This window comes from Pongo abelii, chromosome 5 (genome assembly GCF_028885655.2).
Source record: "Pongo abelii isolate AG06213 chromosome 5, NHGRI_mPonAbe1-v2.0_pri, whole genome shotgun sequence".
NCBI classification, from domain to species: domain Eukaryota; kingdom Metazoa; phylum Chordata; class Mammalia; order Primates; family Hominidae; genus Pongo; species Pongo abelii.
Window position 1 is genome coordinate 165,698,258 of NC_071990.2, and position 72,089 is coordinate 165,770,346.

General features: G+C 41.0%; 1 long non-coding RNA gene across 3 annotated transcripts; it reads left to right on the forward strand.

The window, feature by feature from the left end:
* Positions 1 to 6,070: 6,070 nt before the first annotated feature.
* Positions 6,071 to 57,744, forward strand: LOC129060127 (uncharacterized). Of its 3 annotated transcripts, XR_008526551.2 has the most exons (6): positions 6,071 to 6,178; positions 13,722 to 13,926; positions 15,182 to 15,288; positions 31,107 to 31,480; positions 52,817 to 52,930; positions 54,473 to 57,744. It is a non-coding gene; the product is annotated as an uncharacterized LOC129060127 (long non-coding RNA). The 3 variants fall into 3 exon arrangements; XR_008526553.2 differs by lacking the exons at positions 31,107 to 31,480; positions 52,817 to 52,930; XR_008526549.1 differs by lacking the exons at positions 31,107 to 31,480; positions 52,817 to 52,930; positions 54,473 to 57,744 and adding an exon at positions 16,538 to 19,908.
* Positions 57,745 to 72,089: the final 14,345 nt, after the last annotated feature.

Here is a 72,089-nt window from a genome sequence, read left to right on the forward strand (position 1 = left end):
AATGGGAGCATTTAAATTGGGCATTTTCTGTGCAATATTAATTATACTGCATGCTTAGTAAATTCCTTTTTCAAAGATAGTTCAAAGGCAGATGTCAATCTGGTTCTGCCCAGGTTATGTGTCTACATACATAAACAACTTCCAAATGAATAGAGCATGCATTAATAAGGTTTTACTAATCTTGGCCACAGGCAGTATTTAAATCAGCTGTGTTTGACCTCTACCACACTGGACATAAGAAAATTCATTTAAAAGTGGTGTGACTAAAACTGATCTTTTAAATGGGCTACATTGTACTGGCATTTCAGCTACACTTAATTTTAAAGTGAGGCTTCTCCAGTGGGACTCTAGGATCTGGAGCTTAAACTCTGGAGCATGTTTCCTTTTATTGGCTGCAAAATAAATAGCTTCTGGATAGAGCAGGCTTGCAGGGAGCCTGGGCCTCCTGGGAGTGCAGGACTGCTTTGGTGATGGGCATGACCCAGGCTTTGAGAAGCCTCTGAGAGTGACTTGTGATGACCTACGTGGGTGATCTATGTGCAGAGCTATGCAGGAGCTGTCAGCAGCCACAGGGGCATGTGCTAGATCTGCCGTGTCTGTCTCTTGTTTTCATGCTGGTACGCTCTCATCAGGCAAGAATGTTGTCTTTTCTGATTAAATTGTGTATGGGCCAGAAGGTGACGACAGGAGAGAAGCTATATACAAGCAACACTGTCACTCAGCGGGCTCAGGGCTTTTGGCCCAAGAAGACTTAATGACGTAATGGAAAGACCTGGGCTAGAACCTTAGCTCTGTCCTCCAGTAAACGGATGACTTTGGGCCATTTGATTTCACCTCTTTGCACCTTGGTTTTGTCATTTATACAACATGGAACAAATAGATAATAAGGTCAGAGTGAAGATTTCTTTTCTTGTTTTTTCTTTTTTTTTTTTTTTTTTTGAGACAGGGTCCTGTTCTGTCACCCAGGCTAGAGTGCAGTGGTGCAATCATAGCTCACTACAGCCTCGAACTCCTGGGCTCAAGGGATCCTCTCATCTCAGCCTTCTGAGTAGCTGGGACTACAGGCACACATCACCATGCCTGGCTGATCGATTTTATTTCCTTGTAGAGATGGGGTTTTGCTATGCTGCCCAGGCTGGTTTTGAACTCCTGGCCTCAGGAGATCCTCCTGTCTCAGTGTCCCAAAGTGCTGAGATTACAGGTGTGAGCCACCGCTCCTGGCATGATTCCATTATTTAATGTGTATAAATCCCTATCCCAGTGCCTGACACATGGATGGTGTTCAGTACATAACTATCATCATCATGGTCTGTTTAATTTGGATCTATTTCTATTTTTTGTCTTTTTCTATTTCCCATTTTCCAGTATTCTGAGGGATGGTCATCTTCTTTGCAGGGACAGTTTGCCTGCAGGGTTGGCAGCCCCCACACTGGGAGTGAGTTAGGAACTGTGTTCTTGCCGCTGTGCTGGCTGCAGAGTTCTGGATAGGATATTTGAAATTTCCTGAAAACGGAGTGCTGTATTAGTCTGTTCTCACACTGCTATTAAAGACATACCCAAGACTGGGTAATTTATAAAGGGAAGAGGTTTGACTCACAGTTCCACATGACTGGGGAGGCCTCACAATCATGGTGGAAGGTGAATGAGCAGCAAAGTCACGTCTTACATGGCAGCAGGCCAGATAGTTTGGGTAGGGACTCCCCTTTATAAAACCACCAGATCTCATGAGACTTAGTCACTATCATGAGAACGGCATGGGAAAGGTCTGCCCTCACTGGCTCTCCCCTGTGACACGTGGGAGTTATGGAAGCTACAATTCAAGATGAGATTTGGGTGGGGACACAGCCAAACCGTATCAGGTGCAGACAAGGTCCCCTCTACGGTGTCATCCTGTTCTAAATGTTGACATGAGCCCTGTGGAGTATTCATATTACATTTTGAAAATTGTTTCCCTCTTGACTGAGCATTTACTTACTGTTGCATAATAAATCAAATGCTACCCATCTTGGCCAGGAGTGTTAAGAACAGTCTAGAAAGTTCTGCCTGGGAACCCCCCGAGTCGTGTGCTTCAGTTTTGCCTCAGGACTTGGTGTCTGGACACTTGTGCCATTTCTCAGGTGAGCCCCACCCTGATTGAGGGCATCAGGTCCAGGAACAGGAGGGGCTTCCCCAGCTTATGGGAGGGAAAACTGAACACTGCTGTCTTCATAGAGATGGTTTTGCAATTGGGAATATTCTCTTTAAAAATTCAGAAAATTTCTAGGTAAAACAAGTAAGTCGTGTGATTTTCCAGCAAGCTTAAAAAAAAGCCAAAACAAAACAGTGCATGCTCTTATCCCTCCATCTTAATACCTCTGAAGAAACAAAGCATGAAGGTTTCATATTCAGAGTTCAAGGAAGAAAAATTGCTCTGTGATGGTTATTATTTTAAAGGTTTGAAGAGCTATGTATCCCATTTGTATGTGTGGTGAGCTTTGAAGCTAAAATGCAGAGGGATAGAGATGTTGTCCACGAGGGAGTGCCTTAGGGTTGCTCCCAGAGACCAAGGCTTGGCTGGCAGCATGCAGGTCTGACTCGGTGACCCTGAGCACCGTAGGTGTGTTCACCTGGGAGAGGAAACCAGGGAGGAACATGGGGGACGTGGGGTCCAATCTTCATGTTCCTGAACAGAACCTGTACTTTTCTGGACCATAAACTCCCGCTCAGCTTTGTCCCCTGGGTTGCTTCAAAGTGGTCACCGTTCACTGGGACGCTCTTCCTGTGCCTCAGCTTGGAGCGGGTCGGGGGCTGCAAACCTCTGGTTCTCATGGGTCCATTCTGTCTGGGGAGCATCAATCAGGATTATGGTCCCATTGCCACCAACAAGCAGACAGGAGCCACGATGACCACGCTGCATGGCTTTTTTGGTCCTGGCTGTGGAGACGTGTGCACCCTTTTCACCTCTGTCCATCAGAGAACAAAATTAAGTAAGCAGAGGTCTGGACTTCAGTCTTCATTAGCTCTTCGAGCTGTGTCACCCTGGGCCAGCTTCTGGGCTCCTCTGGTTTTCAGTTTGCTCGCCTGTGAAAGGAGAATAAGAACACCGCTGGCTTCCCTGGATGGTGGTGAGAACAGAATGAGGTCATGGGTGTGCAGCATGTCCCAAGCTGTTCTTGTCCTAGGAATGCAGCCAGCATGGGTGGGTCTAAGTTTGAACCCAAGTGGTGTTCACTGAAAGGTTCAGACCCACCTGGGGGACCTGAGCGTGCTTCCCTGTGGCTTTTTGGGCCTAAGGACCTGCAGAGCACCCTGAAAACAAACCTAACAAATTAAAAAGGTGGGAAGCTTGAGAAATGTCAGGACATGAGAGTGGAGGAAAGGAGGCAGGGGCTCTGAGTGTGGGCTTGCAGCGTCTCTCCCGGTGGCCCAGCCACTCCTCACTCTCAGCACACAAACCAGGGAGGCTGCAGCAAAATCAAAGGCAAAGAACGGCCTCCCGAGACCTTGATGGGGCAGGAGGGCCTGGGCAGCCTTGCAGGGACTCCTCCTACAGCCACAGTGCTAAGTGGCAGAGAGGCCTGCTCTCAGCTGGCTGAGGGTGGGGGCTCCAGCAGGGCTGGCAGCCTGTCCTGGAGCACAGCACTTGCCCAAAGTGGCTCCCACAACAAGCGTGGTGGGAGCTGGGCCGCACTGGGGGATGGGACTGGCTGCTCCAGAAGCATAGAGAGGTAGTGTCCTCCAGAGGAAGTAGAACCAGAGATCTCGCAGGTACGAGGGGAACAGATGGGGTTAGGGGCCGGGGGATGTCACTGCTGCAGATCACCCCAGTGGAGGCCAACAAGGCAGAGGAGGCAGGCAGGCCCTGTGGGCACCCGCAGAGCTGGTTTATAGATATGTCCCCGCTGGGACACCAAAGAATTTTGGGGGAGGGTGGAAGCCCTGCAGGTTCAGGGGAGGGCTAGAGCAAGACAAAATAAATACCATTCATATCTCTTAATAGTGATCCTCCTTGTAGAATCTGCTTGGAATAGCCTTGGGGAGCATGCATTGTGAGTTACCTGTTATTAATATCTAGTTCTCAAAATACTTTCCCCCTTTCAAAAAGCTGTGCTTATGCATTCCTGTCACCCATTGACAGTGCCTGCCTTCTTGATAGCTCACAGACATCAAAATGGCTTTTTCTTCACTGTCAGGGCTGCAAAGCGCATAGGGTGGGCACATTGCCACGGTTGGTCCATAGAGCGGTTTACTAGCAAATGCTTAAGAGGTTTCATTAGCTAGGAGCGGGGAGGATGTTAGGAGGAGCAGGATTCTTCTCTGTCTTAAAGGACTTACAATCTGGTTGGGAAAACAAACCCTACACAGGCAAAAAGCAATTAATATTTGCTTTGAAATTCAGAGATGGCTGGCTCCATGGAGCCCTAGCACCCTTATCAGAGAAGGGCGATGCCACCATCGCAAACCTCCCCTGATAAAAGGAAGAGATGTGTTTGCCATTACCCTGAGCACAGAAGGCAGTTTCCCTGGAATTCTAATAGCATTGCAATGAGGCTTAACATATCAATTTTTAAAAAATGGTCATGTGTCTGTTTGAAAACAAACCTGAGAGTTAGCTGTATATAAATGCACACGCGTCATCTATTTCTGATACCCACACTTGCTTTATTTATAGGTTTCCTTTTTCTGCCCCCTCCTTTTTGGTGCATATTTAACACTCACGTTATTGCAAAGCAGCCTGGGATGAGCCACTTAGGACCGTCTTGGCTCCCATTACACTTATGTCTCTTAGTTAAGGATGCTAATTCTCCTCGCAACTCCTCATCTACCTCTGTACTCCTCTGGATTCTTAAGGCGATGCTAATCAGTTCTTGCTCCGCAGCTGTCTCCCATCCCTCATGGTGGCCGTGGGGACTTTCCTGCACCATGGCAATCCCTCAAACCTGCCTCTCTCCCTGTCCTCCCATCCATTCGGCTTCTCTTCAACCAGGACTTCTCGTGGGCTGACTGCCTGAAGTCCAGATTCCCGTGTTCAACTGCCTGCCAAGACTTCGCTCCAAGCCATTCGTGCTGGGTGCTCTGGGAGCCTGGTGCTCTGGAGAATGAATGAGGGAAGGAACCGAGCAGGCGCGCTTTGTTGTGTTGTAGTTGGGTCGCTTGACAGCGCCGCGTGTGAGGCAGGAGGGCACGTGCGCAAGCTGGGCCATCATCACAGCCTCCCTCCCACAGCCTGGCACCCCTTCATCCCACAGAGGCCAGAGTCCCCGCTCGCAAATGCCTGGCCCAGCACATGCTGCGAAGAGGCCGTGGGTAGTTTCCTCTGGAAGCAATTCATTCTCTCATTGCCGTCTGGGGTTTCCTCCCTCTGACTGTTCTGCTGATTTTTCGCCGCACCACAAGCCTCAACACGGCACGCGCCAGGTGCCCCAGGCTTCCCCCGGCTGCGCCTTCCTTGCTGTGAGTGCCACATCCGCCTGTGCTCCTCCAGGCCATGGCTGCAAAAAGGGAAAGGGAGAAAAAAGGTTCGAGTTTGTCACAGTGGAACCCAAAGCTTGGTAGTCGGATGACATCCCCATAATTGAAGTATTTATGTGTCTAAATATTTCACTGTCGTCGGCAAGTAAACACGAGGTGCGTGTGGGTGAATCTATCACACCCAGGCAGCCGCCTACTCAGGCGGGCCCACACTTGTAACCTTGTGGCTGTTCTTGGAACACTGGAAGGATTTTCTCTCCTTGAGTTCCCATTAATTTAAATCAAAACTAAAGTTCACGGTGTCTCTCTTCTGCTGGTGACATTTTCCACTTCACACATTGTCAACCTCATTTAACACATTGCTACTCGGCTGCGGTCACCTCCGCGGGAACGGCACACCCAAACAGCAGCAGCTTTTCTTCCTGCCCTTCAGATTCCTCTCTCCCTCCCACCTCCTCCTGCTGGAGCTCCTCCCTCCCTGCAGCCACTAATCCAGGCAGGAATTCGGGCCTGTGCGGCCCCGCCCACCGTGGCAGCCAGGGATGTCCAGCCCTGGTCTCTGTTCTCCAGGGCGTTTCCATGGGACCCAGGTGTCAGAAATGCCTCACAATAAAATGAACCTAAACAACGTATCCCTGCGGTGGAGCAGTCCCTGGAAGGCAGGAGAGAAAGGCCAGATGGAGCACTGAACAAAGGAGAGGAGGAGGCGATGATCCCCAAATGAAGGGTGACTGATTGTCCTCGGGCCAACTTAGGGCTAGAGTAATATTCGGTTGTGATATCTGGAGACATATTTAAAAATTCGACTACTGCTGGCTGGGTGTGGTGGCTCACGCTCGTAATCCCAGCACTTTGGGAGGCTGAGGCAGGTGGATCACTGGAGGCCAGGAGTTTGAGACCAGCCTGGCCAACATGGCAAAACCATGTCTCTACTAAAAGTATAAAAATTAGCCAGGCTGGTGGCATACGCCTGTAATGCCAGCTACTTGGGAGGCTGAAGCACTAGAATTGCCTGAGCCCGGGAGGCGGAGGTTGCAGTGAGCCAAGATTGTGCCACTGCACTCCAGCCTGGGCAACACAATTCAGATTTCTAGCTTCTCTGTAAAGACGGATCTGCCAGCTCAGGCCTGCGTTTCCTCGTGGCCTTCGCTGGGCCTGCACTCCCGACGCGCCGCCTTCCTCGCGGCCTTCGCTCTGTTGCGGACCTGAGCTTTTCACCTTTTGCTATTCAAGCTGCGTGCTGCCACCTGCGTGCTCCCTTTGCACAGAAGCTAGAGAAAAGGCCTGCACACTCAGGCTACTTGATCCAGGCCCATTTCATTGCACACTTGGATTACATACGTAGCCTTTGCCATACTTCCCCTAATATAAGAAGGCAGGCTTTAGGAAGGAGTCTAGGTTTCCTTCATAAAGTCAAATATCCCACCAAGAGCAGCATTCAGCAAAAACACTCCATGGCAGGCACTAGTGTGGCTCCGGCCTCTCTCTCCCTCACCAGGACATTGGTTCTGTGGGTCAGGAGCTTGGTCTCAACCGTTGCCACATCACCAGAGGCTGGGCGTGGAGAGGGCCACACTTGTCTGAAATGTCAAGTAAATGAGAATACAACAGAGAATATGAAGGGTCTCTTCCCTCCAGGTGGACATTTAAATCAGAATCAGAAGATGGGAGGAATTTTTCCAGCTGAGGTCAGAATGAGAAAGGGTGGCCCCGCACAGCAGGAGCAAAGGCAGAGAGGTTGGAGAGCATGGGCTGTGCGGGGAATTGCGTGGTTTGCAGAATGGTTGGAGGGATCAGAGGTAGAAGAACGGGGCTGCCAGTGAAGAGAGAGAGATTGAAAGCTTAGGTAGGAGCAGGATCGTGGAGGACGCCTCAGTTATTTCAGGGGGTTTGGAATGGGTCCTTGGGAAGTTGATGGGTAACAGGGAGAAGCCGAGGAGGCACAGCAGGTGAGAAATAACCTCCAGAGCCAGGACGGAACAGAGAAGAAAGACATCTTTTCCTTTCTTTCTCTCTCTCTCTCTTTCTTTCTTTCTGATGGAGTCTCGCTCTGTCACCCAGGCTAGAGTGCAGTGGCGTGATCTCAGCTCACTGCAACCTCCACCTCCCAGGTTCAAGTGATTCTCCCACCTCAGGCTCCCGAGTAGCTGGGACTACAGGTGCACACCACCATGCCAGGCTAACTTTTTTGTATTTTTTGGTAGAGATGGAGTTTTGTCATGTTGGCCAGGCTAGTCTTGAACTCCTGACCTCAGGTGATCTCCCCACCTTGGCCTCCCAAAGTGCTGGGATTACAGGCATGAGTCATGGCACCAGGCTGGAAAGACGTCTTTTCAGCATCCAGGGGTGGAACAGGCAGCCCCTCTAGAGGGCTGAGGGGAGACCTGCCTCTGAGTGGAGTCAGTCTGCAGTTAGGACTGGAAGTGGGAGAAATGCCAGCTCTGGAATCAGACAGTCTGGGTTTCAATGGCAGCTCTCACACTTGTCTGATCTTGGGAAAAATCCTTAACTTCTCTGAGCCTTGGTATTCTCATTTGCAAAGTGAGAAAAATGGTACTAACCATGTATGGTGGTGGTTGTGTAAATTTTGTGAAAGCAGTTCTATGAACAAGGCCTTGACAGCAGTGGTGAGAAGTGAATAGATTGGAGCCGTTGCCTGCAATGGCTGCTGTGGTGTGAGTCATAGCAGACCTGCAATAGACCTTCTAGTACCTAGAAGACAAGAAAACTTCTGTTCCTTGAATTCAGTGAAGATAACTGACCAGACAGGAAATTGAGGCCCAAGGAATACTTCCAAAAACTTGTCTTTACAGAGTAGGATAGAAATGCGTTAAGGCAAATGTGTCTGCTAGGTCAGCTGTCATGAAGAACCACAGACTGGGTGGCTGAATTAACAGCAGTTTACTGTCGCCATTCAGGAGGCTGAAGTCCAGGATCAAGGTGTCAGCAGGGCTGGTTCCTTGCAAGGCTGTGAGGCAGAATCTGTTCCAGGCCTCTCCTCTGGCTTCTGGTGGTAGCCTTGGGTGATCCTTGGCTTGTGTGCCTGTGCCCATTGCCCTCATCTTAGCCTTCATCTTCACTTGGTGTTCTCCCTGTGAGTGCTTGTGTCCAAAGTACCCTTTTTTGAGATGGAGTCTCACTCTGTCACCCAGACTGGAGTGCAGTGGCACGATCTCGGCTCACTGCAAGCTCCACCTCCTGGGTTCATGCCATTCTCCTGCCTCAGCATCCCTAGTAGCTGGGACTACAGGTGCCTGCCACCACACCTGGCTAATTTTTTTATTTTTATTTTTTTAGTAGAAATGGGGTTTCACCATATTCGCCAGGATAGTCTTGATCTCCTGACCTCGTGATCCACCTGCCTTGGCCTCCCAAAGTGCTGGGATTACAGGCGTGAGCCACCACGCCCAGCCCAAAGTACCTTTTTTTTTTGGGACAGAGTCTCGCTCTGTCACCCAGGCTGGAGTGCAGTGGCACGATCTCAGCTCACTGCAAGCCCTGCCTCCCGGGTTCACGCCATTCTCCTGTCTCAGCCTCCAGAGTAGTTGGGACTACAGGCAGCCGCCACCACACCCGGCTAATTGTTTTGTATTTTTAGTAGAGATGGGGTTTCACTATGTTAGCCAGGATGGTCTCCATCTCCTGACCTTGTGATCTGCCCACCTCGGCCTCCCAAAGTGCTGGGATTACAGGCGTGAGCCACCGCACTTGGCCCAAAGTTCCCATTTTTATAGGGAAACCAGTAATATTGGATTAAGGTCCACTTAAGGACCTCACCTTAACTATATTAATTATAATAATCATAATGAATTAATTATATCTGCAATGACTGTATTTCCATATAAGGACATACTCTGAGTTGCTGGGGGTTAGGGCTTCAACATAGGAATTTTGGGGGGATACGATGCAACCCATAATAGCAAATATTGTGAATAAAACTGTAAAAAGCACCCATCCTTTTTCCCTAACAAATGAAGGCTTTGTCACTTGGTTTTCTGTCTTCTCTCCACCCTTGTTCTACCGTCTTCCTGGGTGCCTTCAGCATGCGCTTGATGGCCTGTCCTCTTGGTGCCCCAAACATGTGGCCACTCCCCGACTTCGTCATGTGTCCCCCACCCCGCCCCACCAACTTGATGCAGTGTTACTGCCAAGATTCTTAATATGCGTGTTCCTCTCTCTCACTACACATTTTTTTTAACCTTTCCAGCTGCCTAATCAGCTACTTCCACTAAAACCATCTCTGGCCCTCGGAACCCTCTGTTCATTCATTCTTTAACCTTTTCCTCATCCATTGGCTTCTCTCCTTATTTCTCTCCATATGTACCTTAGATTCCTTGGTTCCTCAACATTAGGTCTTACCAAATCATCTCCCTGTCCCTCTGCAAATTTGTCAAAACCCCAACTCTGGACGAACTCAACAATACATTTTCTCTGTACCTGTACCCAGGTATCCCAGGAGGTCAGAGAAAACCGCACAATAGGGCAGACAAGAATCCTGATAAACTCAGGATTGAATGGGGGCTCCACCCTGCTGAGCAATCCTACCGTATTTCCCTGGCCAGGATGTTGTCCTGTGCTCCTTAATGACTATTTTGAACTTTCTTTACTATTTTGGAAATTCTAAAGCCTCATCAATACCTGTCTTCTCAGAAGAGAACCCTGATTCTTTTCTAAGAAAATTAAAGCATTTAGACTAGAACCCTTCAACATTCTGCTCCCAAATCAATATACCTGATCGAATACCTCGTTCCTTCCTCCCAGCCTCATTCCCTCTCTTTGCACTTAGAGGAGGTGTTTGTGTTCTTGGCAGAGCCTCATCTTTCTATCTGTATTCTGGATTGCATCTCCTCCCACTTCTGAGAGATGTCTCAATATTGACTATTCTTTCCTGCTCTAAATTTCACCCCTCCCAGTTCATTCCTATCATTTCTATATGCTTGAGCTTCTACCATATTTATAGAAGAAATGAATTTCTCTTAATCTCACATTTGTCTTTCAGTTACCACCTGATCTCTTTTTTCTTCTACACCAAATTCCTTGAAAGAAGGGTATACAATAATTAGCCGAGTATTTCTTTTAGCTACTAAAATGTGATTTATTCCACCCACATATAAGGGTTACATTTTCATAGCTGAGTTTTAAAAAATTGTGGTGAAATACACATAACAAAAAACTTTACCATCACAACTATTTTTGAGTAAACAGTTCAGCCGTATTAAGTGTATTCACATTATTGTGCAACTGATCTCTGGAATTCTTTTCATCTTGCAGAACTGAAACTCTATACCCATGAAGCAACAAGTTTCCATTCCCCGTTTCTCCAGCCCCTGGCAGCCACCATTCTGCTTTCTCTCTCTGATTTGACTGCTCTGGATACTTCATGTAAATGGACTCTTACAGTATTTGTCTTTTTGTGATTGGCTTATTTCACTTAGCTTAGTGTCCTCAAGGCTTATCCATGTTGTAGCATGTGTCAGAGTTTTCTTTTTTGGGGCTAATATTCCATAGTAGTATATATATATATATATATACACACACACACACACACACACACACACACACATATATATGTATATTTCTTTTCTTTTCTTTTTTTTTTTTGAGATGGAGTCTCACTCTGTCACCCAGGCTGGAGTGAAGTGGTGCCAAGGCTCACTGCAAGCTCCGCCTCCCAGGTTCACGCCATTCTCCTGCCTCAGCCTCCCGAGTAGCTGGGACTACAGGCACTCACCACCACGTCCGGCTAATTTTTTGTATTTTTAGTAGAGATGGGGTTTCACTGTGTTAGCCAGGATGGTCTCGATCTCCTGACTTCGTGATCCATCCGCCTCAGCCTCCTAAAGTGTTGGGATTACAGCATGAACCACCGCGCCTGGCCATATATACACTACATTTCTACATTTTGTGTATCCATTCGCTCATCAGTGATGGACACTTGGGTTGCTTCCGTCTTTTTGCTATGGTAAATAATGCTGCTGTGAACATGGATATACACATATCTCTTCAGGGCCCTGCTTTTAATTCATTTGGGTACACATCCAGAAGTGGGATTACTGGATTATGTGGTAATTCTATTTTTAATGTTTTAGGAAGTTCCATACTGTTTTCATAGTAGCTATACAATTTTACATTCCCACAAACAGCACTTAAAGATTCTAATTTCTCTACATCCTTGCTAACAGTTATTATTTCATATTTCTCTTTTTTTTCCAGTAGTGGCCATTCTAATGGGATAAAGTAGTATCTCACTGTGGTTTTGATTTGCAGTTCCCTAACGATTAGTGGTATTGAGCATCTTTTCATGTGCTTGTTAGCTATTTGTATGTCTTCTTTGCAGAAATATCTTTGTCCATTTTTTAATTGGGTCTTTTGTTCTTTTTTTGTTGAGCGTAACTAGCCCAATTTTTTTCATTTCCTCTTCACTCCTCAATGCATTCAACTTTGGATCCTGCTAATATCATATTAACAAAATAGTAGGTATCTCCACGTCATCATGTGTGATGGGCATTTTCAGCCTTCATTTCATACTGTCAGCATTTGACCTGGCTGATCTCTCCTTTCCTTCTCCGCACTGGCTTCATTGATGGCAGCTGACGTCCCCCCATGGCCCTGCCTTCTTTTCAGGCTGCTTTTCCTGCTTGTCCTCTTCAGCAGGCCTCTCCATCCTGTTCTCCTTCACAGTTTGCTCTCAGGTCTCCTTCACACTCTGCTCTTGTCTAGAGATCTCACCCTTGCTCATGGCTGTTGCCAGCTACAAGTGACATTTGCATTCCAATGACTCCAAACTTTAAATTTGTAGATCAGCTTGCTTCTCTGAATTCCAGATGCAAATGATCTAATTGCCCATTAACATTCCCAGTTGCACTTCTTAAGGACACTCTTCAAGCCTAAACCTTCGGTCTGTCTCTGAAAGCTGCTCCTTCTCCTTGATTTCACACATCAGTAAAAGGCACTGTTATCCGCCTGGTCACCAGGACCCTCAGACTATGACCTCTTTCTCTTCCTCCTTTCGTTTCCATGTCCTGAGGATTTCAACTCTTAAATATATCGAATACCTCTTACATACATCCACTTTTATCAACTCCTGTCCGTCTGTCAGAGGCGTTTGAACCAGAGCTACTCTGTCTTGAATAGGGGCTGGGTAAAATAAGGCTGAGACCTACTGGGCTGCATTCCCAGATGGTTAAGGCATTCTTAATCATAGGATGAAATAAGAGGTCGGCACAAGATGCAGGTCATGAAGACCTTACTGATAAAATAGATTGCAGTAAATGAGCTGGCCAAATCCCATCAAAACCAAGATGGTGATGATAGTGACCTCTGGTCGTCCTCACTGCTACACTCCCACCAGTGTCATGATCGTTTACAAATGCCATGGCAACATCAGGAAGTTACCCTATATGGTCTAAAAAGGGAGGCATGAATAATCCACCCATTGTTTAGAGTATCATCAAGAAATAACTATAAAAATGGGCATCCAGCAGCCCTCGGGGCTGCTTTACCTGTGGAGTAGCCATTCTTTTACTCCTTTAATTTCTTAATAAACTTGCTTTCACTTTACTCTGTGGACTCGCCCCCGAATTCTTTCTTGCATGGGGTCCAAGAGCCCTCTCTTGGGGTTTGGTCAGGACCCCTTTCCTGTAACACATCCTCGTTACTGCCGCGTGCGTCTTATTGCCTTCTAGCTCCGCTCCCCATATGCATGCTTTTATTTTTTATGCTCCACATAGAGCAATCTCTTTAAAATATACTCTGGATTATCTTGACCTACTCTTTACAATCTTGTGTGTACAGGCTTCCCTAGGTTCTCAAAGAGCACTGATGTGGTCCCGGGGGATGGGAACGAGGGGCGAACAGAAGAGGTGTGTTAATCAAGTTTATCTTAAAGCTGCTTCCTTACATATTTAAGTTCAGCCTAAAGGTTTTTCTGTACATCGTGAACTATAACAAGTGGAGGTGTAAACCAACAATAGCCCACACCTGTGCCAGTCACTGAGTTTTGGCCAAATGTAGCCAACTGTTTGAACCAAGTTCAAATAAGGCTAATGGCAACCTGTAACCAATCCAGCTGTTTTTATACCTCACTTCCAATTTCTGTACATCATTTCCTTTTTTTTTTTTTTTTTTTTGTCTGTAAATCTTTTTTGACCCCGTGGCTGCTCTGGAGTCTCTAAATCTACTGTGATTCTGGGGGCTGCCCATTCACAAATTGTTCATTGCTCAGTTAAACTCCTTTAAATTTAATTCGGCTGACATTTTTCTTTTAACAGGTGGAAGATTGAAGGTCTGAAGAGTGGGAAGACCCAGGAGCAGGCAAGCCCAGGAAGATGGGAGGAAAATCAAGAAAGAGAAGGAAACTGAAGCTAGTGGGAAGTGCTTCAAGTTGGAGATGATGCTGAGATGGCCAAAAAGTGAGAGCTGGAAAACATTTGGAGTGAGTTAAGGAAAGAACGCGAGGCAAGGAAGTGAAGCCGAGTGAGTTGGGGAGTGGGGTGCAGGGGCCTTTGGCCACCCCAGGCTCTTTCTATGTGAACATTCTGAGACTGATTCTGATTTTTTTTTCCCCTCCCAAATTGCTCTCTTTTCCTTTCTTCACCTACTTACTCCCTGGTCATCCTTCCTTTGGGTCCGTGAAGTTGCTGGTTCTTTAGAGAACACTTCTCTGATTGCTGAAGCTAATAGTCTCTCCCTGCGGTTGCTGGTTGTTTCCAACAGTTGACTAGTTTTCTTCCCCAGCACTTACCGGTACACAGCCAGTCACTCTGGTTGCTCACTGTCTTCCTCCTTCCTCGACTGTTAGCTCACAGGAATGCAGGGCCCTTACTTGTTTTACTCACCACTGCATCCCAAGGATATAGCAGAGTGCCTGGCACATGGTAGGTGCTGAATAAATATTCGTTAAATGATTGATTGGAGGAAAAAACCACCATCCTCCATGGTAAACATTTACTTTACTTTTGCATACTTCTAAAAGTATAATCTAGAGGTTCAGTGACTCCTGAAAATAAACAGAAAAGGGCACATAGGGTGGCGATAGGACCACTGATAATAGGAGCTGGAAGTAGAAGACATCTTTTTTCAGAAGTTGAAGACTTGTACTTCCATAACCTTGGCAGATTAGGAAATGTCAATTACCCTCCAATCCAACCTCCTATATAGAGCCACACACTGGTTTCCTAGCCTTTTATGTATTGAAAAGATGTTATCCTATAAATTTTCTTCTTTTCCAATGTGTTCTATAAATATCCACTAAAATACTTTAATTGCAAGAAAGTTAGATATTTGAGGTTATATCCATGTTTCATTTCTGTGGAAAACTAATTCTACCAAGGCATTTGGACTCAGATCCCAATTCCTCACCGATGCTGTGACAGCCGCTGCTTGGGCCTGTGACCAAGCTCACTGTTGCTGTCGGCCCCTGTGAGTCCTTCATGATCTCAGGGGCCGTTGACCATGCTGGGTCTTCCATGTAGGATGCCTCCCTTGCAGCTCTGAAATGGTTTCAGTTCTTCCAGTCACAAGGGAAATGTCACATCTGCCAAGAGGCCTTCTTTGACTAATATATTGAAGGTAGCAGCCTCTCTGTTAACTTATTTGTTGAGACGGAGTCTCACTCTGTCACCCAGGCTGGGGTGCAGTGGCGCGATCTTGGCTCTATTTATGGCATCAATTGTTAAAATTCCCCTTATCACCGATTGCAGTCTGTAAAAGGAATGTTTGTCTTTGCTAGCTTTGTAGACACCTGTATTTCTGTCGGAACGTAAGCTCCGTGAGGATAGGATTGCCTTTCTCATGAACTATCAAATCATCAGCATCTGGAAAGGCACTGGGCACAAGGTCAGTGTCATGATAAATATTCATTTGATGAATAAAAATATATTAAGATGAGCATTTAAATCTATTAGGAGAATATGAAGAGCTGGAGAATTAAAATTAATATTTAGAAAGCAAAAGCAATATAACAGGCTTGACTTTTAAAATGAGTGAGTTTTAGATGCATGGTATAGACATTTTGTGAAAATGAGACCTACGATTATAGATTTAAAAAATCTCCCAGTGAGAAGGGAGGCCAAACTATGGCTTCACTCTATGGTTCTGGCGTGCTTGAAACCACATAATAACCATGACATGTGCCATGGGCTAAATTGTGTTTCCCAAAATTCATGCGTTGGAGTCCTAACCCCCAACGTGATATGATTGGGAGGTGGGGCCTTTGGGAGGTAATGAGGTGCAAATGAAGCAGTGAAGGTGGGCTTCCGGATGGAATTAGTGCCCTTATAAGAAGAGACACCAGAGAGCTTGTTGTCTCTCTTTGCCTCATGAGGACATAGCAAGTAGGTGGCTGTCTGCAAGCTGGAAAGAGAGTCCTCACCAGAACCCAGCCATGCTGGTACCGTGACCTTCGACTTCCAGCCTTCAGAATTGTGAGAAAATGTATTTCTGGTGTTTAAGCCACCCTGTTAGTGGCATTTTGTTATGGCAGCTGAGCTTACTAATACAGTCTGTCTTCTGAAAGTGGTAATTTTACATGCTAGTATTCATTAAAGAGAAGCAAGTGTTTGCACACCAACTGTATTTGGATCAATCAAAATATCAAATCAAGTCCAAAAAGCAGTAAAAAATACTCAATGTATTTTTTTCAGCCTGTCAAGGAAATAGGAAAAAGGAGAAGCATGATCTTATTTTACCATAAATGTAAAAAAAAAAAAAAAAAAAATCCTCCCACTTCATCTCTTGCATTCCTGGTATTCTCCACCTCAAATGGTAGCTTTCTCCTCAATGCACACGTTAGCTGCTCCTCACTCCCTGCAGCCTGGCCCATTGCTCCCACAGAGGTGTATTTTAGAATCTGACACGAGGACCCCGATGACTCTCCCCTTTCCCCAGTGTTTCCCTAGCACAGGGAGGTGCTCTCCTGCAGAAATTGGGTTTTTCCCTGTGAGTCCGTGGATGAGCCCCAACAGGAGACTTCACAGACTATCTGCCAGCAGCATTTGTCAGCTTCTAGAGTTTTCCATCCTGCACTGTTCCAGTGGCAAGCTCAACCTGTGACTCAAACATCCTTTTGTTTCTGGTCCATGTCTAGCACATCCTGTGAATTTCTCAAGTTTATAATAGAAATCAAGGTCCTCAAGCATCTTCAAAACTGAATTTTAAGTACTACAGCAGCCCCGACCTCCCGAGGGACCTGGCAGGTGGATCCGTCAGGGGCTTGAGTGAATCCAAGCTCATTTGCCATCATTGTCCCTGGCCTTCCAGGAAGACTCCAATTCCTTCAGAGAGTGGATGTCTGTGGACGTGGGGGTAAAGCATAGCATTTGGTTGGCAGCATTGTGAGGAAGGCTTTAGACTTTGTGTTAAGTGAACTTATGTATTACTGTATAGGTTTATGTGTGAGACATTGAGCTTAATCAGTAATTTTTGCTTCGTCTCGCAAACGAATCTCTCTGTGGTCCCCACATGTTTTGTGGCAGACATGACTATTTTCCAGCAGAGGTACCAGTTCTCTTCCCCTTTCTAGAAAGAAGAAGACTGCTTTCCCAGCCCCCTTTGCAGTTGGGCAGAGCCTGGCTAAGCCCTAGAACCCAGGGCTGACTCACTCTGTTTGCATGTGTCTTGGCCATTCCTGGGGCTGTGTATGGCCGTGGATGCCACAGACAGAAGAAGCCTGGGAGATGCTGCACATGGCCATGGAGTAGACACGGATGGAAGAAGCCTGGGATTCTGTGCCTTGTCCTTTAGAGGAGATGTCCCCCTTCACTGTTTCCCTACAACAGACTTAGTGTGAGGGAAAGTAGCTTTTTTTGTTTTGTGAGGCTACTGAAAATGTGGTCCTGTTTGCTATAGGGCATAACCTAAGCTCTCCTGATAGGTGTAACATCCTTCTAACTTGTGGCTCTTTTGCTGAGAATCAGCATCCCTTGGATCAAGTCACTTCTGTTCCCTTCCATTCTCCCGATGACCCTGTGCAGAAAGTCAGAATCCACTCTCGGTTGGGTATAGAGTGGTATGCTCAATGCCAAGTGCAGCTCAGGATCCCAAGTTGGCTTTCAGACACTAAGCCTAGAAAACAACACAGAAAATATTACCCGAGTATAACTGGGCACCATGGCTCCAATATTTTCTCATTATCAGCTCAAATAAACACAACTTAGAATAAAAAAGTCATGTAAAGCAATTCAAATATTTAACTTCATCTGTCAAGGAAATATCAGGAGGGTGGTTGGGAGTACATTCTCGATGCACAGCAGAAATCTTTTACACTTCTTTCTCCCCATTTCTGTCCCTCTTGGTATCCTCCACAGGGAGAGCAGCTGCTCCCTGAAACTCTCCCTCTCTCTACATTTTCCCGTTCCAGTGCCTCAAAACTGCACACCACCTGGTACTTGGCAATGCAGCACTTTGCTCAGGGGGATGGGTCTCCTTCTCTCTGCCATCCTGTTTTTCTTTTTTCCTGTCAATTATTCTTTGCCTTTTCCATAGATCAAGAAGAAGGTGATGTGTACTCATGTACATTAAAAACTCCTGTCTCCATTGCCTATGAACAGCAGTATCAAACCACTGTGCAGAATTAGCATGAATTTATAGCTAGAATAGGAAAGTTCAAACTTGGAAACAACCATCATAGTTTACAAGTTGGGTCTTGAAGTTTTTTCTCTCAGATCTGTTGCTTACTAGCAATGTGAACTAGGTAGCAAATTACCCTCTCTTGAAATGTTAGCAGATTCACTTGTGAAATGAAGTTAGTGATGAAGGCTGAGGTAGGGATAGCCATGCAGTTCTGTTTCTCCTTACCTCATCATCTCACTTTCACAGGGAGACCTTTAATCTTGGAGTTTAGCACTCTCAGGTCACGTGGTGAAAGTGGGTTGGATGAAAGATGCATGCGAGGAGCAATGCTTCTACCCCCACCCAGTTATCATGAGCTTTGAGTGACAGGGTTCATGTAGAGTGTTTAGGATGGTTTTTGACACACAGTGAGAGCCCATAAACATGAGCTCTCTGTCTCCTCTGTCCCTCATCCTTTTTAGACCCCCTTGCCCACTGCATTTTTCTTCTCCTCTGTCATTGCAGAGGCAGTCAGGCATATTAGTTCACCCATTCTTCCATCAACTTTGAACTAGGGCTTATAATATTCATTTTGCAATTGAAGACATGGAAGAAGAAAGGAAAATGAGGAAAAGAGACAAAGAGACAAGAGGAATGAAGTGGTCCCGTGATCAGTTTTCCTCATTTCATTTTTCTTTGAGTTGAGAGGGTCAGCTCACTTTCTGCCTCCACTTTCCTTGAAAATTCCAATGAACAACCCTCTTCTATATTTCCAGGCTCAGAGTATGCACCAAATTAGATGAGTCTTGATCCTGAAGGATTAACATGAAACAAGCTGGCAAATAGAATATAGATTAATGTGGTCCAACCATACCGTTGAATATGAATAATGGAATTGGGGAATTTGGTTGATGGAATGAGATCTCCCAAACCTTCTTACATGTGGGAGATGACTAAGTGAATTAGTTTCCTAGGACTGCCATGACTAAATACCGTAAACTGGGTGGCTTAAACAACAGTACTTTATTTTTCAGTTTTGGTTGCAGACAGGCCAAGACCAAGATGCTGGAAGAATTGGTTTCCTTTGAGGACGCTCTCCTAGGTCTTTTTTTTTTTTGAATCTTGCTATTCGCCTGCCTCAGGCTCCCGAATAGCTAGGATTACAGGCACCTGCCATCATGCCTGGCTAATTTTTGTATTTTTGTAGAGATGGGGTTTCATCATGTTGGCCATGCTGGTCTTGAACTCCTGATCTCAGGTGATTCGCCCACCTCGGCTTCCCAAAGTGTTGTGATTATAGGCGTGAACCACCATGCCTGGCCTCTTCTAGGTTTTTAAATGACTGCATTCTTCCTGCCTCTTCACACAGTCACCCTTCTGTGCACAAGGGTCTGCTGTCTCTCTGTCTGTGTCCTAACCTCCTCTTCCTATAAGGATTCCAGTTGGATTGGACTAGGGACCTCACGTAGGACCTCATTTTAACATAATTACCTCTTTAAGACCCTGTCTCCAAATACGCTCACCTTCTGAGGTGCTGGGAGTTAGGGCCTCAAAATATGAATTTGCGGGAAGGGGAAATATAGCTTAGCCTATAACAACTATAGGGCCAAAATATATTTTGTTAGCCTATTAATGTGTGAACATTTTCGATATGTAAAGAAGCTCACACTTTGGGAGACCGAGGCAGGCCGATCATGAGGTCAGGAGATTGTGACCATCCTGGCTAACACGGTGAAACCCCGTCTCTACTAAAAATACAAAAAAGTTAGCCAGGCGTGGTGGCAGGCACCTGTAGTCCCAGCTACTTGGGAGGCTGAGGCAGGAGAATGGCATGAACCCCTGAGGCAGAGGTTGCAGTTAGCCGAGATCGCGCCACTGCACTCCAGCCTGGGCAACAGAGCAAGACTCCATCTCAAAAAGAAATAAAAAATAAAAAAGAAGCTCAATGTTTTTAATGCAACGGACCCTGCAGAAGGTCAGTAACACCAGTGTGAACCCAAGTCACATTCCAGAGAATTGCAATCACCTTTGCTGTATGCCTCTTAGGGCACTGTGGAAAGGGAGACTCACTAATGTTCATTTTGGTTATGATTTAATGGTGAACTGGTGATGGATTACTAGCTCATAAAGTCAACTCAGAAAGTTGAACTTGGGGTGATTTTTTTCTGAGTTTGAATCTTGTAAGCATGACTTGAGAGGGAAACCAACAATGTTTAAAAGAGAATAAACACTATTTTCTGAATCCAATTTAAAGAAAGGGAAGTAGCCCAGTGTTTAAGGCAGAATTATCTTGAATCCACAGCATATTCTAAGGCCAGAGTGTTTACAAGTGCTTTGGCCTTAACATGTTCAAGAATTGTTTGACACCATCTTTGTAAGAACCTTTGGATATTTTTTTCAAAGTCCTCAAGCTATTTTATTTCCATAGAGTACTATTTCACAGTGGCATAAGTTATTTGAGGTTGGATATTCTCTGCTTCTAGTTTTCTCTTTGAAAGCAGAAACTAGAAGCCTAGGAGCTCAAATTGTTCTGAAAGGCAGAGAGTCCCAAGTGTGAGGGCCAGGGGTGCATGTGGCCTCCTGTGTTCCTCTGTCAGCAGGTTTGGACCAGAAGGAAGACCAAGGTGTGGATAGCCGTGCAGTTGTTTCTGCTTGTCTCATCATCCCACTTTCATGGGAAGCTCTTTAATCCTGGAGTTCAGCACTCTCCAGTCATGTGGTGAAAGTGGGTTGGAGGAAAGATGAATTAGAGGAGTGCTGCTTCTATTGCGGATAGAAGGCATGAGTTTAAGGGGCAAGTTCCATTCTCCCCCGAAACAGCAACCAACACCAAGGCAGAGATGACTACCTGTCTCTGGTTCTTCTTGGCCCCACTGTTTGGACTCTTGGCTACTTAAGAATATGATTTCTCCCAGATGAAATTCTAGTAGGCATTTAGTTCTATTAAAAGTCATTTTTGGTGCTAGTGGATGAAGCCTTTTCCTTTAAAAATAATAGCCAGGTTAGTCCAATTGTGAGAGTTCTAAAGTTATTTTGACCTCTCTGTAATGACTTTACAATAAATAGTTTAAATAAAGGTAAAGGACTCTGAAAATAATACTCGAATTGAATGAATTTTTTTATGACATATCCCGGATGGCATCCCCCATGACTCTAGAGCTGGCCCCAAGCTCTTCCTTCTCTCCACCTGATACCTGATGGATCTTCCTCTGTTTATGACTTTACTTACTGTCTGTCATCGGAAACACTGCCTCTCTCTCCTGACTTATTCTCAGTCTCATTCAGCCTAATCCTTGAAGCAAAGGATGGCTTATCCTGGATGATCTTGGATGATCTTTCCCCAATGTAATTAATATAGAAAGCCTGAGAGTTCATCTAGGTGATGTCTAAGGCATTATTTAGCTCTAAAATGTCTGTAATCCGTTTTCTCATCTTCATAAGGCGCTTCTCTATTTTATCCCATAAGGGCAATGTAAACCTTTCATCCATTCATCAATCAAAGTAGTATCAGTGTTCTTTGACTGTTTCTTGGGCTTCTTTATCTCTTATGTGCCGCCAAATGCTCCCAGGATGGTTTTCTATAGCACATATCTTTGTTTTCTTTAGTTTTAAGGCAATGAAAGTTCTATAACATTTTCAAACGACGTAAGTCTCCAATATCTGAGTAAGCAAAGCATTTGGCAAGTCCCAGTATTTAAAGAGAGTTTGTAAAGTGTGTTCTAAATTTTTCCTTGTTTCTCTTTTACCCTATACTAGGTAAGCAATTATTTTTGCTATCCTTTCATCATTCGTCTCCTTTCGTGGGCCCCCTGAGGCTTGTGGCCAGACATTACAGAGGTGGTTTCTCCAAATGATAGCCTGTAGACAGTCAGCGTTTCCCTGGGAGGGGCTGTATTCTCTTTACAATCCAAACAACCAACCCAGAATAAAATCTCAGCAATGTTTCTGGCCTATAAACAGCATGCCTTCTTCGGTTCACTTCCTGACACCTCCCCAGGCTGTTTGGGTTTTTGCAAACATCCTCACTGGCTGCAGGAAGGGTGGGATGAAACTGTTTAGTTGTTCAAGGAGTACAGAAGTCTCATCAGTCAGCAGCTCCTGAAAGAATCAGGGCCGGAAAGAACAGGCACTCCAGAGGGTGCGAGACAAGGAGCAGAACGAAGACAGAAGCAAAGATGAAAGAAGATAGGAGCAAAGGGTGGATCTGGAAAGGTTTAGCAAAAGCCATCGTGTTTCTTTTCTAACAGGTTTGTTCTTGTACAGCCATTAAAATTAGTAGCACAAGCATGCTCAAAACAGCCTGTTATCCACATTTCTTTGTTTAGCTCAGTCTAGCAAAATTGTAAAAGCCACTTTGCCAGACTTCCGTAGGTGGTATCACTTCAAGAGAAAATGGCCAAGCCTTTCTCTCAGGTGGGGCAGACCCTTGGTTTAGATCATTAAGTAGGGCTTTGTGGCTGTCAAGAACTGGGCTGATATGAGAGCATATCATATCATGGACGAGAATACATGAATAAACCTGCAAGGAAAAACAGTTCTCTTTTTCCTCTTTCCTTTCTATGTTTCTTTTCTTTTTACATGGAAGGTCAATGAATGAAGATTAAATAGACTGTCTTTCTGTTCTTTTGTCTTCTTTCTGACAAGAACAGCTGTGACATTCTCAATGACAAAGAAGGAACAATTTGCAGAGACACTGGGCCAAATTTTCAAAATTGAGTTCCTAATTTACACATGAAAAATATGTGACCTTGAGGATGATTATTGGAACAAATACAGATTTTACATGTGTGTGGTTAGGTGTTTGTGCGTCACTGCAGTTCTGCCTTTGCACAAATGCACCCAAGCTGAAGCTCACTGGACAGATGCAATTCCTAGCCATGCGTGAGTCCTTGGGAAGCTAATGTTTCAACTTTGAACCTTTCTCTTTCAATAGTAAATTTCCAAACACAAAGTGGATCATAGACACATACAAATGTACTTTTCTACTTTTTCAAAGTTTTGGTGTAGATTTGTAGTATGGCTTTAATGTGGTATACCCATTGCTGTGCAGTAATGTCTGGCAATAGGTTTCCCTGAGTTTATAGTGAGAATGCCTTTAACATCCATGAGACCCAGGGCTCTAAAAAATTGTTTAGAAAATAGCCCAGAATGAGGCCTGGTATGGTGGCTTGCACCTGTAGTCCCAGTACTTTGGGAGGCTGAGGTGGGCAGATCACCTGAGGTCAGGAGTTCAAGACCAGTCTAGCCAACATAACAAAACCTCATCTCTACTAAAAATACAAAAATTAGCCGTGCATGGTGACGCATGCCTTTAGTCCCAGCCACTTGGGAGGCTGAGGCAGGAGAATCGCTTGAACCCAGGAGGCAGTGGTTGCAGTGAGCCGAGACTGCACCATTGCACTCCAGCCTGGGTGACAGAACGAGACTCTGTCTCAAAAAAAAAAAAAAAAAAGGAAAAAAAAATAGTTCAGAATAGTTACACCATGGCCAAACAGATTATAAATGTTTTCTTCTTACTTCTAAGCTACTCTGAAATAGGTCCCACTGTGCATCAGACATTGTTCTGGTGCTTCCTGTGACTCACACTGCAGCTTTGGGGAAGTCTTTGTTTTCTACTGCTTTCTACTACCTGAAGCTGCTAATCTTCAAGTGGAAGTTGTTAGGTAACTAGTGTTAGACAGTTCTCCTAGGGCCTGGAGACCTCTGAACTTAATATGTAAGGTAAGGGCTTTCACTAAGATAAACGCTGGTTCCCCTGGACCAGTAGGACTCTCTCTAAAGAGGCAAGCTGAGCAGTAGAGTACTTACACTGTATTGTGTTTTGACACCGGCCACACTAGTCTCCCCCAGTGGAACTAATCCTCCATTAGTTTTTTTTCTCCCTGGAAAATGATAAAATGGTAGTCCTTGTCTGCTGTTTACAGGCCAAAGTCTATGAAGAACTTGGTTGGATAGCCATCATTTGGTATATTTGGACATAGATTAGTTTACTGAGCCATAGAGTTATTTAAAGGTCCCAGATAGTACGAGGGGATACGTCCCTGGGAAATCTTATCTAGTTCTTGATGATGAGTAGAGCATTGAGAAGGTAGAGTCAACTCTGAACCCAGCTAGGTATTACTTATTCAAAGGGGACTAGAAACATTTTTCCAGGGAGAAAAAAACCCATTGCCATCTATGGCAGGGGATTCTGACTCCTCCAGGATTTGAGATTGTAGGGGAAAACAAATATCACAGAATCAAATAGAATCTCTGGAACAGACATACAATGCAGGATTGAGGACCCTCTCACCTTAGTCATGCTGACTGAGAAAGCCTTCTTACAGATGTGTCGTCTGTTAGCTTCTCATCATAGTTAGTACTGTAGGCTATTAAGTGGGCTAAAAAGGCTAAGTAAGGATGGTGCCAGTTTTGCTGACTTACAAATATCTTAATGTCAATCTTGAATAAGCCTCATTCCACCCAATTTCCTAGCTTTGCTTTTAGCTAGAGTTTTAATGGAGAGTGATGGCAACCTCCTGTTATGATTCTGTTCTTGTCAAATTTGTTTTGCAGTTTGTTATTGTTAGACAGTTTCATCTTCCTTTACCATTTTCTTACTTTTTTTTTTGGATTGCCACTTCTTTTATTTTGAGTTTCTAGAATCCAGGAGAATATTTTCTACCTAGGTTAATTTAATTAATATTTTTAAACCTTCTTCAAGGCAATGTGGTGGAAAGACCCTAGGAAGTGGAGTCTGTTTTCTTGGCTTTATGTCCCACCTCTTTACTATATAACAGTCAGTGAATCACTTGATCTCTTTGGCACTTAATTTTTCCCAACTATAAGCTAGAAATAAAAACCTGTGTCTCACTCCTTCCAAAGTTGTGATGATCAAATGAGATAATGGATATAAAGGCAATTACTTTGTAAACCCCAATGTCAATAACTATTATTAAGCCATTTAAATCCCAGGAATATTAGTGCAGGTTTTTATTTAAAATGGCTTCTAAACTTAAGAGTATTATAAGGATAACATTTATTTCTAGCCTTTTGCTCATGCACCATGGTGTATAACACCATGTTCTTGGGTAGGAAACAGCTCTATTTTTTGGTGTTTTCTATTCCATGTGAGCTCTGAACATTTAAATAAATAGAATACACTAGGGAAGAAATACCATTCTTATTTTTTAACTGTAAAGATGTCATCTATTTATTGCTTCAATTATTTGTATAATTTTATATAAACAAAAGCGGGATAATCTGAGTTTTTGATGCCTTTCCAATAATTTAATTTTCATGTTAAAAAATCTCATTTTGTAGATTGGGACTTTTGCTTCTGGTAATATCTCAGACTGAGCAACCTGAAAGGACATTGACTAAAAAAAAAGTCTCAGATATATAACAACAACAATAACTTTTAATGCATCCTGGGGCTCACTAGAAAGTAAGGAGAATGTCTGAAGAAAGATAAAAAACAAAAACAAGAACAGGGGTCTAAGATCATAGAGCAGTAAAGAGTAGACAAACACTTGGAAAGTGGTCTTGAAATTAAATGCCTAGGTCAGTACCACTATGCAGGAAGCTTTGAGACTGTGGAGAGATAAAACTTAAAACTTCCATATTAACCCAGTTCTCTTAACAAAGACTATAGTGATTACAAATAAATAGTGCCACTGGCTCTTGAGAGAAGCAAACACAATCCCCTGTAAACAGGAGCTTTACAAATGTAGTTGCCAGGATCATTACAGATTAAGGTAAACAAAATCTGATTTCACAAAAAATTACTCAAAGGAAAAATATCAGCCACTATAAAGGAAAATATGCCAAAAGAACAAGCACCATACGTAAAACCTTGTTTTAAAATATCAAAATGACCAGATGTGGAATATAAAATAGATACAAATGAAATGTTTAAGGTTAAAAAAAAAAAGGATGTAATAAAAATGAGAATAAAATAAAAGGTTACAAAACTGACCAGGCATATCTAAAAAACAAAATAACCATATGGAAATTTTAGGAATGGAAAAACTTAAAATTAAAAAACTCAATGAATTAAGCAGATTAGACATAGATGATGAAAGGATTCATGATATAGAAAATAGATCTGAAGAAATAATCTGGGATGTAGTCTATATATCAAGAATATGAACATTTTGAAAGAGAGGTAAGGAAACATGGAGAATAGAATGAGAAGAGCTAATTCTAATTAGTTTGAAGAGCTAATGTCTAATTAGTTTGAAGGAGAAAATAGAGAAAATTGAGGAAGGGCAGTATTGAAAGGATAATGACTGATAATTTCTCAGAACTGATGAAAGACAGAAATCCACAGATATTTGTGGCAAACTGTATACCAAGAAGAATAAAGGAAAAGAAACACATAGACAGTGCTATAGAACACCAAAAACAAATAGATTTAAATACAGCAAAAAATAGTTAAAAATTCAATTAATAAAAAGCAAAAAAGGAGAAGAAGAAGTACAAAAATATAAGGCAGATAGAAAGCCTGAAACTAGGTGATATAAATCAGTTCCGATTTATCAATAAACACAACTTAAGTGGATTAACCCCACCAGTTATATGGTAGATGTGATTAAGAAAAGAGAAATTCCAACTGCTAACTATATTATTTACAAAAGATCACTACAAAATATAAGCACATAAAAAATACAAAAATAAAAGATGTAAAAGATATTCCAAGCAAATTCTACAGTCATCATAACATTGCTATCAGACAAAAACACATAATAAAAAAATGAAGATCATTACATAATGATAAAATTTCTAATTTAGCAAAAAGATCAAACAATTTTAAACTTGCATAGCTTTAATAAAATGGACATAAACATATACAAAGCCACATATGGCAAATCTACAAAAAGCAGTTGACAAAATTACCATCACTGTGTGAACATGCAGTACATCTCTCTCAATTATTGCTGTGTGCAGACTGAAATTAGTGAAATGAAAGAAAATTTAAGCGACATAATCAACAAGCTTGATTTAATGGCAATATATATAAAACCTTGCATCTGAATATTAGACTATACATTTTTAAAGCATACATGGAATATTTATAAAAATGGATTGTGTACAATTATATTCACATCAATGACAAAAGATAGAAGATAGCTCCCCATTTAGAAATTTGGAAACACTATTAATTTATGAATTGAAGAGGAAATAAAGTGGAAATTCTTAAATATCTACAAGCAAATGATGAACCACTACATATTAAGGTGTGCTATAAAACAGCAGAATTTTAAGAAATATTTATAGTCTTAAATGTGTATGTCATAAAAGAAGAGAGGCTAACATTTAGAGAACTAGTCATCTCTGAGGAGTTAGACAGAGAACAACGACATAAACCCAAAGAGAACATAATGAAATAAATAATAAGATTAGAACCAGTGAAATAACTAAGATGCAATAGAAATAATCATCAAAGCCAAACGTTGGCTTTGAATGATGAAAAAAGTAGGAAAACATCTGGTGAGAAGGGGAGAAAGGATGGGAGGCAGGAAATAGGCACAGAGAATACAATAAAGGAGCAGAAGAAATAATATAATAAGTAAATAATAAATTATGTAAACAATTTTATATTAAGCATTTGGAAACCTCAATAAAATTGATGTATTTTTAGAAAAATATAACTGATCCAAAATGACTAAAGAGACAACTGAAAGACAAAGCAGGCCGGGCATGGTGGCTCAGCCTGTAGTCCCAACACTTTGGGAGGCTGAGGAGGCTAGGATTGCTTGAGCTCAGGAGTTTGAGACCAGCCTGGGCAACGTACCAAGACCCCTGTCTCTATTAAAAATAAAATTTAAAAATAATCAGCCGGGTGTGGTGATGCACCTGTAGTCCCCACTCAGGAGGCTGAAGTGGGAGGATTGCTCGAGCCTGGGAGATTCAGGCCACAGTAAGCTATAATCGTGCCACTGTACTCCAGCATGTCTCAAAAAAAAAAAAAAAAGAAAAGAGAGGCAAAACAATCCTGTAGGTATTATAGACACTGAGTCAATAATTTAACATATTTCCCAAAAGAATATCAGGTGAGATGATTTTACAAGTGAGTATATCCAAATTTTAAAGGATTTATAATTATATTATGCCATTTTAGAAACATAATATTGAGCAGAAGAAGAAGTTACAAAAAATGATTTGCTGTATGTTACCACTTATATAAAGTTCAAAACCAAGACAAATTAAATAATTTTGGGAAACAGTGCTACACGACTGTTTTCATGTTTCTGCGTGGTCAGGGCTTTCTGAGTAAAGATTGTTGGCATGTGGGTTAAGGGATGATCACTCTAGAAAGACAGAAAATCTTGTCTCTCCCTTGAGGAATTTGTTTACATTTCAAAGGGCCATAAAAGCCTGATATTATTACCTTTCTTTCCCTGGAGAGAATTTGACATCGTGATAGAGAACAAAGGCCTCTTTGCCTCTGTCTCTAGAGAGGGGGAGGAGCACTTGTGCCAATCATCCTATATAAGCTCTGAGACTCATAATTCTGGGGTTCCTGTCCTGTGGCGTACAACCCACAATTGTAGGTACAGTGTCTATCTGGCTGTCATTGCTTCAGTCCATGGGTGTCTGAGGTGTTAGGAACCAATGCAGGATACTCTGTGAGTCATTAAAAGTCTACATCTGATCCAGAAACCTCGTGTTTCCTATTAGAATGAATGAATGAATGAATGAATAAATATGTAAACCAGAAAAGGTATAAAAACTTAATAAACAGTACATTAACACATTTCTTAGAGATATACCTGTGTGACAAAACTATAAAAAGCTAAAACTGCATTAAATCATCTTCATTTTCAGGAATTCAGGTGCTTAATGTTTTACAAAAAGCATCTTTATTAGACTTTTTGAATATATCTTGTTAAATAAAGTTGACTCTGGAAATGTAAATAGTTTTACATAATTCAGACAAAAATGAAAGGAAACAAACAACCTCTGGAAATAAAAAAAGTTAACTTAAACTTTCTTTTTTGAGATGGAGTCTCACTCTGTCACCCAGGCTGGAATGCAGTGGCACAATCTCTGCTCACTGCAACCTCTGTCTCCTGGGTTCAAGTGATCCTCCTGCCTCAGCCTCCCTAGTAGCTGGGACTACAGCCATGCACCACCATGCCTGGCAAATTTTTGTATTTTTAGTAGAGATGGGGTTTCACCATGTTGGCCAGGCTGATCTCGAACTCCTGACCTCAAGTGATCTACCTGCCTTGGCTTCCTAAAGTGCTGGGATTGCAGGCAGGAGCAACCAGGCTGACAAGTTAAATTAAAAAAAAAAAAAAGATTAGCCATTGGCTGGCATAACCACAGAGTAGAAACTATTTCAAATGGTTTTAAATAAATTAATTTGATTTTACTTTTCCAATGTACATATATACATATAGGATACATTTTAAAAAATTATAAGCTGCTTTCAGTAATCACATTGCTAGTGGCAAAGTTGGTATTATAATTCAGAGGCTGACTTGTATGATAGGAATAAAATTGATGAATAATTATGTGATATTTTACCATTCACTAAGAACAAAAATTTTGTAGCGAAAAAAGGAAGATACTTAGATATAATGGAAGTTAAGAAAAAACCTTGGACTTCACATATCAGTATAAACTCGTGATGGATTTTATATTTTAAAAACTTACTTTCCTCCTGGATCTGTTTACTGAAAAGACCTAGAAACAATGTCTAATCTAAGAACAATAATCACCTTTAGAGGGCGTATTGTATTCTCTACATACCATTTCCCTCTGAAAGGAACCAGAGATCCTTGGTAAAAAGGCTCATCCCAGGGCTGGGGGAGGAAATATACAAGATGAGCCATCAACATAAAAATCTACTATAATCGTGTCAGTAGGACTGAGGAACTCACTCGAGGAGCTTTCTACTATATTTAAAGATTAGATATTTTGAGTATCAGTACTAATAATATCTGCAGCGGACTGCACATTAAATATATTTATATCCATGAGTTTCTAATGATGCAAAAAAAAAAAAAGAAAAAGAAAAACCGATTAATTGTTCACCACTGAAAGAAACTAGTAACCTAATTTATTTTTTGAGATGGGATCTCACTGTGTTGCCCAGGCTGGCCTCAAACTCCTGGGCTCAAGTGATCCTCCTGTCTCAGCCTCCCAAGTCACTGGGACTACAGGGGCATGCCACCATGACTGGCTATAAACTAAAATTTAATTTTAAGAAATAGTAAATAAAAAAATCAAGCTTTAATTCTGTCTTCCATATGAAAAATTGAACCCTGGGTACTCAAGTTACAGTTGAGGAGAAAAATTTTTAATTGAAGTTTTAATTCTACCTAACAAATAAACATGGAATGATGGGACTAGCCTGTTGCCAGTTTTCAAACCTGAGTGAATGAAGGAATAAATGGACCTGGGAGTTGATCAACAATGGCTGCTGCATCACATAAAGAGAGACAACCAGGTACGGTGTGCCTCCTGATGGGAAAAATGCCACCAGTCATGAAGTAGTCTTGCCCCCTCATCCCCTGAGAAAATCAAACCGGAATTTGATTAAGCCTCTAGATCCAACTTCCATGCATAGGAAAATCTGAGGGCAGAATTATCTAAGTCGCAGTTACCATTAGAGCACAAAAGACAAAATCCAGCGTGTGAAAGGTCTCCAGAAGAAAGGCGTTGAATAAAGGGCATGAGTGCGTGCGTGAAGGGGAGTCTATCATCACAGACACTCAGGAGACACACGTATTGACCAAACACAATGTGTGGGTCACGTTGCATCCTGATTCAAATGGACTACTAAAAACCCTGTGGCACCTGGGAGGCAATTAGAAATTTGAACACTGAGTATGTATTACTATTTGATAAATAATGAGTAAGGCAAATTTCAATATAACACTAATAAGGAATTATTAAGTATGTGATAATGGCATTGCAGCTATATTAGAAAAGATAAAGTGTCTTTGAAATTCAGACTTGCACTGATTGTCTGTAATAACAACCATAAAACGTCAGTGGCATACAACAGGAAGACTTGATTGTTCATAACTCTGGGCCGTCTGGCTAGGTGGCTCTATGGATCTTGGCTATATGTGGCTGAGCAATTCTCCTTTCTCCCTGAATTGCTTACACAGGTGTCAGCTGGCTGTCAACTGATCTAGGATGGTCTTGGAGGGACAACGAGGGCGACCGCATGTCTCTTCTTTAGCAGGCCAGCCCACACATGCTCTCATGGCTGAATAGGAGCCAACCTGGTCACGGGAGCAATTTTCAAGCAAGTCTCTGCTTGAATGTCACATTTACTGACATCCTGTTGGCCAAGGTGCATCCCATGGCTGAGCCCAGCCTCCAAGTGAAAGGGCACCAGGAAGTTCCCTGCAGGGCTGTGGGTACAGGAAGAATGGGTGCCATCTTCATGACAGCCGCATGCTAAGTTACAGAAAGTGGGCAGCGTTCTAGACAAAGCAAGATCATCTGTGAATGGATCATGGCAGAAACCTGACCACAAGTATGTTGGGATTTATGTGTTTGACATTTTCTATAATAGAAAGGCAGAACAAAAATAAGGCTCCAGTCCCTCCACTCAGGAAAGCTCAAGTAGGTTTTCTTGAGAATTTTTAGTGGATACCCTGTTTTGCAATGTTCTTTTCTTTTTCTAATGAGGCTGAACCAGATTGTAATGCCATGAGGCTTCTACATGGAGAGCTGGACGTGGGTGAGGATTGGGTGGAGAAGGCCGGGTGGAGGCTGGGCCTGGGAGAAGGGCCGCAGATTCCCGAACATACTGGTATTGGTGCATACTCTGAAAAAGACATCTCAGAGCACTTCTGCCTTCAGTTACGAAGTTTCAATGTAAGAATTCTTTCTACACATACCTGCCTGTCTTTTCTTGTGAAGCTTTGACAGAAGAATTGTTTCCCTTATGTGTCACATGCTATACAGTTAGACACTAACACATGTTTGAGCATATGACAATTTCAACCTGACAAGCTTGAGGCTTTCCTTCTCCTCTCTCTCTTTCTTTCCTTCCTTTCTTTCATGCACTTATTTTAGAAATATGTATTAAACTTCTTTTAGAGGCAGGCACTGTGCTAGGTACTCGTGATAAAAGGGTGAACAGAAAAACAGATCTAATTGAGTCTAGAACTTGTTATTTCAAGCTGAAATTCATAATGCATGCAAAAGCTCTATGACAGCTTAGGTCCATTAGAACACTCTTTTTATGATATTTAACAACAGAAATTCAGTGCAGTCTTCTAAAACTAAGAAACTACAAAACTACCTCCTGTAAATCCAAATCTTCAATAATTCTTTACCTTCAGATCTTTATATTCCAAGTTATAAATCTACATTTTTTCTGAAAATAATTTTTATAGGCAAATCTCTGCAAATTCCATATTTGGGTCATGTTGACCAATTTGCATGAAGTGAGGTCGGTTACACTCAACAACTAAGACAGGTGAAGCGTGTTCTGTTCATTTTTCTGAGAGAACACGAAAATGATCAACTGTATTGCTTCATTATTGCAGTTTCACTGAATTGGTTTTACATATTCTACTTGTCTTGTCCACAGCATCTTATTTGTGGCACTTCTCTCTTTTGGTGTGGTGCCTTGGGCAAGTCGAGCTGTCATGTAGAGAAGAGACGGTTTATGCCAGAAGTAACACTCCCATCTCTAGTTAGGTTTACTCTCTTAACTCATGCCAAACTTACTCGTGTCCTGAAAGGGTCACTCTGGACTCTGAGAAAACTGAGAGAACAAGGTTTGAAACAGCCATGCCCGGTGTGCTTAGGTAAGTGGGAGGAGACTTCATTTGTCTGGGATATGTAGCCAGGCTCCTGCTAATTCCAAGAGACATCACATTGGAATGAAAGCCCCTTCTTCCTTTTTTTTTTTTTTTATTTTTTTGAGACAGAGTTTCCCTCTGTCACCCAGGCTGAAGTGCAATGGCATTATCCCAGCTCACTGCAACCTCTGCCTCCCAGGCTCAAGTGATTCTCGTGCCTCAGCCTCCCAAGTAGCTGGGACTACAGGTGCATGCCACCACGCCTGGCTAATTTTTTTTTTTTTTTTTTTGTAGAGATGGGGTTTCGCCATGTTGGCCAGGCTGGTCTCGAACTCCTGGCCTCAAGAAATCTGCCTGCTTTGGCCTCCCGAAGTGCTGGGATTACAGGCATGAGCCACCGCGCCCAGCCTAAAAGCCCCTTCTGACAAACAAAGGTGTGTTTTTATTTGCTTCCCACCATTATCTATTTGTAACTGCTGATGGCTGCTAGGAAGATCAATGGCACCTAAGTTGATTTTGCTTGATTGAGGAAACCTAGCCCATTGTAAACTCCAGGTAATGGATGGGATAGTCTTTTCTGCATTTTTTGTTTAAACTGAATTTTATTTCTGGGTGTCTATGAAGAATGCAGCCTTTGTGATCTCCTTAGAAGCAGATTCTGGTTTGTACCAGGGCTATTTCTAAGAAGACAGTTCCAGGCTGGAGCCTGTGTGCCCTCCCGCTGGTTTCTTCCAGAGTCTCCTTGTGGAGAGAAAAAAAATCCCACACACAAAAAATGTACAAGGCTAGTGAGGGTGATGCTATACATATGCATTAAAGTGTAAGGCCAGCAGGTCTTCCCAGCTGTTAACTAAATGCATCAGCTCTGGGCACAATGGGTGAGCTTGTTAACCTTCCACCTCTGCAGAGGGAATTGGCAAGGGTGAAGTTGCTGGTGTCCTTTTGCATCTACAGCTATTTGTGGTACCAATAAAATGCTCATAATGGGCCCAGATGGTGATAGGGTTTGCTCATGAGCATCCTTGAACAGCATTCGTATGCCTAATTGCAAAGTAAAGGAGCAACGTTTTAGTTTTTTAAATTAGGAGAATGGACTTTGGATGGTGGAGGTCTGGATTTGAATCTGGGCTTTGCCATTTTCTAATTAAGTGACTGTTGTCAGGTTTTTGAGCTGGCTGAGTCTCAGCTTTCTCATCTGCAGGATGAGAATAGCATTAGACATCCCCACCTCCCACGGGTGTTGTCAAGATTCATTAAGTACTGCTGGTAAGGTGTACAGCATAATGTTTTAACAAAGAGTAACTTTAAAGAATATTGATGATGAGGATGAAGTGGAGGAGGGAGGAGGGTTCTCCTAAGTCCTGTGACCTGGAGATGCAGCCCCACAGAGGTAAGGTAAATGTCCCCAGGCCTCTAGATACCTCTTCCTTGTTCCTCAGTTATTTGGATCTTTATCTGTTGAGGGCTGGTGTCCACATCTTCATCTCTTTATCAATTGCCCTTTCAGGAGGTTAGCAGCAGCCTCCTCATGAGCTCTTCTCTAATCCGAGGTCAGCAGGGTGTTGACACCGTTGTTTGTGGGGCGTTTCTGTAGCCCTCTGTGTGTTTAGCTTTCCCTCCACTGCGCTCTTTTGATATTTTCTTAAAATTTAATCCCCAATAACTTGAACAGGGGCTTATCCCTGAGACTGAAACTCCAACTGAATATGTGGGCAAAGAGGTTCTTTGTACCTACTGAAAAGTGTTTTGCAGATAACTGTAGCTCTCTACTCAGGCTGTGGCTCCCACTGATGAAATATCCTATTGGTTTAGAGCCGGGGTCTGGAATCTATCGGGCCCACTGCCTGTTTTTGTAAATAAAGTTTATCTGAAACCAGGCAGGCCCACTTTGCACATTATCTATGGCTGCCGCTCCCATAACAGTACAGGGGGATGGCTGCATGAGACACCATAGGGCCACAAAGCCCACAAGGTTTACTGTCTGGGCCTTCACAGATAAAGCTGACCAGCCTTCGGTTTGGAAAGCAGAAGGCTGTAGATCCTGTAGCACAGCCTAAGGACTTTGTGTTTCTATAATTCAGCATGTCATATGGGAAAGGTCTTATTTGGGAATTTAAAAAGTTTCTTTCATTAACTTTCAAGTCAAATGGTAGAAATATTGACCATTTTCTCCCCATGTTGAAATGTGGAAGCTTAAACATGCTCAGTACAGTATTTTATCAGAAGGTTTATATCAGTATATTTTTAGAAGCTTTTGTGACACCCAGTTTTCAAGTAGTTTGGCTAAATCCACTAAGCCATTAGGGTGAGTTAATAAAAGCTACTGTAAAGATCATGTCACTGGCTACTCTGTCAGCTGTCCCTGGAACTAAATGCTGCAGCTGCATGCTGGTGACAGATCAGAAATAAAGCTAGATAGGGGGTAGGAATGATAACCTGCCAAGAAAGGGAGATTAGCAGATCCCCCTATAGATGATATAGGGAAAGAAAAAGGAGGAGCAAAGGAGAATATGTTAAGCTGAAAGACGAAGCTGTGGAAACATGGCAAGAATTCTCAAAGTCTTTCACAGAATGATGTTATGGGGTCCCCTAGATGCTGTAAAATATTGGGAAGCAAATGAGTGTGGAGAATAATACTGGGACTCTGAAGGCAAGGATGAGTGAGAAATGGTTCCGGAAAGATTCGTGGCCAGGCAGGGAGGGCAGGACGTTGCATGAGAAGAGGGGACCTCGCCAGCACTGGTATCTAGGTATCTAGTCCTCTTCTGTTCCAACAAACTTTGGGAGTGGAATATCCATCAGCTGGAGCTGGAAGCCCTACCCCGTGAGCTGGGTCCCCCATTCAGAGTAACAGTAATGTATGGCCAGCAAAGGGTCACCAGCTACTGAGAGGCATCTGGGGGATACATTTTTAAAGGTAGTTCTGTGGGCGGAAGAGTAGATGATAGGGAAGAATGAGATGATTTTGTAAAGTAAAAGGATCTAGGAGTAAGTAGGATCTCAAGCATTGCAATGAAGAGGGTATAAAGACAGCTACCTTACGACCTTGGTTTATTGCAGAGAGAGAATGATGTTGTGTGGTGGCCAAATGCATTGCTGGTGAGGGGAATAGATTTCAGGTCCCATTTGTCGCTGCTAACAATTCATGTGAATGGGACAGTTACTCAACCTCCCACAGGCTCAGCTTTGTATAAAATTGGGTCAAGTGGGATGGGAAAGAGGTGCGATGACATCTAGTGATGCTTCTAGATTCAAAGATGCTATTGCTTTATTTCTGTATCATATCTGCATTTAAATGTTGGTGGCTCAAATCTATTGTCTATCACATATCTGTCTATCTATTCCTCAGAGTATCTGTACATTTTATAAACAATTTTAAATGCCTTCAGAACTCTCATCTTTTCTGTTGCATGCAAGGATATTTTTGTTTTGGCTTTAAATACATTCATGCAGTTGAGTGACTCTCTTAAACACCTTGGATTTTTTTTTTCTTTTTAACTGAGAAAGGGATTTGACAGAGAGAGTCTTCATCACCGTTGGTTTAACCTTTAAGAAGTTTGAGATTGAGAAGCTAATACTCAGAAAATAATCTTCTAAGAGTCTGCAAAAAACCCACATGCATGAATATTAAACAAAAAAAGTACATTATTATATGGTTGTCATCAAATTAAACTTAAGTGAAAATAGTATTTCCTATTTAGAGAAGTTCCTTGAAGAGCCCCATTTTGCTTATGATGCGTCCTTTTCAGGTGAGATGGCTTTTCATTATTAACTATTGGATAAATTGAATACATTTCCCTTGGTGAAGGTCACCCTTAATTATCAGGGCTCACCTAATCAAGAACTTCTCTCTCCCTTTGTGCTGAAATAGCAGATTGACCAAAAACACTTGCATAATAGCCTCGTGTTGCTATTTTCCCACCTGAGGTAATCAATCACCCTGTTTCTTTACCTTTAGAACAGGAATATTTGTAACTTCTAGCAATTCAACCACTGTCCCCACTGTGGAAATACCAATGTGGGAGAATGCTTGATACGTGCAAGTTATCCAGATCCCTAAATAAGCAGTATTTTGTAAAAGGATGGTATTTTCCTGTTTCAGTTTAAAATTTCTACTTTAATGAGAAATCAATTTTGCATCATCTCTTTGGACGTCGAGTTTATCTCCCTGCTCTCAGAGCTGTGCAGAAGAAAGCAGAGTCTATGAGTCTTCTCACCACAGCATAGAAATTTTTTTTTTTTTTTAAACACGTAGGAGAATTATGCTGAGGGCCTGTTGGGCTTCTGGTAAGGACAGCTGCAAGTAAGTTGATACTATTTGGGCTCGGCCTCAGATTCACTGCCAGCCCTGGGCGGGCAGCTGGCCTGTGCTTTGGTGTGGAACGACAGTCTGACTCCAGTAACGTTGGTCCCGGGCTCTGGAAAATCCTGGGCAGACAGGACAAATGCTTTAGGGAACAACTGCTTTGAAAGAATAGACTGTTTGAAACCCCCAGCTGTGAGAGCCATTTGTGAAAAAGACTCCATGCCAGGGTGAGGGTCAAAAACAGCTGCTGCCTGGGGCTTACATTTCCAACCAGAGTAAATTGCTGGCTCCAGGACAAAATGTTGATCATCTGTGGATTTGTTAAAATTCAGCTGCCGATGTGTATGGGGTATGACTCTGGACCCCAATCTAAATGTCTCTTGGCATTTGGGCCTTTACCAGCTAAAAGCAGCCCCCCTAAATAGTCCTCTACTCCCATCTGAGGTGCCACAAGCATAGCTTTCATATTGTTTCTTTTAAAATAAATCCAGTTGGGCACGGGGGCTCACACCTGTAATCCTAGCACTTTGGGAGGCTGAGGCAGGGGGATCATCTGAGGTCAGGAGTTCGAGACCAGCCTGGCCAACGTGGTGAAACCCTGTCTCTACTAAAAATACAAAAATTAGCCAGGAGTGGTGGCATACTCCTGTAGTCCCAGCTACTCAGGAGGCTGAGGCAGGAGAATTGCTTGAGTCCAGGAGGCAGAAATTGCAGTGAGCAGGGATCGCGCCACTGCACTCCAGTCTGGGCAACAGAGTGAGACTCTGTCTCAAAAAAAAAAAAAAAAAAAACATAAACAAATAAATAAATAAACAAATCCATAATGTCAAATCTTCTAGCCTCCCACTTCGTCAGGCAATATCCGTAGCACCTAGTACAGCAGCGAATATTCAGCGAGCTCTAACCATATATTGGTTGAATGAAAGAATAGTTATCTATGTTAGATAATGATTTTCCGAAAGACCTATGTAGGAGGATAAGGTGACTTCCCCAATTCAGGGGATGGTATAAAGAAGGTGTTGCCTCCTCTTCTTTGAGAAATCCTATACAAGTGGCCGGGCACAGTGGCTCATGCCTGTAATCCCAGCACTTTGGGAGGCTGAGGCAGGTGGATCACCTGAGGTCAGGAGTTTGAGACCAGCCTGACCAACATGGAGAAACCCCGTCTCTACTGAAAATACAAAAATTAGCTGGGTGTAGTGGTGCACGCCTGAAATCCGAGCTACTAGGGAGGCTGAGGAAGGAGAATCACTTGAAGCCGGGAGGCAGAGGTTGCAGTGAGCCAAGATAGCATCACTGCACTCCAGCCTGGACAACAGAGCGACACTCTGTCTCAAAAAAAGAAAAAAAAAAAATCATATACAAGCAAGAAGGAGAACAAGGAAAACACCCCCCACACACCCCAGCTTTGGAGAAACGGAGATAAGAGTAACTTGAAGCTCAGTAAGTAAAGGAGTGCATGGGAAGTCAAACCTGCATTCAGGAATGTGTGGGCGGGTACCTTGTGAGTGCTGAATGCCCACAGCACGGTGCTCCAGGGCGGGGTAAGGGGCAATGGGAGAGGAGAATCCAACAGTCCTGTCTCAGGGAAAAGGGAGCTTCTCCAAAGTCCTTTGCTTAAAGGGAAGTCAAGGCGGATGGGGATGAAGGAGCAGTCAGAGAGGCTGGCTGTATTTTCAGGAAATGGTTTGCAGTAGATCTCAGTGGTGTGGGGGGAACCCTAAGCTAAAATAACTCATGATGCACCATTCAGAGGCCTGCACAGACACTGCCTGGTGACCCTCCACAAGGAACCGGGGCAGCAGCAGGTGGGTGAAATCCATGAATTCCAACAAGACACATTCCTACACAAAAAGCTATTGTAAGAAGAAAGGATCAGAGCAAATGGCAAAATGAATGGCAGATAAGAAATACAATATTATTATGAAGCAGATTAAAGTTATGACCAAAAAATGTAAGTGGATTTAAAAATAAAAACAAAGACAGGAATGAAATATTCTAAGCAATAACTTTTACAACGCTGGAGCAGGAAGCAGAGACCTGAGCGGTGAGGCAAGATGCAGTGTGGGAAGAGAGGGGAGCCTGGCCTGGGTGGGCTTCAGGAAGGAGGTGAAGAGAGAAACTCTGCCGCAGTGGTTGAGTGTTCAATGGGAGGCAGCACAAAGGAGCATCTGCAGTGTTGGAAACAGAATCAGAGAGAAGGGTAGGATCAGAAACGTCAGCAAAACAAAATAGATATGAATAAAGAGTTCAACTACAGATCAGATAAAGAATAACATACCTGGGGCTGGGCGAGGTGGCTCAGGCCTGTAATCCCAGCACTTTGGGAGGCCGAGGTGGGCGGATCTGGAGGTCAAGAGATCGAGACCATCCTGGCCAACATGGTGAAATCCTGTCTCTACTAGAAATAGAAAAATTAGCTGGGCGTGGTGGTGCACGCCTGTAGTCCCAGCTACTCAGGAGGCTGAGGCAGGAGAATCTCTTGAACCCGGGAGGCAGAAGTTGCAGTGAGCAGAGATTGTGCCACTGCACTCCAGCCTGGTGACAGAGTGAGACTCAGTCTCAAAAAAAAAAAAAAAAGAATAACATACTTGGAAGACAGATGATCTTCAACACGAGTGATTCATGTCCCTGAAGGAGGAAACCAAAAATTAGAATAGAACAAAAATTTCAAGAAATAATTAAATTAGGGCCAAATGGAATTGCAGGAGAAACTGATGCAAATTGACATACTGGAGATACCTTAGGAGGCTGTGGACTTAAAAAAAGGCATAATTCCTTGGGAACCCAAGCAAAACGATCTAAGAATAAAACATTCCCAATGGCTCCAGGCAGCTTCTCAGTAACTGCATAGACAGAAGGAGGCCTTCAAGAGCAGAGCAAACGTGAGGAAAATCAGAAAGGTTTAAAATAAAAGAATAAGTAAATTCCTAGCAAATGCAAACAAAAGTAAATCCAAAGGTCCTCATTTTATATCAGGCTTTAAGGCAGAGAGTATGAAACACTTAGACAAATATGGGCACTTAAAATAGCAAAGAATACAATCAGCAATGAAGATGTCACAAAAGGTCTGTCTACCAAGTAACACAGCATCAATATTAACAACAAAAACAAATGTTTTATATATATATGTAAACAGAAATACAAGGAGAAATAGACACATTAATGAATAAAGGAAAACTTTGATTATTTTTCTTAATGCATCACAGATCCACTAGACTAGAAAACCCTATATTTAATAAGGCATATCTAATTGAGATGTCAATACTGTACCCTTAAAACAGAATATATATTTATTTTCAAGTATCAATAAAATAGTCACAAAAATTCACCAAAGAAATCATACCAATTTCCAGAGTAGAAATAGTATGCAATATTCTTTGATCACACTGAAACTAGAAATTAAAAACAAGAAATCCCTGACTTTCATAAAGGAAGAATAAAACAGTAATAAAACCAATAATGATAATAACAAAATATATCTCTTATAAGGTACTATTGAGTGAAAGAGAAAATAAAAACTGAAACTGGCAGATATCTGAAAAATAAGAGTAAAAAATTTTTCAGAGAAACTTGGAAACAAAAGATTGCAGACTTGAGTAATATTAATAGTTTTAAATACATGCAGTAATATCAAAGGGAGATGAAAAGAGGTCAATGATGAATCCAACTCAAGAAGTAAAAAAACTGTATTAAAATAAAGAAAGGAGGAGACAGAAATTAGTAAAGATAAGAACAGATGTTGCATTAAAAACAAAATCTGATAGCAGTAATACATTTAAAAGCTAGATCTTGGTATAAAAAAGGAAATAAAGATGAACTGTTGACAAACTCAGTTAAGATAAACGTTGAGAATACAAATGCATAAATAAATAGGTAATAATTACAGGTTACAAGAAATGAAAGAATTGTAACAAATTATTCTTTTTGGTTCTGTACAAATATTTTGAAACCCTAAAACAGAACAGTTTACTAATATTGACCCCAAATAAAAAGGAAACTTTTAATGAGATGAGTTATTGTAGGTGAAATATGGAAAGCTATCAAGAGCTACCTTTCAGAAAAAGAATCAGGCCCTGATTATTTCATAGGGAAATTCTATCAAACACTTAAGGAATACGTGATTCCAACATGATTAAAATATTCTGGAACATATAAGTGAGCCGAGATCACGCCATTGCACTCCAGCCTGGGCGACAGAGTGAGACTCTCAAAAATATATATAATATATATGTATGTGTGTGTGTATATATATATATGTGTGTCTGTGTGTGTGTATGTATTATTGTATCTGTAGTTTTCTGCCGGTATGCTATTTTAGTCAAGATTAGCGAAATAATGGTAAATTCATAAAAAATAGTTTAGAAACCATGCCCTTTCCCCTTCTATATGTTCCAGAGATATATATGTGTATATCTGGCTATATGTATATGTATCCAGTGTTTGATATATATGTAGTGTTTGATAGTGTTTGATATGTATGTATATCTGGATATATATATATCTCTAGAACATATAGAAGGGGAAAGGGCACGGTTTCTAAAATTTTTTTATGAATTTACCATTATTTTGCTAACCTTGACCAAAATAGCATACCAGCAGAAAACTACAAATACAATAATCTTGTATAAAATATTAGCAACAAAATTCAGTGGCACCATTAAAGAATAAGATACATAAAATGGAGTTTGTTTCAGAAATTCAGGGGTGGTTTAATTAGGAAAACTAATATAATTTATGACTTTAATAGATTAAAAGAGAAAAATGGTAAGATGATTTCCAAAAGTGCCAATATTCCATGTACATTCCTAATTATAGGAGGAATAAAGGGATAAATGTGTGTCTCAACTCATATATCTTATCCCAATGCTTGTAAGGAAAATACCGGATATATTTCTATTAACGTGAGGCACAATAGAAAAGTATATCCACCCACCTATCATCACCATTATTTAGCATTGTATCAAAGGTCTAGCCAAGATTATATGATGAGGGAGAGAGGGAGGGGGAGAGAGAGAAGGAGAGAGAGAGAGAAAGAGAGAGAGCATGCTAAGAGATGTAGAAGTTGGAAAAGAGAGATAAAATTTTTATTTGCAGATGATATGATTGTTTGCTAAACATCCACAAGAACCAGCAGAAAAAGTACAGGTGAGGTGCTGAATACAAAATTAAAAATATGCAGAGATCAGCAGTCTCCATGTTTATAAACAAAACCAGCTAGAGATAGAGATAGAGTGGAAGAAGAGGCCTCACAATAGTGAACACAAAGATGAAATGCAAAGGTATAATTTTAAAAGACTTGCATATCTATGTGAAGGATCCCTTAAACTGTGCGAAAAGACACAAAATCAGCTTTGTACAAATTAAAGTTTACTCTGTTTTAGATAGGAAGACTTATTATCATAAAGCTCTAATTCTCTCTAGGTCAATCTATAAACTTAATGAGATTTCAATAAAATTACTGCTATTTTCTTTTGGAGCCAGATAAGCTGATTTTAAGGTTTCTGTGGAAAAATAAACACACAAATTTTAGCCATGACATTTTGAAATAGGAAAATAAAGAGCTGGAATGTTCCCTAAATTTAAAATAATGTGATCCACATTATAAATAGATAAATGAAACAAAAATAAGCCCAGATACATTTTGTACATTATAAAGGTGGGATTTCAAATGAAGAGGAAAATGTTGATATCCAGTAAAATCAGGGGGAAATGTTGAAGGAATTGTGTTGCAATATCTGGAAGAAATTAGATTTCTCGTTTTATATCAAACAAGTTCCTGATTAAAAAATTAAATGTGTAATAATAAAATTATAAGAATTATTGGAAGAAAATATAGGATAATCCTTACAAAATATTCTTGGGACAGGGAAATGAAAAAAATGGACTGATGAGTTTAATTACATAAAACTAAAGAAAATGGTGCATGGCAAAAGTATCACAAATGAAGTTAAAGGAAAATGAAAAAATGAAAAAATTATTGCAACTTATTTCACAAACAGCTTAATTCCTTTAACATACAAAGAGCTTCTACAAATCTGTAAGAAAGTTGCCAATGATGCACTGGGAAATGGGCCAAAGGTATGATCTATCACAGTGAGAAAAAGATCACGTGGCTCTTCACCACAGGAAAAGATATCCAACCTCGCTCATAGTAAGACATAGTCAAATTAAATCTAAGATAACATTTTTTACTTACAAATTGCCATGCCCAAAAAGTTCGTATCTCAAGAGTTTTGCAATGATTTAGAGAGAGACAGGCACTAATTGCTTTGGTGAATATACATTTTTCAATCTTTATAGAGAACAAGTAGGTAACATTTTGTCAAAATTAAAAACTATGCATAACTTTCTAGGAACTGAGAGTTCATCAATTCCAACTTCCAAGAATTTACCCACACACATTCTCATACTTATGCAAAACAACACATGTGCAAAGATATTTATTGCAGCACTTTTTTATGGTAGCAAAAGAGTGTCATTAGACTAGAAGTCCATCAGTAGGAAAATAGGAAACTGGTTAAATAAATTATGATATATCCACAGAAGAGAAAATTAAGCATCTGCTAAAAAGAATGAAGCAGCTCTGTATGTACTGATGGTGAATGATCTCCAAGAAATATTGTGTGAAAAAGGCAACAAAGCAGTATGATTAGTATGTTACCATCTGTGTAAGAAAATATTTGTTTCTGGAGGGGTGGGGGTAGGGAAAGAAGGAGAGAAAGAGAGAGAGACAGAGACAGAGAGAAAGACTATCTATTTGAAGTGTTTCATAAGAAACTTGAAGAAACTGTGGGGTGGGGGGGCGGGGGGTCTAGGCAGGGAAGCGGGGATTATTTTCCATTGACTCCAACCTTGTACTTTTAGAATTCTGAAACAGGTGCACACATTACCCACTGACTGTAGTTACAAAATAAAAGTCTAGGAATAGCTATTTCATAATATCTCTTGACCATTCCCAGAATTAAAAAGGCCTCTATCATATTTTAAAAACATGCCATAACGGTGACCAGTGTCTTTGTGTCTGACCATCTGTAGACAGTGTCAGCACACCTGAACGATGCACACCTGAACCAATTATTTCTTTCTGGAAAACTCCTTCAGTTTCTCCTTAACATAGAAGAGAGTTCTAACAACAGAGTGTGCAATCCCAGGACTGCACACCCTGCCCTTGGTTTCAGTCTCCAATCTCATCTGCTAACTCTCCCTGCTCCTTCATGCTCCAACTTCTAGCCGAGGGGATGACTTCCCAGCTCCGTGGTCATTCCAGTCTCTCTTCCATGCACAGTCTGCATCTTTTGCCCAGGAACTCTTCCTCCCTTTTCTTTATGTAGCTACTGTCAAAACTGACCTTGAAGACCTAGCTTGGGCATTTTAGTGCCTGGGACCTTCTGATCCTGTGCCCCATGCGCCCATGGCCCTTGTGCTGTGTTGACCTCAGGACTCTGCACATTGTCATGGTTGTTGCTCTGCTTGCCTGGACTCTCTCTAGATGGGGGACTCCTTAAGGACAGGGACTATGCTGTACTTATCTTTGTATCTGCAGGCCCTTGCACAGAGTAGGCATTGGCTACACAGGTGCTCATAAAATGACAAGTGGCTCTGCAGGATGCAGTGGGGACATTTTGATTATCACCGGAGGGAATGTGTGGGCTTTGATAGAGGAAGGGCCACTCTACCTATAAGTCCATCCTTGGTGGCTGTGAACCCGGAACCGTGATGGCTCTTGCTCTTGGGTCCCTTGTTTTTCCTTCTCGAGGCTGGTGCGGCCTGAAAAAGCTGTTCCCTTGGAGTAGTCCTGAGTATGGGTCTGGAGTTCCTTGCAGAGGTGATGCTTGAATTCAGTTTCCTCTGCTTGCTCCCACAATGCCCCATCCATACCTATCCCTTACTAAACTCATACTTTCTGGCCCAGGATCTCAAAGTGCACTTCCTTCCTGCCCTCACCTGCCACCCAGAAACTTGTTGTTGTGAGCTCTTCCTGAACTTCAGGACCACCCATACCATCCTCTCTGATTCTCTTTGCTTATTCCATAAAAATATATGACATTCCAGAGTCCCTGCCCTCTTCTCCCCAGTCAACCACACTCCAAATGCAGTTGCCTACCACGTGGTTACTCTGAAATCTGCCTGTTTCTGTCCAGTCCCACTGCTGAGATCATCTTTGCTGCATTGGCTGGAGTTACCTCCTCACCCTGCATTTCCGTCCTCCAGTCTGTTCTCCACTTGGTGTCTGGATTCATCTTTCTGAAAGGTGACCCTCAGCATGTCATTCTCCTGGTTAAAACCCTCCAAGAGGATTAGGATAAATGTCAGACTCATTAGGATGACTTAGCGTTTCCTGCACAGTCTGGCAGTTTCTCACCTGCCCAAGCTCATCACTGGTTGTCACTATTTCAGTCTCAGTTCCCTGAAGATTCCTACAGTTCTCCCACAGGTCCTGGGGGCTCCCAGCACGTCCTCTTACCCGGCCTTCATGTTGTTTCCCTGAGAAAGCCTTGCCGAATCCCACATACATGGGCTGAGTTCCGCTTCTCATTTCTCTGTCTGCATCCTCTTCTGCTGCTGTCTCCACACTTGTCATCCTTTGTTATAATCATCTCTTTAAATATCACAGGTTCAGTGAGGGCAGCGGTGATATGATGTGCGTTTTGGTCTGATTGCATTTCTAGTTGTTAGCAGAGTCTGGCATAGAGCAGGGGGTCCACTGATCTTTGCTGAATTAATCAGTAAATGAAAGTGCAAAATGTCCCCAGCTAGACCAGGGAAGTAATGAAAATGTTGGGATCCTTGACGCCAACATTGGTGGAAGCGGTGGAGTAGAAGGATCGGGAACGGAGATGATTTGGGAAGGAGTGGAGAAGGTCTTTCTCCTTTCCTGCTAATTACCTTGTCCATGGCTGCCTATGAGTATTTACTTAGGCTGACTTCCCTCTAAATTTTATATATTATATGTAACATTATATATATATATATATATAAATCTTATTATATGATAACATATAATTATATTATAATTTATAGCTTCCATTATAGTATTATAATAAAGTTAAAGAAAGTTTTAAGCAGAAACACATTTTATCCACAATTTCACCAATGTATCCACTGTTTTCATCATTGCATTTTCTTTGCATTCTTTGCTCATATTTTTGCTTGTTCTTATGTAGCCATAATCATAATTTATATTCTCTTTGTTTACTTTCTATTTCACTGTAAAATATTCTCCCCACATTGTGTATTTCTGAAGACAGTGAGCAGCTTGGGTCTTAGCTTTCTCTGTTCCAAGTTAAATAAGCTAAATCCTCCAACATTTTCTCAAGGGTCTTAGTTTCCACTCACTTAGCCGTTGTAGCTGTGCATCTCTGGATCCTTTCCAGACGCAACACATTCCTCAAAATGAAGAAACTGAAGCTACACCCTAGTACATGCTGATCCCTTGTTTTTCATCTTTGCAGAATAATCTGTATTGTTCAGCTGTCATTTCATTGCAGGCTGTGCCCTATTTTAAGAAAATGGGTTACTTGAAAAATCCACATTTACAATACAGATTAACTGGAGAGCACTTATTATTCACAAAGGGTTCTTTGTCTTTAAAAAGATTTACTGTAATATATCTTTAAATAGCAAAATTTCTGGCACATGTGAAGCAGGTTTGATTGAGAACAGCATAATTTACATATGACTTTTGGGGAACAAAGCTACTATGTAAAATGAGGTGCACTTACTCTGTCAGGAGCAAATGTCCACATCTTTCTGCCAATGCCCAAGGGCCCTACATTTCTGATCTCTGAGTTGGGCCTTTAAACCCAATTTGTAGGCTTTGGTTGTCCTTATTTAAGACCAACCATGGGACAAAATTTAGTGCCTCATGTAGGGCTTGGCTGGTTTCATATTGTTGTTCATTAGACACAAAAATAACTGTATCTTGAAATTTTCATTTAGCATTGGGGAAGTTAATAGACTCCTTTAGTCTCTCATAGGGCTATTTAATGAACTGAACTATAAGAGTCTATTATGTTTGTTATAGTTATATTGGCTAATAATATGCCTTCTATTTGTTCAGTATGCAAAATTATTTTTTATTATAAATTCTTACCACTTTTCACCCTCCTTTTAACTCCAATGCTTAGGTGACAATAGACATTTCACATGAAAAATTATTGTTGCTTTGACTAATAAATATTATACTGCTACTTTTTAAAAGAACTTAGCTTCTAGAATATCTGAAGACTGAAGCAAACTTGCATCATGGGGAAAAGACTTATAGACCATGGGTGTCTTTTTTTGGTGAATTTGATGAAAAAGAAGGTGAAAAGGCAACTCACAGATTGAGAAAATTATTGTAATTATATTATTCAGTACTCAGGATCTAGTATTCAGAACTTATAAAGAATCTTTACATTTAAAGTATAAAAAGACATAACCCAATTAAAAGTGGGCAAAAGATTTGAGTAGATAGTTCTCCAAACATGATATATAAATGGCCAAAAAGCTCATGAAAAGAGCTCATGAAAATTGCAGTGACACACCATGTCACACCTACTTAGTTGCCAATAACAATGGTAATAATAATAATAATCAGATGATAACAAGTGTTGGTAAGGATGTAGAGAAATGGAAACCTTCCTCCATTTATGTGGGAACGTAAAACGGTTCAGCCATTGTGGAAAAGTTTGTCAGTTCCTCAAAAAGTTAAACAGAATTACCATATGACCCAGAAATTTCACTCCTAGATATATCCAAGAGATTTAAAAACATGTCCACACAAAAGCTTGTACACAAATGTTTATAGCAGCATTATTCAAAATAGCAAAAATGCGGTAACAACCCAAAGGCCCATCATCTGATGAATGGATAAACAAAATGTGGTTTATCCATTTATCCCTACAATGGAATATTATCCAGTCATAAAAAGAAATGGAGTTCTGATGCTTGCTGAGAGGTGCTTGAACCCTGAAAACATTAAGGTGCATGAACAAAGCCAGGCACAAATGACCACATATTTTATGATTCCATTTACAGTCATGCGCTGCATAACGACATTTTGGTCAACAATAGGCTGGATGTATAACGGTGGTCCCATAAGATTATGACACTGTATTTTTCTTTACATTTACTGTGGTTAGATATATAGATACCACTGTGTTACAATGGTCTACAGTATTCAGTACAGTAATGTGCTGCGCAGGTTTGTAGCCTAGGAGCAATAGGCTGTACCATGTAGCCTAGGTGTATAGTAGGCTACACTATCTGGGTTGTGTAAGCACACTCTATGATGTTTGCATAACAACAAAACTGCCTAACAACATGTTCCTCATAACATATTCCCATTGTTAAGCAATGCATGACTGTATATGATATATCCAGAACATGGAAATCCATACAGACAGAAAGAGATGAATGGTTGCCAGGGGATGGGGGTAAAAACGGGAACTGGAACTAACTGCAAATAAGTCAGGGGTTTCTTTCTGGAGTGATGGAAATGTAGAATTAGATAGTAGTGATGGTCACACAGCATAGTGAATATATTAAAAATGACAATTTGTACACTTAAATAATGAGTTTTATGTTATATGAATTATATCTCCATTTTTAAAAAAGGTTGAGTTGATAAGACTCTTGTTAAAGACACTTGTAGAGGCTGTAAACAGAGCACTGAAAGAAAAAGTGCCTTGTAAGAGCTAAGAAACTAAAGGAAAAAAGCGAAATGATCCTCTACTCAAACATGTACAATTTGCATTTAAACCAGAAGTTGAAGAAGGATCAAGGCTAATAGTCAAGGTCTAATAGAAAAAAAACTCATTATACCTTATACCAATTCTCGTAACACCCCTATCTTCCTAGTAAAACCATACAAGCAACAACAAACAGAAACAAAACCAAATACAAACAAACCAAGACATAACAATACTGGGCAGGGATGCAGGTTTGTTTAGGACCTCAGGACCATAAATAGAATAGTCGGTCCCTCCTTCCCTGTAGAACAAAACTCAAATGCTAATTCTGTCTTTGATGCCTCCTGAGAATGCATATTTTATATTTGTGTATTATGTTTTGCTTTCTTTCATGTTCCTTTATATCAACATAGCAAATATTTGCTTTCTCCTGGGAAAATTAGTGGAATCTTTAGTTTGTTATGCCCCAAGGATTAGTAAGGCATTGCCTGCTTTTCCTTCACTGTGACCTCAAGGACTCTAAATTTCCCTGTGATTCTATTCTTATCCAATATGTAGGTGACCTTTTGTTGTGTTCAAAAGATGAGGTAAGCTTTAAGACAGATTGCATCTCTACTTACTGTTTTAGTTCAGAAGGAGCAGCAGGTTTCCAAAGAGAAGCTACAATTTTGTCACAGCAAACTTCATTATCTAGGGCATGCTTTATCCCAAGCAGATAAATCTCTTACTTAGCACAGACTACAGAGCCTTCAAAATTTGCCCGGGCCAGTAACTAAAAGACAATGAAGAAGTTTCTGGGTCTCACTTGTTACTGCAGACAGTGGGTTCCTAACTTTTCTGCAATTGTCACACCACTCTATGACTTAACCAAATTCTTGGTGACCAGACATCCTTCCCAGAAGCCTAGACATGAACAAGTTTTCTTTCTGTGAGTTCAAGTTAGCCATTTAACAACTCCCACTCTGCTCACCTAATCCTCTCTGCATATTTTTTATGTAAGAGACAAGCCCTTTGTGCTCTGACTCAGCCTGGGAAATCATCAAGACCAAGAGCTGTTATGACTCAGTGGCAAAAACCTGGGCATATAGTCAATGAGCAACAGCCGCAGTAGCCAAGCTAGTGGAGCCTTTGCTGACTTGATGTTGGGGTCTCCTGTGATTTTTTTTGGTCAATCATGTTGCAGAATCTTTGTTGCTCATTAAAAACTCACGACATTTCTTAGCAAGTAGGCTTACCTCCCATGACATCCTATGACTTTACCCCTCATATACTTAATATTCATGAATCTTTTAAATTCTACTACTCTTCTTCCATTACCTCGAAAAAGGGGAAACCCCAACCTCTGCTTGTGAACTATCCATACTCCTAATAAATTTACTAGAAGCCCCTTTAAAAAATGCAAACTGATTGTTGATGGGTCATGGATTAAGACTGAAACAGGACAATATTAGGTAAGTTAAACTGAAACAAATCACATTTCATCCCGGGATAAAAAATGCCTTACCAGAGCCAAAATCTACCCAGACTGGAGGAAGAGATAAAAAACAGTTAATATGTACACTAGTAGTAGTTATGCTTTTAGGGAAGTCCATGGTCTTGGAGTGCTTTGGAAACAAAGAGAGCTTTTGACTTCAGTAGGAGCCCCAATTAAGAATGTTCAGCAAATTAAAGAATGTTTGAGGCCGGGCCTGGTGGCTCACGCCTATAATCCCAGCACTTTGGGAGGCTGAGGTGGGCGGATCACGAGTTCAGCAGTTCGAGACCAGCCTGGCCAACATGGTGAAACCCGGTCTCTACTAAAAATACAAAAATTAGCCAGGCTTGGTGGCGCCCGCCTGTAATCCCAGCTACTCAGGAGGCTGAGGTAGGAGAATAGCTTGAATCTGGGAGGCCGAGGTTGCAGTGAGCCGAGATCCTGCCACTGCACTGCAGCCTGGGACAGAGCGAGACTTCGTCTAAAACAAACAAACAAAAAGAATGTTTGAGTGCTCTAAGGCTACTATAAACGAAGATCAAGTTCATACAAAATGGAATAGTCTGGAGGCTCAAGGCTGATGGCGGGGGATTGGTTCTGGAACCCCCATGAGTACCCACATCCATAGCTACTCAAGTCCCTTAAATAAAATGGTGTAACATGAATATAACCTCTGCTCACCCTATCATATCCTTTAAGTCATCTTTAGATTACTTATAATACGCTAATATAATGTCAATGCCATATAAATAGGTGTTGTGCTGTAGTTTAGGGAATAATCACAGGAAAAAAAGTCTGTACATGTTCAGTACAGATGCCACCATTTGTGTCTTTTCCTTGATATATTCATCCCCAGTTGGCTGACTCTCCAGAGAAAGAACCCATGGATACAAAGGGCTGCTATATTATGGCAGACAGGCAGCCCCGCATTGAGATCCTAACCTTCATAGTACACCAAGAGACTAAATCTTTAGAAAGGTTCAAAGACATTATTATAGAATGCAAGAGATTAGCTCCAAAGTACAAACAAAAAACAAAAAACCCTCAAATGGATGCTTAGAAAACTTTTTGCAAAAAATTACTCACTGCAGGAAGGAAAAATGGCCAACACAGTCAACATCAATGGGGAAATTTTGCTAAAATTGTTAAGGTTGTGTGTGCGTCGGGGTCTATGCTGCATGTCTCCATCTGACCAGCAGAACACTGTTAAAATGGTAAAAGTGGGTGAAGGTGGAACATGGGCAAGAGCCCAACCCTCAGCACCCGTTTGCTTATCTCCAAGTGGATTTCATTTAACTACCCTCTTCATTGGGTTTTGGATATGTCTTGAAAATTGTCTGCATATTTTTAAGATGGACTGATGTCTTTCTTTGCTGAAATGCTACAACTCTCATAATAGCAAAATTACTTGATTTTGTGTTCCTAACCTTGGGGATTATGACCAATCTCTTAAGTAACAAGGGACTCCACTTTATTGGGACTGGTACCAAAGAGCTTCTCAAAGCCAAGGCCCTTACTCAGAAACTTTACTGTCTACATCATTTCCAATCTCCAGGAAAGGAGGAAAGAACAAGAAAAATTCTAAAACTCAAATTACAAAATTTTCAGGGATTCTAGAAATTGTAGGACCCAAGGTATTACCATTGGCTTTAGTGACAAGGTCACCTGTTTCTAGGACTCATTGATTCTACATGGATTAGTGACAGATAGGCTCATATATCTGTGATACCACTTCCAATCCTAGACACCACACAATTGCAAATAGACATGGTCAAATATTGCTGGAACTTTTGCAGTATGTCCCATTGTATCAATAAGTGCAAGCAGCCTTTTCTCCATGTCCTTCTAAACAATCTTTATGTTACTTAGAACTCAAATACCTGGTCTTCTGAAAGAGACACCAGAGAAAGACAGCTTCCAAGCCCCAATGGAAAGGATATTATCAAAGGCTATTAACAACTATCACAGTAGTAAAATTCCAAGAGGTCAATTATTGGATTCATGTTTTTCAATTATAGAGCAAAAAACTATCTTCAACTCACTAGAAGACTTTCTTTATTAAAGATCTCAAGTCGAAGCTTCTTAGAACCCCCCAGAAACAGATAATCTTCAGAAAGAGACAGCTTCTACCTAAGAACTTTGAACTAAGTTAATGACTACGTGAGATGTGGACAGCTTGTACCTAAGGTCCCCAGAATGGGACTACAGATATTCATGCTTCAATTTGCATTCTTTTGTTCTTTATTCTTGTAGCTATGGTCTTCTCTTGTTAGTTTAAGGCTACCTTGACCTATGTTACACATAAGACCCAGTTCTTAACATTGTTCCTTGCATTCTTATTTACTCCTTTGTATGGGCACCACATCTGGCTACAGCGTACTTGTGAGCTGGCTAAAGCGTACAGCTAAACTGACTGTTGGATTTTTATGCATTTTTCTTTGGAGCTATTCAGTTTCCCTTAGGTCCAACTTCTTGTAATTAATCAGTTGATTTTATGGGTCTAACTAATTAATGAAATGACTCAACCATTAGGAGATTTTATTTTAGTCGTCAAACACAACAAAAACTAGAAATCTAAACAAACCTTATCTTGTCATACTAGAAAAAGAAGTTCATGTCACCACCAGAACAATACTTGGGGATCTTTCATGGGAGCTAGCTTTGATAACTGAATTCTCACAGAAATATAATATAGAAGAGAATTAAGGAGTACAAGGTGGGTATTCCTTTTACGGATCTTACAAGTAAGACACATCACTTTTAGTTTGCTTTAGAATTACCTACTCACTTAGATATTAAAAAATTTATTGCCTAGCAGTGAACTGTTATTAAGCGGCACTAAAACATCCCAACACTATTTAACAATCCTGTAGAATGTTTTTGCCAAAAATATATCATTCTCCCCATTGACTGGCATTGGATTTATGGCACAAAACATACTGACTATTACCCAGAAACTGGATTGGAACTTGCTACTTTGGTAAACTGGTGCTTGTCTTCAGAATAGGTGATCAGAACTGAATATTCATTTTGATCCATTCATTTCTCTTCTGGGAGAGTAGATCATTTGATGATTTAACTTAAGGAGAAAAACTGGACCTTGATTTAAGAATAAAAACTAATAACTAATAAAAACTAATAAATTTTCTCTTTTCATCTTAACTTTATGTTTTACAAGAGGCCCAGAAAGTAAGGAAAGTCTTTAATGCCATGGTTTAGAGACTAGCAACCATTCCCAATAAAATGGAATTCCCTGTTACTTAAGATATTGGTCATAGTCCCTCGAGGATCTAGAAAGGCTTTATGAGGAAGTTAATGAAATAGGTCAGAGAATAAGAATGTTGTACTTATATGGTGAAGACCTTGCTGGAATCTTTAATATTAAGAACGTGTGGAAAATAAACACATCAATCATAACATTACTTAATTTTGTTAATAACCCTGTATTTGGTTTTGCCAGCTCTTCAGATGGGGAATGGGATCTCCCCTCTTCCTTTACTTAAGTCACTCTTAGCTCCTTGCTGAAAAGCAGACTACAAATCTCATCACAACCCTTCTCTTAGTGTTGGTCTGTCCTGCGGAGTGCAGGTGTATGATCTCCAGAGACTTAAATGTTGTTGTGTAGCCACTGCCCTTAAAATGATCCAACAAATAATCATCCAGCAAAAAGATCAGGAAAACCAGATGTTAGAATTAGCAGGAAAAATACGTTAAAAAAGTGATTATAACATTATCCCCTCCATTTCATGGAAGTTTATACAACCATGCCCAGGACTTGATATGCAATTAGAAACCTCAAATAGTGGTGAAGATATGGATCAATTATACTCTTAGACATGTTAATAGTCTATCCTTCAGTTTAGGATGACAACAAGGGGGACACTGAGAAACAGAAGCTTCTCTATACCCACACCACAGCTTACTATCTACCTTAACACAACTTTACTATTAAATTGTCTTCATTAACATAGCTTTATTGTTTCAGGAAACTTTTGCCCAGGGAGATAAAAGTTGCAAATAACTTTCTGAAAGACTAAAAAACTACTCAATAGAAAGCATCAAACTACCATTTACTCAGTAAACATCTTGCTTCAAAATTTTTGCCTACTGTGTACATCAATCTTAAATTATATATTAACAGATCATTCTTCTTTAGGAATAACAGAACTAGATTGGCTTTTCTGCTTGAAACAATCAAAAAACAAACAAACAAAAACAAAATAAACAAAGCAATGTTTTTTTTTGTTTTTTTTTTCAGGCAACCAAGCATAGAGATCCTTGAGAGATAAAGAAAAAACAAGATGAGTCCTATAACAGCTCAGCTTATTGTTTTGAGGACATTTTCAGGTGTAGCACAGGGAGGAGAAGCTCAGAAGACTCTCTGAGTTAAGGAGATTGAACAAAGAATCAAGGAGGACCAAAGCATCTGGAGTACAGAGTACCAGAGTATATAAAGATATGACGTGAGAGAACCCTGAAGATTTATAGAAGGTTCCCCTTAATTATTCAACAAAGCATATACAGATCAACACAGATGTACGAGGAAACCACTTGGAGCTAGGAAAAGAGCCATTTGAAAAGATTAGAGGTGATAGTACTGAATGCTCATACAGGACTGGGGACTTTGACTGTTTCAATAAACCATGCTAGAAAACTCAACCCACAGGGTATTGGGTAGAGTACTTAGGAAGGTCTTATCTCTGTTGCAAGGAATGACTGGCCCTAGACAGAGCACTGCTCTAGACATGCCTAACAAATCATAAATGAAAGACTGAAAAAAATCAAGTTGTTCATAAAAAATTTAACTGCATTACAGAACAAAATTCAAGAATGTTTAGAAGAATACAGAAATGTCCCACACTGAAAAAGATAAACTTTTCAATGTCAGGCATCTAAGCAAAGACTACCAGACATAGAAAGAAGCGGGAAACCATGATCCATGTGGGAGAATGCACATATAGTTAAAACTGACCCGGAAGTGACCCAGATGTTAGAATTAGCAGAAAAAATACATTAAAAAGTTATTATAACATTATTCCGTATTTTCAAAAAGTTAAGTAGAAACATGGAAGACATAGAAAAAAAACCCAAATTGAATTTTTATAAAGATAGAAACAGTGTCTGCAATGAAAGCATACTGGATGAGACGAACAATGGTTTACATACTGCAGAAGTACATTTTAATGTGCTTGAAGACATAATAATAACTGTAGAAAATAAAACACAAGGAAAATATTAAAATGAAAAGAGCATCAGTGAGCTGTGAGTGAACTTCAAATGACATAATAGATATTTAATTGTAGCCCTTAAAGGAGTAGGAGAACAGAAAAAAATATTTAAAGGAATAATAGTCAATCATGATGAAAACTATAAACATGCAGATGCAAAAATCATCAACCCCAAGTAAAAAATGAAGAAAACTACACCAAAGCCATCCAGAATCTATAAGGAAGTCAAACAAATCAGCAAGAAAAAAACAAACAATCCCATCAAAAAGGTGGGCTAAGGACATGAATACACAGTTCTCAAAAGAAGATATACAAATGGCCAAGAAACATATGAAAAAATGCTCAACATAATTACTAGGGAAATGAAAATCCAAACCACAATGCGATACCACTTTACCCCTGCAAGAATGGCCATAATTAAAAAATAAAATAATAGATGTTATTTTTCGTGGTGAAAAGGGAATGGCTGAAAAGGGATGTGGTGAAAAGGGAACACTTTTACACTGTTGGTGGATTGTAAACTAGTACAACCACTATGGAAAACAGTGTGGAGATTCCTTAAGAACTAAAAATAGATCTACCATTTGATCCCGCAATCCCACTACTGGGTATATACCCAGAGGAAAATAAGTCATTATATGAAAAAGATAATTACACGTGCATATTTATAGCAGCACAAGTTACAATTGCAAAAATATGGAACCAGCCCAAATGTCCATCAGTCAATGAGCTGATAAAGAAAATGTGTTGTATATATATATATATATACACACACACACACCATGGAATACTATTCAGCCATAAAAAGGAACAAAATATGGCATTTGCAGTGAACTGAATGGAATTGGAGACCATTATTCTAAGTGAAGTAACTCAGGAATGAGAAAGCAAACATCATGTCTTCTTGCTTAAAAGTGGGAGCTAAGCTATGAAGACAAAGGCATAAGAATGATACAGTGGACTTTGGGGACTTGGGGAAAAGAGTGGGAGGTGGGTAAGGGATAAAAGACTACACATCGGGTACAGTGGACACTGCTTGGGTGACAGGTGCACCAAAATCTCAGAAATCACCACTAAAGAACTTATCCACATAACCAAACACCACCTGTTCCCCCAACACCTATCAAAGTAATAAATAAATAAATAAAAATGGCTTAAATCCAATGATAAAAATAAAACCTTAGAAGCAGCCAGAAAAAAAAGACATGATATTTACAGAAGAACAAAGATAGGGTGGGAGCAGATTTCTCATTGGAAACAATGCAAATGACAAAACAGTGGAGGAGCAACTTTAAAGTACTAAAAGAAAAAAAAACCCTGAAGCCAGCAGAAAGAGCTTTCAAAAACAAAGGTGAGATAAAGATATTTTCGGACATACAGCACCTGAAAGAATTTACCACCAGCCAACCCATACTACAAGAAATTTAAAGGAAGAGCTTCAAGGTAGAAGGAAAATGATACCAGATGGGAATCTGGATCCATGAAGAGCACAGAAAATGGTAAAAACATGGATAGTTGTATAAGAATTTTTATTAGTAGTATCTCTTTTAAAGATATTTAACAGTTTAAACACAAATAATAATGCATTGTGGGGTCTACCACATAAAAAAGTAAAATTTATTAAAACAATAGCATAAAGTCAGGGAGGGGGCCAGGCATGGTGGCTCACGTCTGTAATCCCAGCACTTTGGGAGGCTGAGGTGGATGGATCATGAGGTCAGGAGATTGAGACCATCCTGGCTAACATGGTGAAACAACCCCTGCCCCCATCTCTACTGAAAATGCAAAAAAATTAGCTGAGCGTGGTGTCAAGCACCTGTAGTCCCAGCTACTTAGGGGGCTGAGGCAGGAGAATTGCTTGAACTGTGGAGGCAGAGGTTGCAGTGAGCGGAGATTGTGCCACTGCACTCTCCAGCCTGGCGACAGAGTGAGACTCCATCTCAAAAAAAAAAAAAAAAAAAAGTCGGGGAGGGGAGAAATAGAAATATATAACTCGTAAGTTTTTATACATGAAATGGTACAATACTACTTGAAAGTAGATGGTGATAAAGATATTTACTATAAATCCTAAAGCAACCACCAAAATAATACCACAAAGAGTTATAGCTGAAGAGCCAACAAGACAAAATGTAATCATAAAAAAGACTCAATTCAAAAGAAGGCAGAAAACAAGGGAAAGGACAATAAAGAACAAATGTAACAAATAAGAAATAAATGAAAAATTATCAATTAAAACCTAATCATATCAATAATCACATTAACTACAAATAGTTTAAATACCTCAATTAAAAGGCAGAGATTGTCAAATTGGCTAGAAAAGCAAGGCCCAATTATATGTTGTCTACAAGAAACACACTTTAAACTTAAAGGCACAAATAGGTTTAAATACATAAGTATGCAAAAAGATATCCCATGCTAAGACTGTTCAAAAGAAAGCTTCAATGTCTGTATTAATATCACGAATATTTTAAAAAATTGTCCAAGATAAAGAAGGTAATTTTATAATGATAAGGGGAACAATTGGTCAAAAGGACTTAAAATTATAAGTGTTTATGGCCTTGAAAATGGAGCTTTAAAAATATATGAACTGGGGCCAGGTGCGGTGGCTCACACCTGCAATCCCAGCACTTTGGGAGGCCGAGGTGGGCAGATCCTGAGGTCAGGAGTTTGATACCAGCCTGGCCAACATGGTGAAATCCCACCTCTACTAAAAAATACAAAAATTAGCCAGGCATGGTGGTGTGCACCTGTAATCCCAGCTACTTGGGAGGCTGAGGCAGGAGAATCACTTGAACCCAGGAGGTGGAGGGTTCAGTGAGCCAAGATCACGCCACTGCACTCCAGCCTGTGTGACAGAGTGAGACTACGTCTCAAAAAAAAAAACAAGAAAAAAATATATATATAAACTGAAAACTAAAAGAACTGCAAGAAGAAATTGAAATTCCACAGTTACAGTAAAAAATTGTAATAGCCATTTCTTAGAGTTAATATAACAAGTTCACAGAAAATCAACAAAGATACAGTAGAGATGAATAGCACAATCAATCAACATGACCTGGTTCACATTTATAGAACACACTCCACTCTACAACAGCATAATGTTCAACATTGTTAGTCATTAACGAAATGAAATTAGTACCGCAATGTGAAGTCACTACACACCTGTTAGAGAGGCTAAAATTAAAAAGACTGATTATACCAACTATTGGTGAGGTTATGGAGAAACTGGAAATTTTATACACTGCTATTGGGAATGTAAAATTATTCAACTCTGGAAAACACTTGGGCAGTTTCTTCAGAAGATAAAAATCAACTGTATTCAACCATTCTTCTCCTTGGTGTATATCCAACAGAAATGAAAACATATGTTTTTTTACAAAAACTTGTACACAAATATTTAGTAACTTTCTTAGTAACAGCCAAAACTGGAAACAATCAAATGCCCTTCAAGTGATGAATGGATGAAAAATTGTGGTATATTCACACAATGGAATAATTTTTCAACAAGAAAGTCAGTGCACTATTGATTATGCAATGTAAGTGAATCTCAAAACAATTATGCTAAGTGAAAGATACCAGAGAAAAAGAAGCCATATTATGTGATTTCGTGGTGTAAAATTCTAGAATGTGTTGTTAGAAAAAGCAGATCAGTGGTTGCCTGGGATGGAGTGAGAGGAGGGCAGAAAGGGAAGAATTATAAATGAGCATGAGGAAACTTTGGGAGCTGCGGGGATGTTCACTAGCTTGATTGTGCTGATGGCTCCATGGATGTATACACATCACAGCTTATCAAGTTGTCTTATTTTATTTTATGTCATTTTTAGATGGAGTTTTACTCTGTCACCCAGGCTGGAGTGCAGTGATGCGATCTCAGCTCACTGCAACCTCCACCTCCCAGGCTCAGGTGATTCTTCTGCATCAGCCTCCCGAGTAGCTGGGATTACAGGCACCCGCCACCATGCCCAGCTAATTTTTGTATTTTTATTAGAGAAAGGGATTCACTATGTTGGCCAGACTGGTCTTGAACTCCTGACCTCAGGTGATCCACCCGTCTTGGCCTCCCAAAGTGCGGGGATTACAGGCATGAACCACTATGCCTGGCCGAGTTGTCCATTTTAAATAGGTACAAAAATTGTCAATTATATCCCAAGAAAACTGCTGAACAATAGGAATTTTGCAAGAACTGAAAATAGGAAATTATTATTTTATGGTCTTTACCCAACTTAACCAAGTCTCCAAATTGAAAGAATCACCTTCAATCAGATTTCAAACTCTCAATAGATATCCTGATTTTGCTCTTTCCTCTCTGAGACACTACCATGGCTCTGTGGAGGCAGTGTTCTCCCCTTTAAGCCACTAAGCCGTAAACTCACTTAGTCTGATCAACAGGTTGCTTTGGTAATATTTTGGAGAGCCAGCATTTGATAGTACTTCACTTCCATACAGTATGACACAGATATTAAAAAGAAGGGATTCTACATCAGTTAACATAAAGAAATTCCAGGATGTCATGTTAAGTGAGAAAAGCCGAATGCAGAGGAAAGTTTTCTGTTTTTGTATTTCTATTTTGTATTTTGTTTTCTATTTTTGATTTAAACAAAACAGCATCTTAGATGAATATATATGCATGTGTATGATGACATGGCCCATGAGATAGCTTTGGATAGAATCATGCCAGTTAATAAACATTGATTATCTGGGGGAAATGATGTATATTGGAGGGTAGGAAGGTGGGAGTATTAAAAAAAAAAAAAAAAGCAAGAAAAAAAAAATCACATATCCAAAGAAAAAGAAGTGTCCATAATCCAGCAGCATTTATATTACACACCCATTTCTGTGCTTAGAGATAGCTTCAAACTGTTAATCGAAATAATGTCAAGTTTCTTTGAATTTTCCTGAATTAACAAACACACAACAAAAACTATTATTTTGTTACCCTCTCTGTTACTTCTATCTCTAATTTTACAGGTCCAATCTCATCAATTATAATAACTCTAGTGTAGTAAATAGTAAATTTTGGAATAATAAGATCTCTTTAATAAGGATTTTTTTTTTCTACAAACGGCAGTAACTTTTGCTTTATTATTTGTTTTACAAATCTCATTAAAACTTTACTGGTTGATCAATATTTCAGAATTTTTAAAGATATAAATCTTCTACTGTATTTTTTTTAAAAAAGAGAACTGTTCCAGTGCCCATGTTTTCACTTCTACAAAACTAGCTTAATTCCATACAAATTGCAAAGACCTTGGCACTGCCTTTGTCTCCAGTGAAAAATGAGCTCCATTTGATGGCTGACCTTCCAAACAACTGCAGCTTCCACAGAAATATATAGGATCTATCGGCCCACAGCTGTTACCTTATAAGAATCATTACTTGAGTGCTCAAGGGAAAACTAGTTCCACGGGTAAGTCTGCGTTGATGGAACACTCAAAAATACAATAAAATAAAATGGATGCATATAAACCGTGAGTAAGAGCTTTGATTAGAAGCAAAGATGAGTATCTTTGCTACCGAAGATAGGCAGAGTGGTGTCAGTGTTGGAGAAAATTGGCTGTTAACATTCGCAATTATGGGAGACACTTAAATGGATGCTTTTCACGGCCCTTCCTCAAGATGGAGATGAGTGAAAATTTCACAAATAATGCAGTTTATAAAATAGAAGTGTAGCTGAGAGTATATTAGGTTGCTTGGAGAGGTGAATTAGCATCTTTTGTCTATGTGTGGTGTTTTGTGGAATGTTCATGAAGGCAGTGAGAAAAGATGGTTGAATTTCCTGACCAATTCCTTTTTATGCTGTTGACTTGTGGTTTGGCAGAAGCGACAGATTCCTTCATCTTTTAACGTTAACCAAGTAGCTCTTTGCTACCCAAACGACCAGAAACAGATGCTCCCCTCCTTATTTCCTTTAAAGGTGGGACATTACCTAGTTTGATAGACAATGGAAATGGTTTCATTTATAACCCTCCAATTTTTAAATTCCTCATGCTCCAGTCACGTTACGGCGGTCACCTTGGGAAGTTTGGGCATATGCTTTATGTTTTGCTGGGATGAGAAATGTTACTAATGCCTTGATAACCTGAAATGAGCCTCCTGCCTCTTGGGTGTCATCTTTGCGTGTGACTTTACAGTGTGTGTTTTCTGTGTCCCTTCTCCTTGCCTTATTACCAGCTTCTTCCTTGCTCCCTAATGGACCATTCAGGTGCTGTTTGGAGATTTGTTTTATTGTTCAACTTCAAAGGTAACGCATATGACGCAGGGAATTCAGAGATTAGATTGCCGGGGCACTGACAGTAAGCCCATATAGATAAGCATAGGGAAAAATTTTAATTAAAACCAATTAACATGAAATTGGAGTTTCTAGTCATTAATTGTGCACAGTCTGATTTAAATTTCTGAAGCTCCATGGGTTTTGCATTAGTGATTGAATCAGTGGGAACAAGGATATTCATGGGCATTGTCTTTGCAAGTGACTTTGCCTAAAGTTCCCTTGCAACTTTTATTTCCACTCAGGAATGAGACTGAGGTGAAATGCCTGGGGATAGAGGGAGGGGGAGGGAGTCATGAAGAACTCCAGCTATTTTACCCATGGCACATGAGCCAAAGCTTTCTAGGGGCCTAGCGTTTTCCTCCTCCCTGACAAAAAGGATATTCCTTGAAGTAGTCATGGCCTTTGTAAATGATTTCAAGTAATAATATTGAAGCCATTTTCCAAGAGCATAGATTTAACCTTTGCTCTCCCCAGCTTCTCATGGACAACAGCATGGCCCTGTGGGTGGTGAGGTCAGTGGAGGAGGGCAGAGTGGCCTCAGGCATGTCAGTAAGCCAGGCGGCAGGTGCATGGTCGCACAGAGGGCATTGCTTCCAGGGCTGTCCTGGTACACGTGGGGACAGCCACAGCTCAGGCCCCTTGATGAGGAGGAGCTCTGGCCTGGGGGAGTCACACTCCTCAGTGGTGGACCTGGACCTGAAGTGAGTCTTTCACACATCATAAACCCTCTTTTTATCACCAGTGGTAGGGAGATGATAGTATTTGTGATGTCTGTCCTCAGCAAGTCCAACTGACTCTCTGGGCTCTGCTGGTAACAGTGGGAATTGTACTAGGGGGTTTGAGAGGACAAAGGAGTGGCAAGAAGCACTGCCACTGGTTACTGATGAAGTTAGTAGTCAGGGTTCTCCAGGGAAACAGAATCAATAGGGTGTGTTGGTTATGCATTACTTATATGATGTGTACATATGGAGATAATATAGACTGCGTGTGTATATTTACATATGTTCATATGTATATACAGTATATATAATTATGTAATATATAATGTATATGTATGTATATTACATATATTGCAGATGTAATATAGGTATAATGTGTTATATAGTATTCATATATACTTACATATGTTAATGTCTAATAAATATGTGTAATTACATATTATAATTATAGATAACATGTCTATAATAGTAATATATAATATAAAACAAGAGAAAGAGAGAGGGAGGGACAGAGATCTATGTTACAGTTGGCTCATATGATGTGGGGGTTGGTGAGTCAGACATCTGGAAGCAGAATTTCCTCTTCCTAGAGGAGTCTTTTTTCTCTTAAAGCCTTCAGCTGATTGATTGGAGCCCACCCGCATCATGAAGGGCAATCTGCTTTACTTAAAGTCCACAGATTTAAATGTTCATCTCATCTAAAAAATACCTTCACACCAACATCCAGAACAGTGCTTGACTAAATGTCTGGGTACCTTGGCCTGGGCCCAGCGGATGCATGAAATTAACCATCCCGCCTGCCGAGGGTGGAACCGAGTCACCCATGCTGTAATTGCTGTCCCAGGAGCAGCTCCGTCTTGATTGGTTGGTCGGAAAATTGGAGGCAGAGGGGCAGTGGGAGTGGCCGTGCCGGCCTGCTTTGGGAACACAGGGACCCTCCCTGCTGTTCTGTTCACACGGAAGCGTGTCTCAGCGTGTGGGGGCTTGGAGAAAGCAGCCTTGAGAGGGGGTCCTGAGAAGAATGCAGCAGCAGCAGAGCAAGCCTCGGCTTACCAGGAAGAAGCCTTGCAGACAGGGGGCTTGCCAGGCCAGCTAAGGACTGCGGTGTCGGAGAGACTAGGGCTGGCTTTCAGACCAAGTCCCCTCTGAGAGTTTCTCTAATTACTCACCTCAAACCCAGTTTACTTCTTAAGACGGGAGCAAATCCTGCATGTGAGCCCTGTGAACAAGCACAAAGTCAGCTGTCAGAGAAGGGTCCGCCCGAGGCTCTGGCCCCAGGGAACCCCTCAGTTCTTCTCCAACATTTTGCTGAGGGAAGGCTGCTCTTGTGTTGAACCTACCAAGGGAGAGTTCCTAGGTTTGCATGGCAAGAAATGTGAAGATATTTTTAAGACAAAGAAATTCACCCCTGCACACCACCGGCTTTCGAGTCATAGACTCTAGTAAGAGCTCAAGAGTGACTTCATTTGTAATAGCTGAAGGGTTACATTTTATCACATATTTGCCCATCAAAACATTATATAACACACATTAAATATTTTTCTATGTTTTATTTTATCTGTTGTGTTTTTTTCTTGATGAACATTTATATCTTGCTACATTTTGAAGTTTAAAACCATGAGATATAAAATTGCTAAGGTGTAAACTTCCAGCAGTACTTGTATAGAACCATTTCCATGACAGCAAAATTAATTTTCATGAATAAAGGCCAGAAGAAAATATAACATAAAAGGATGGTAATTTCTGGGTAGAGGGATTGCAAGTAATTTTATTTTTCATCTTTTGTTTTACGAAAATTGTGCATTAGCTTGTATTACAGTTAGAAGACTCCTCACTATTCCAGTCTGAAACATTAAGCCTCTTCATTTTTAAATTCAATTGAGAAGAGTGGTCAATTTAGAGATTAAAATGGATTCCAGCCATAAGGGGCCAGTTAAGTCCTTTAAATCAATTACCCACAAGATCCAAGCCAATAAGAGGAAAAGCAGCGTGCGCTCTATAGGCTAACCCGGGAACATTTAGAAATGAAAGTCACCCGAGTTTACAGCAAAGGGAGTCTGGACTCTGTTTCTCCTTCACTTGGCAGGGCTGTGCCTGGTGAAATACAAAATTATGATCAAGACAAAGGAAGGACAGGGGACTAAGAAAAAAACTCCAGTCATCAGTTAGCAGGCACACAGCCGGCACTGCAAGCATCTCAGGATCTTTACGTGCCTCCTCAATTTCTTTTTAAGGTAGCTCAGCCTCCAGCTCTGCGTCTCCCCTCCCCAGTCATCTTTTTTCTTCAAATTCATATTCTGGACAGAACTCAGTGGGTTTCCTTACAGTTTTATTAAGATTTTCAATTTCTCAGAAATAATTTCTAGGCCTTGAAGCTTCAGCAGAGAGCATGTGCTTTGTACATGGAGTTTACCAGATGGAACCATTAGGTTATATTTCTAGGTGAAAAGCCGCGTGAATCTGGGACTTTTCCCTTATGCTGGGCTGCTATATTTTGAAAGAGAGACAGATGCCTTGTAAAGATGAAAGATGGGAGGAGAGGATGGAACTGTTGTCAACAATTAGAAACATGGTACTGGAAATCGGCGATGATTTTTTTACAGACCCATTTAAATTCGTGAGTGTTAGGGAGACAGTCATCCAGGGTCAGGTTGGTGAGGCAAGACTGAGTTGGGAAATGTGTATTCAGTTGGCAAGAAAGGTCAGTGCGCTAGAACTCTTTTCATTGTCTGGATTTTCAGAAGAGTGCTCAACAGTGTCTGATACATGGGAAGGTTGACAATGGAGCGGGGAAGGAAAGTTGTTCACTAGGAATGTTCTGGAAATTCACTTCTTTTTATACAGACTATTCTTTCTCTCTCTCCATCACAAGGTATCAATAAAACACAGTCTGCCCAGGAGTGGCTCGTGCTCCCAGAGGCGTGGGGAGGAGCTGTGTTGTGGAGACACACGTTTCCTTCTCTCATTCCCTGAAGAGAACAGACACCCCAAAAATGTGGCAGCCGGAGGAAACATCACTCCCCAGACTCTGCAGGAAACTTACGTGCAAGTCTTTTATAAACAGAGGACCGTCCAAGCCCAACTTTGTTAATGTTGGCAGCTCAGACTGAATTGTTTTGAATTATTCGAGGGATGGTCCGTCATGGCAACAAAGGCTCGCTGTGCAGCGCAGTCTCCAGTAGAGCTGTGGACAGCTCATGCAGTTTTTGGACATGTAAATCATATAAATAGTTAAATACACAAGTTGAGATGTATTTGGTCAAATAATGTTCTTTTGGAGCCCTAAGTGTTTGTAGAAAAAGCAGCAGTTCCTATTTATGGTTTGTGACCGTTTGTTTCCCTACATGGTATTAAAAGGAATTATTTGTGTACAGACACTATATAATATGGGTGAATTGCACTGGGTGCTCACTTGAGATATGTGTGTGTGTGTATATATAATTTTTCATCTTTTTTTGTTTTACAGAAATTGCCCATTAGCTAGAATTACAGTTAGAATTAGAAGACTTCTCATGATTCTAGTCTAAAACATCAAGCCTCTTCATTTTAAAATTCAATTGAGAAGAGTGGTCAATTTAGAGATTAAAATGGATTCCAGTCATAAGGGGCCAGTTAAATTCTTTAAATCAATTAAATCAATGAATAATCAATAGATACGTGTGTGTGTGTATATATGTATCTCCCTTGAGATATGTGTGTGTGTGTATATATGTGTGTGTGTATATATATATTTAACTCACCATTGCTGCCTTGAAACCTTGATATTTTGATGCAGGTGGCCTATGACTAAAATTAGAATAGCAACAGACATCCATTGCCAGTCCAGGCCCAATGGTCTGGGAGTGTGTGTGTGAGAATATGTGTCATAGAGTTTTAATGGAGAGTAAGGAGGTTTGGGACTTACTCCCAGTTTTTAAAGCTAGTATAAGAATTTATATGATGACGGTGTGTATATGCATGTGTCCGTGTCTGTGTGCGTCAGACACACACACACACACACGCAACCCGAGTGATTTGTTGTTTTGTGTGCTGTTGTGCCGGCAGGCAATGCTGTCCGTTGCTCCACTCAACAGTCTGCTTTCCTCCAAAGCTAAAACCCCAGAGCAATTGATGTAATGTGTCTTGCAGTAGGGCTGGCATTTATGAGGATGTGGAGCAACACACTTGCTGTCATGGCTTTCTCACGTGTACTTATCATCGCCTCATTATTGAGGTGCTCAGAGTCAAATCTCAAAGGCAGAGTAGAATCCAGAACATGGTATTTAAACCAGAGGATCAACCTGGATGGTTGTCCTTAATTCTTGGAATTTAAGCAAGAGAAAGAATTTTAAATGAGAAAAAGGACAAAGGGCTTTAACACCATTTAAGAGAATGGGGATTCTGACATTTGGGTTCCTATTTTACATTTAACTTTCTCCATTACTACCTTGGGGAAATGGAAATTGCTGTAATTGGGGGTAATAGATACAATAAAGTGTGCAAATTTTACCCAACACATAAACAAAGCCATTATGGTAATTCAAATCTACATTTTATTTTCCTGTTCTCTGCATTCCTGAATAAAAGCAAGGAGTTGCCCCGTGACTTTGACATTTAATATTAGGCTGATCTTTTCAGGCAGTTTTCTTTCTGCATATCTATACACACACACACCCACACACTTTTTCATATTATTCTGCAGTCCTCACAGTCATAGTTAAAGGTCTGGGATGGAGTCCCAGAGCTATGCTAGTTCAAGCCCCTGCCTCAAGCAATGCTAGCCAGCTGAATCATAAAGATGGCAATAAATCCTATTAGTGGAGATTTCAAGGACTTATAACTTCTCTTGGTGGCCTGTGTTTGCATTTAATCATTTAGACAAGAGTTTTTCTAATAGCTGAGCAAATTTTCTTTGTATTTGATGCAGAGGTACATTATTTAGGGTCTTTGTTTAGACATAGTTAATTGAAATAAATTTTATTTTGAGGAATAGTAGTTCTCAGAATTCTTCAGCTTGCCTGCAGATAAGCTCAGTAGACTGCACGTGCTACATGGAGCCCGGCTGCCCCTAGCAGTACATGACCTTGCGATCTTTGCCAAGCATATTTCTGCTGTAGCCTCCGGTTTCTTACAGAAATAAGACTGCATTATATGTTTTATTGGTTTATTCTTTTAATGTTATGTCTTGAATCTTTAGTTCTCTATTATTATTTTTTCTGTCTCTCTTTTTAATATTTGCTTAGTTCAGTCCTTGGCAAAAAAAAGCCATTCAATAAATATTTGTGGAATAGAAAAATGTTCAGATATTTTGCTGAAATAGGGTTATATTAATTTAGGGTATATCAGATAGGTTCCTTTGCTGTAGGACCTTTCAGAGTCTAAAATCTTATGTATCTTTTATGGATAAAAGGGAGATAGAATTTTGTGAAGTTTGTTTTCTCTGAATATAATTGGTTTTTAAAATGGTGTGTGATGGTTGATTTTATGTGTCATCTTGACTGGGCTAAAGGTTGCCCACATAGCTGGTAAAACATGATTTCTAGGCGGGTCTGCAAGGATGTTTCCAAAAGAGATCAGCATTTGAATCAGTAGACTGAATAAAGACCACCCTCTTCAATGTGAAGGGCATCACGCATTGCAAATGGCCTGGATAAAACAGGGGCCAGGCATTCCACTTGGCTGAGTTATACCACTGACTTCCTGGTTCTCCAGCTTGCAGTTGGCATATGGTGGGACTTCTCTGCCTCCACAATCATGTGGGCCAATTCCCCACAATAAATCCCCTCTTATATATATCCTCTAAATATATCCTATTGGTCCTTTATCTCTGGAGAACCCTGACTAACACAGAGTGCTTGGCATATAGTAATGTGTGTGTGTGTGTGTTGTTGTTATTTATATTGTTATTATTGTTTTTGTTACTGCATTTGTCTTTGGAACCCTTTTTCATGGGATTTCTTAATACTAGAGTTTCAGCAGAACACACTTTTGGGAAAGGCTGACATATTCTTATCCTATGTTAGGAAGATTCATTGATTTATGTTACATTAATGTGTAATAATTCACTGGGGCTTGTCTGACATTTATCATTGTGCTATCTATAACAATGCCGTTTGTTAGGAAATCAATTTGACAAAACAAACTTCAAAGGGAATGCTTAATTTCAAGTGAACGAAGTCCTCAGAACACCCACAAGCACTTTTGAAGCACCCATTTATTTTCTTATAAGTGTTGGTGAGCCAGTGACTTCTAAGAAGACCACCTTGGACCTGTTCCTGGCAACATTTTATGATTTTGTTTCATTTTATGTGTTTTCAATTAAAGACACTGCATTTGGCATCTTCCCTTGTTAGTCAGAACTAGTTACTGATTAGTTAGATGCAGCACTCTAAAATGTTTCTTTGTACACTGACTTGTGTCAGTGACATATCACTGACATGTTTGGATCGATGTCCCCACCCAAATTTCATGTTGAACTGTAATCCCCAGTGTTGGAGGTGGGGCCTGGTGGGAGGTGTTTGGATCCTGGGAAATTTTGCCCTTAGTTGTGATGGTGAGTTCTTGTGAGATCTGGTTGTTGAAAAGGGAAGCACCTCCTCCCCAACTCTTTCTCCTGCTCCTGCCATGTAAGACACCTGTTCCCCCTTTGCCTTCTGTCGTGAGTAAAAGCTCATGAGGCCTCCCCAGACACAGAAGCCACTATGCTTCCTGTACAGCCTGCAGAATCACAAGCCAATTAAACCTCTCTTCTTTATAAATTACTGAGTCTTAGGTATTTCTTTATAGCAAAGCAAGAATGGACTAATACAGTCAGGATGAAATTCCATCATCCTGTGGATAAACGTGATTTATCACGTTTATCACGGTCCCTTTGGATTATTTCTGTGTTCTAAGATGTGGCGAGCTTATTGTCTTCTGTAAGCATGGTGGCTACCACCCATTCAGATAAGAGTTCATGGTGAGAGTGATCAGTTGCCTTCCTTCCTTCACTCCACTGAATGTCATTACTTGCAATATCCCTACCGTTTTACAGGAGGCTTAATTGTGCCTTAAAATTGCCTTTCCCTTTTGCTTCCAAAATTAACGTCCTTACTGAAGCGTGGGTAGATTGTACCCCTTGCTTAACCAGTCTCTCTGAGGCCTGTCATTGTCAAAGAAGAAGCTAGAATGCATCTGTCAGGACTTTGTTACTTGCATTTACAAAGGAACTCTTATTTGGAATAAATTCTGAGCATCAAACTTTCATTGACTGGGCCGGGTGAGGTGGCTCATGCCTGTAATCGCAGCACTTTTGGAGGCCGAGGTGGGAAGATTGCTTGAGGTCAGGAGTTTGAGACCAGCCTGGCCAACATGGGGAAACCCCGTCTCTACTAAAAATACAAAAATAAGCCAGGTGTGGTGGCTCACAACTGTAATCCCAGCTACTCAGGAGGCTGAGGCTGGAGAATCGTTGGGACTCGGGAGGCAGAGGTTGCAGTGAGCTGAGATTGCACCACTACACTCTGGCTTGGGCAACAAAGTGAGACTCCATCTCAAAAAACAAAAAAACAAAAAACAAAACAAAAAAAACACCGCCCCCCCCCCCCCCCAACCAAAAAAAAAAAACCGCTTTCATTGACTGGCCTGCAGTTACCAAGGTAGTTCTCCCCCTGGCCACAACACTTTCCTCGCTTCCCCACCATTTTCTCTTTCTTCTTTTCTGCCTTCTTTCTACCCTCTCTTCCTTCCCTCCTTCCTTGCTACCTAACTTCCCTCCCTTTTCCTGTGAGTACTCTATTTCCAGCCCTCAGGGATTTACCTTGTCTTCCATGTCAAGTGTAACAGTGGCAGATCTTCAGTAGCTTTTGCTGATTTGCCAACAGGATGTGAGACTTTCTAGCTGTCCTCTGCTGTCCTCACCAACCTGGCCAGAAGGGACAGCTTTTTATACTCTGGGTTTATGTCTCGAAGCCCCAAGAAAAGTTAGAAATTCATAAACACATTTATAAGTAGGATTTTATCACTGATTTTTCTGTTGTCAAATTTGAACAACTGATTTAAAGTTCAGCTTATTATAGCTTGAGAGGAGTTGGAAAAGCATTCGAGACAAATATTTTTGGGCTCAGAACATGTGTGAGGTCACTTTGCCCTCGTAGAAGTCTCCTAGTGGTGATGTTGAATGGTGACAGGAGATGGAAATCTGGAGTCTATTCCTGGAACCTCCTCTGACTCATCCTGTTATCCGGGGACGATTATTTCTTCATTACTCTTGCATCTGAAGGATGTGGATGTATATTAATGCTCTAACCTTCATGCATCCTTGAATCCTGAGTAGTCTGCTGGAGTCTGTCCTGCAGCAGCTTCTTGGAAGAGTGGCCAGCCCGCTGCGTGGAGGGACTTGGAGGGGTCAAGGTCTCAGCAGCAGGGCCTAGGGTGACTGCAGAAGCCAGAGATACTCTTCAGGCTGTGCCTGAGGCATGGAACGGTCTGAAATGCCTCCTGAGCTTATGTCTGGGCATGTGCCAAGTGACTAATTGTATGATTTTTATAACAGCTTAGAGGCTCTAAGGACATATGCATGTTAAAACCTTTACAAGATAATAGTTTCCTTTGATTTAAAGAAATATTGGTGTGGCGGAGCTGGCAAGAGGGAGAGGAAGGAACCACAGAGGCCCTTTCTAGACAGACCATCAGTGACAGAAGACCGGTACACGCGCTCAGATATTTGAGATCAGCCAAGCGAAGCATGACTGAATTTCCTGATGCAAAGTTCTGGCGTTTTGTTAGGGGTAGCTTTTTGCAGTCGGTATGAGTCTGGCTGTGTTGAACCCTGCAGATGAGAATACTGGCAGTCACTGCAGAGGCAATGAGGAGAGGGCTCTTTGGAAACATTCAACACGTAAGGAATGTGGTCCCTCACTTCCGCAGGTCCCCCACATTCCTTCCAACATTTAAGTGGAAGGGGTGGGGACAGGCCAGTGGCCATTTGTCCTGTCGCACATGACCCTTTGACAGTGAGTGGCCTCTGTGTCATGTAGCATGTTTACAACTAAAACACTAAATGATGGTGATAAAAAAAACCAGAATGTATTGTAACTTCAAGATATATGAGCAGACTGTACACCATCTATTCTATGGAATGAACAATCTTATGATGCTTAAAAAAAGTTCATGATTTTAAAATGGCTCTTTATCTTTCTATTTAATCTGTTTGATAAAAAAAATGAAAGAGAGGGATAAAATAACCATTTGTTATTTTTCTTGTATTTTGAGAAGAAATGATAGAGCATAAGTCTGGAACTGAATCCTTATTGAAGGGATAAGGAGATAGGATTCATCTCCAGGGTCCAAGTACTTATTCTCAGCAAATGATGTATTATAATTAAGCACTAATCTATAGAGGACCTAGAGTTCACAATGATTTCCCCAATTAATTCTGATTAGCATGTGAAGACAATAAGGGCAGGAATCATTATCCCACTCACCCAGCACAGAGAGGCTGCTCTTCACCCAAGTCACACAATGTCACCCATGACCCTTCCCCAGGCTCTCTCTGCTGCCTCCTTCTCCAGCAGCCATCAGCGCTTGAAGATATGCAAAGACTGGTGGTTCCCGCTTGGGGAAGTGGTTCATCTTGCACGAGGTGGATAGTAGAACTGAGAAATGGACAGTGCCAGAAATCCCTAGAAATCTTTGTTG